Below are 72089 nucleotides of genomic sequence, written 5' to 3'. Positions count from 1 at the left end.
TTTTAAATCTTTAAATTTAAAATAATTGGCAAACACCAGATTCACTATTTGTTAGATACATTAAAAATGATTTTTATTTAATTCTAGCCGTCTTTGGGACCAAACCATTCGCCAGGATTAATAGATGCTAGAGCTTTCAATTAAATATTTTGTAAAACTAGATCTTAATGGCTTCGTCAGTAAAACATTTTCAAATTTTTATTGACATATAACTCAGAATATTTTAGAAGCCTTATACAGTTCAGTTCACCGTGGTTATTCGCATTTTCCAAATTTTATGTCTATTTCTTTATACACATAATTATATCACAGTAAAAAGCAAATCATTTTTTAAAAAAGCATAGTTTAAACAATTCCCATCATTACTTGATTCTGAAGTCAAATCTTAACAATAAGCACAAAAAATATCAAAACATTTATTAAAAGCATTCCTTATAGTGAAACCTCCTCAGCATCGAAAAATAAGCAGAATCTTTATAAGTCGATAACAACAACGAAATAAACCATCATGAAATACAATTAGAGACGTTGCAAACGATTTGAGTTCCTCTTCCAACAGTCAAAAATATAATTATAAAATACGCTCAAAATATTTGATAAAAGTTAATTAAGAATAGAAATAATATAATATAAAATAAATTGGCAACATTGAAAAGATAATTTTTTTTTAATTTTTAGATAATATAAAAAATAATTTTATGCTGTAATACTTTCTGAACTTATTGGGGGAAAACTCCAAAAAATATTGTTTAATTTTTAATCAAATAACATTCAAATTGAAATTTCAAAGCAAATTGTTCGGCGATGTCCATTTCAGTTCTCCACAAGGCATCCATGCAAAAACAGCACACATATATAATTATTTACAAAATAAGCATGGAATTTTGAAAAACAAACTTAGAACTTTGGAAAAAAGGAATTTCATTGGTCGGTATTTTGATGGCGAACATATTGTTTAAAAGAATTAAAAAACTTGAAAAACATTTGGATAGCATCATACTTCAGAGGAAAAAGCTATGTCTTCAGAGGCAGTAGCTATGTCTTAAAGTAAAAATTGAAAATTTTTTTACACTTTCCATACTAATTTGTGTCTTTTAGAGCATTTATTATTATAAATTTCATTCTTAATTTTAATTTTTCTTTCATCAAGGTTTTTAAGCTTAAGAAAATATTAATCAATCGGCTGTCTTGTTTCAATTTATATGATAGAACCTAAAGAGAAAATTAAAATAAATTATGCATTTATTTCAAAAAATAAAAACTTTCATATTTTCTTAGTTTCTAGTAAAAATCTTATATAAGTTCCTTTTTTATATATAAAAATTGTGTAAAACGTCTAGCTTGCTAATAAATTATTTCGTTTTTTAGAGAAATTCTTTTTTTTTACCAGAAAGCTTCTCATTATAAATATCTTGTGTTCTAAAAAACATTTGTTTTCTGTTTTCTTTTTAATAGCTTAAAAATACTTTTTACAGCCAAAATCTCAGCTTCAGCTTGTTATTTCCCCTTATATTTATTCTTAGAATCGAAATCTCATATAAATCTAGACAAAGTTCATCATTTATATCTTTCAAAATAAATAGAAAGGATAAAATGGAAGTTTTGCTCATGCATCTTGTTTATTGCCGTTTTTATTAGATAGTTTTGTCTTCGTGACAAATTGCATATCATATTCTAATGATTTATATACAGTGCAGCAAGTTCTTGGCAATAGCTTGGGAATAATACAGTCAGGCTGTAAGGGATTGAAATCGGAATAAATCACATTGAAAATGTATTTCATATCCAGAAGAACCATTTGTTATTAATGATTGAAATCGGTGTCGGAAATGCATGCCAAGATGCTGGGCACAGACCAAAGCATTACTTGATAGATATTTGCCTTTCATATATATTGTAATCTTGGAAATGGAATATTAATGCTCTATTTTCATCATGAATTTACGTTTTTCATATATTTTTTGTAAATAAAATAACTTAGCTTGAGTTTTATTGATTTATCTGAAGATAAAAATGCGAGACATGTAATATTTTACAGAATTTTTTTTAATCTGTTCATTGTATACATCAAAAGCCGTCTTTAACGATCAATTGCTACGCTAGAATTAAAGATCGCTGAAAATAACTGTTAAATATATTGCTTTACTTTTTCATAATGGCTACACCTGCAAAATATTTTTAAGCTTCAAATTTTGAGTGAAGTCCTGCTTGTTTTGCATCGTATTTGTCTAGCTTCTGCTCTTCACATTTAAAAGTCTTATTATATCACAGGAAACACCAGCAGTATTTAAAAACGGTAAAAACTGTTTCACCATTGCATGCTTCAGAAATTAAACTTTATCTGTTAATGCAACAAACATTCAAAAAAAACTAAACGGATGCCTTTTACTGAAATCTATTCTGCATGGAAAAATGAGCAGAAATTTCATCATAAACAATGGAAAAAACAGAGATGAAATATTAGCAGTAACAATGAAAAAAATTAGATTTTCAATTCAACAATAAAGTATATTGTTGTAAAATACATTTAAATTATCTTTTCATTAAGATTAATTCATAATTTTTTTTTAAACTACGGACTATTATATATAAACTGTAATATTTTCAAAAGTTAACAAGAAGAAACTGCCAAATTTTCGGTTCGTTTTTAATTAATCAAAATTTCAAAAAAGAAATACTCCGAGATGCATATTTCCATCCTTCAAAGTATATATTACGTGTCAAGTTTGGTAACTCTAGATCTGTGAAATTTTTAATCAAATTATAAACACTGGAAAAAGAAATCAAAACTCTTCAATAGAAATAATACTCAGCAAGTTTCAAATGCAACTTAAACATATTTTACATACTAATATCAAAAAGTGAATATTCCGTTTTAATTTTTTATAGAATATTATTTTAAATGATGAAGTATTTTTGTTTTGTCTGCCTTTTCTCTGCCACAGATAATAATATGTTGGTTTTTAGAATTTTTTACACTTATTATTTCCCTAGTTTGTAATTACAATTTTTAAATGTTAGCCGAGCTCATAAATGAGCCACCCAAATAAAAAAAAATGGAAATGGTGCGTGCACAATAATTTTCATTCCCAATTAATTTCTTTATGATTTTAAGCAGGCAGATATTTCAAATTAAGCGAACTGATAACTGGCCACAGTAAATAACTTTCTAAATACTGTTTTTAGGAAATTCATAATTGTTCAAACATAAAATGTTAGAAAGTGATTTGAAAAGTCTGACATTGATTGCTTTTTATCCTAAATTAATAATACATTGCTTGAAAGATCTCATTAATTTTAATTTCACTAAGATATTTTCCTCCTAATAATCCTTTTCCAAACCTTTCATTCCAGTTCATATAATCCATCCAAACCTCCCAATCCATTTTTTTATCCAAATCCGTACAAAATCCTAGGTGAAAATAGCAGAGTGTATTTCCTGCTTTTTATTTATTTATTTACTTTTATGGAGGTCTGAAACGTAAAAATTCATCAAACTTCCGAATTCGAATGCTATGACGATTGCAATACCTTCTCTGTACTTCGTATATGAAAAAGTAAAAATAGAAGTATCATCCTAGAAGGTCGAAACAGAAGTAAGAAAGAATGGAAGAATTTTTTAAAAAAATATCTACCTTCGTCTTTTTAAAATTTTAAGAATTCTGACTACAAAAATTTGTACAAATAAAGCAATTATCATTCGTTCTATGATTATAACTAACAAATATAATAACAAGTTATTGATAATATATGTAGTTCAAATCATTCTCATTTTAAAAGGACTGAATTACTACCTTAAATACAATATAATGCCTCGTTATCTGTAAGACTCAATGACTGACTTTCAAAATCAACATCTTCGCTCTAATTCTTGAGAGTTCTTATAAAATCCTACAAAACTACTTCTAGTTTAGTTTAGTTTGGTTATATTGATGACCATTTAGAAAGCAGCACAAGGAATATTTGGGAGGATATCGTAATTTTGAGCTCTGGTGAGGCGAAGAGGATAGCAACCTATCTCCCAAACTTTTGCACCGCACCAACGATAGAACACTTGGCCCACAAAGCTACATTTAACTTGTATCAATGTAGAATCTTCAGCGGAATAAGGCTGCAAACTTGAAGCCCATTGATCTCGTGACTGACATCTAACTACTGGAACTATTTTAGGATAATTGCATCTAAGAACCATACTTTTTCCAAGCTTTCACACCACACCACCTTTCCTCACTATATATTATAACTCCAAAACAAGTATTATGAATCATCTCTGAGTATATTTCGAGGGAATTAACTCTTTAATTTGTCCTGGAAACGAGTTTACAGACCATAAAATTATTCAAGTAAATTTCAGAACTGACAAAGAGAGAAAGCTCTTCGGGCATTTATAATAACGAAAACAAAAATAAAATTATTTTTTCAAAGAGTGAAAATGAGTTTCAAAAAATATAATCAATCGGTAAAAAAAAAATCTACCATAACTTCGTTAAAACAACTAATCTTCAAAGTAAAAGGATGCTAAAGTAGCTATTAAAAAATAGTTTGCAAACATAACAATTTTATTAAAAAACGATGAAAGAGCCAATATCTTTAACTTATTTTAACATGAAAAGGAAAATAATCACTTTGCATCTTCTATTATTTTATTTCTTTGTTCGCCCTCCTTTACAATATCAGATAATAAGGTAATAATGTTATGACTTCGCATCTGTTTAATATTCTACACTAATAATACGATAGAATATGTAACAAGGTTTTTTTGTATAAAGAAATAAATTCTAAAGGGCTTTTTAATCATGCTTAAAACAGACCTCCCGCATACATTTTCTTGTTGTTTCTTCTAGTTAATTGCTTTAAGTTTAAAGATAAAAGTGGGTATTATTATTTGCTAAAATAAAAAATTTCAGTATCATGGAGGACTTTTCAACAAGCTACTGCATGATAATTATTAAGTAAATATTTAAGAAGGTGGTAGTAAAACATCTTCTTTGATCGGTTTTCATGTTGATAAATGACAAGTTCTTTGGAATTAATATTAGTTATTACATTTAGGGGATCATAAATGTTGTGTATAACATAATCAGAATTATTCTTTGGAGATCTAGAAAGTTGGCCACAAATGTTTGACTGAGAAAATTAGATCTTAAATATCATATTTTTTGAAGGTATGATGATAAAAAATGAATGAATCTAGAAATGTGCATTTTTGCTCATTTATTATACTAGTATATATAAATAATTAACTTGCGATAAAATCACTTGTATCTTGTGTAATCACTTGCCTCTTGCAATGTATCGCTTTAATCTTATTCACTAATAACATAAATGCTAATAAACTAATAAACACTCACTAATAAAATTCAGTAAACTTCACTAATAAACACTCATTCACATAAAATTCAGTAAACTTCACTAATAAACACTCATTCACATAAAATTCAGTAAACTTCACTAAAAAACACTCATTCACATAAAATTCAGTAAACTTCACTAAAAAACACTCATTCACATAAAATTCAGTAAACTTCACTAATAAACACTCATTCACATAAAATTCAGTAAACTTCACTAATAAACACTCATTCACATAAAATTCAGTAAACTTCACTAATAAACACTCATTCACATAAAATTCTGTAAATTTCACTAATAAACACTCATTCACATAAAATTCAGTAAACTTCACTAATAAACACTCATTCACATAAGTTTAACTCAATGTCAGTAATTAGATTAAAATTCTAAAAAAATGTAAGAATGATCATTCGGAAAATATATAAAGCTAATATTTCGAAGGCAGTGCATTCATTAATCAGTTATAAGAAAATGATTCTTTCGAGTTTTGGAAAGTTTTCCATAAACGCTTGACAGAGACAATGACATCTTGTATGTCATATTTTTTAAGGTGTAACGATACAAAAATTGAAGGATCTAGAAATGTGTATTTTGGCTAATTTATTGGATATGTATATAAGAATATAAGAATAAGTATATATGTTGCAATGAAATCCCTTTTATAAATTTAATTTATTCTTACAATGACGTTAATCAAGTAAAAAAACTTAAAATTTCTAAAGATAATCAAATTAAACATATATAAAGTTGATAGTTCGAATACAGTGCATTAATCAATTCAAAAAATAATTCAATTTGCTCGTTTTTAGTGAAGAAGGTAACCTTAAACTGGATTGCAAACCAGTTCCAACCTGCGATGACCTTCCCAAAACGTCATCGAATACCCCTTAATAAAAATGTTATTTCTTTTTCTCTACCACCACCCTGCAAAAATATCATGAATTCTAACTGAGATTGTGAATGCTACAAGACCTCAGATTTTTTATGTTCGGACTCCCGCACATGAGCGTTTTGTGCTTCGAAACGTAGGGTAGAGTATACATTTTGATTAACTGGCTGAACAAACATACTTCCATGTATACCAAATTCCACTTATCAAAGGCACAGCATTTAAGAGATATAGCGATTATAGGAATGCAAATATACAGAACCATAGACGGTTAAATCTATAATGGATTTAGTTTAAAATTTGATCAGATCTACACGTTAAATGCTAAAACTATGCACTAAATTTTATATATCTAGCTTTTTCGTGTTTATAATTGAAAGCAAACTAATTTCTATGTGAATGGATTTCATTCTATATATATATATATATATATATATAACACTAATACACGAAGCACAGAAATCGCTCTCATTACTTATTACGGAATAGCAACAGTCAAATGTAAACATACGATTTGCGAAACCTTCAGCCAACAGCTTTCGCAACTACACTTAATTCAACATTTCACTGATTAAATAAAATTATTATATTATAAATGTTACTTGCTGTGTCAAACATTTCATTCAGTCAGAAAATGTAAAAGAAATTAAAAAATAGCATTCATCGGAAAGTTTAATAATCGAGAGTGCAAAATAGGTTTAACCCTCACTATGGGTACTGGTTTTGATTTAGTATGGAAATAGAAGACTTCTAAAACTATTAATTTCACTAAACAGCTTTTGCCTTAGTTTTAAAACTTAAAAAAGTACCTCCCTAATGATATCGATTTCATTTCTGTGCAGTCTTTTCTTTACTTTTAATAAATTCTAAACGTTTAATTTTTAATGTTACGATGCTTTTAATGTTAGTTTTCGTTTAGTTTGGTTTGAAAAAGCTTTTTAAGAGTAATAATAATTTCAGTTGCTTTTCAACGTTATGAAATTCAAACTCATCCATCAAAATATATGCTTTTGCCAAAGGTTAAACAAAAACAAAAGATGAACTTTGCTTTTTTTCATTAATTTTCGAAATAGGATTTTCATTTCCTATTTCATAGTATATACATTTTTAATTTGTGTCCTCAATAATTTGTCGCAGAATGATTCATTTAAAGTTATATTTTTAAGTCGTGTCAAAAAAACTGAAATTCGAAGAATGCATTCCGTATTAATCGTTTAGTAGTCTAAAAGGAAACAATCTTGGCGATCAAGCTAGTCGCCAAAGGTGGCTAGTTTTATATAAAGACCTAGTTCCCAATTTCATTCGTGATTTTTTAAACTATTTCTAATTATTGTATTCAAAGACAAAAGGACAGACATAATTCCAAAATGCGTTTTTCGAAATCAAAAACGTCTGTCAATGTCGAATTTTTTGACGGTTACAATGTTATTACTTCGAATACGAGAAAGTGAAAACAACTTAGTTTAGTTTTAAGGCTGAATAACATGTTATTTAAATATACGCAAATCTGAAAGTCAGTAAATTTTTTGGGCTATAAAATTGCATAGGCAAAAAAAAAAAATGGAACGGAAATATAAAAAACGCGCACAACTCCATTAAAAAAAAAAGAAAAAGAAAAGAGCTTAAAAACTGCTGAGGTTTTATGGTGTGCGAAAGAAAAAATATAAAAAAAAAGTAATACATTAATCGTACAAAACATAATGCTATGTTTTTCCCAGAAAACAATTCATCTGTTCTCAAGGGAGTTGTTCCATCTCTCTGGAGGCCGAGAGATAACGCGCAAATGCAAAAATCGTCTGCAAGGAGCGGAGGAGTGCTTTCCATTCGATAAGAAATCCCTTAAAGGGCGTACGCAAAGAAAACATTAAACAGTTGATAAGCTAAGAGGGATTTATGCCATTCCAAGAATTACTCTTGTTATTGCTGTTTTCACCAGTCAAGACTTTATAAAGAAATAGCGTTAAAAAATTATTTTTTTATTCTTTTGCATTATTCTTTCATGAAAATAGGATCGATATTATCTTAAAAACCAAAAAAAACAGAAAAAAAAGAGTTTCATTTTCATTTTTTAACATATTTAGAAAAGAGTTTCGTCCTCGCCGATGTACATAAAACAAGTTTTTGGAATTATGTCTGCTTATCTATGTATATGCAGTGGCGGATTTCCGACAAAGTAGACTTGGCAAGTGTTTAGGCCCCCTAGACTGAGAGGAGACTGAAAACAGATTAATCCAGGAATTATATTTTCTTAGTTGTCAAGTAAATAAATTTGTGAAAAATACACATTCTAAGAATTATAAAATATTAGGATGATATTAACTCTTTATTAAATGGGTAATTCGTCAGTTCAATAATAGAAAACTGGTACTAGAGTTTGATTGACAAAAAACAGCATAGTAAATTAAAGGAATATCTTCAAAGATTGGCAAATGAAATTCTGCATTTTAAAAACCGATGTTCTAATAATAAAATTCATTTATTTTTAAAATTTAAGAGTAAAACTTTATACATGCCATTATAAAATAATATGAAAACATTGAAAAAATAACTATATTGAAAAGATTAAATTCAAAGAATTAAAACTTTATTATCGGAGCTATTATTGGACAATTTAAACCAACTTAAAGAATAGCTTATACTTAAAAAAGGAAGCGTTTGCACTCATTAGTATGCGTGCGATATGTGCCTACCCTAACCATTAATTTCCGAATTTTAAAAATGTATGTATAAAAGATTTATTCAGTTGAAAGTGTGTGTGTGTGTGAGAGAGAGAGAGAGTGTGTGAGTGAGTGAGTGTGTGTGTGTGAGAGAGAGTGTGTGAGTGAGTGAGTGAGTGTGTGTGTGTGTGTGTGTGTGTGAGAGAGAGAGAGAGAGAGAGATAGAGTGAGTGTGTGTGTATGTGTGTGTGTGTTCCAAATAAGGACATTTTACGGCAATAATTTCTGCAAATATCACTATATCAAAATCATTTTTTGAGCAGTTCTTCAAAAATACAAAAAATATATATATTCATTCATACGATTTAATTGCACAGACTATTGTTGATTTTTAATAAATTTTTAAATAATTATTGATATTCAAATCGTTTTCATTGTTGATGTTGAAGGTATGAGAATATAGCTTATTGTTACATAATAAGCAAGTTTCTAATGTAAATATGCCTTTAAAACCTTTTTCAATTTTTATTATACTTACAATTAAGGTATACTTTACAAGTAAGTATGATGAAAATATTTTGAAGCACGTCCATTTTTAAATTTGCTGTCAGTTTAATCGCCTTCAATTTAAATTAAAGTTCAAATTTTATATCAGCTAAATAGACAAACCAGGGGATAATAAGATGATAAAACTGGAGAAATGCATCGTCAAATGGATAAAAACGTGTCAAGCTTCTAAAATGGTACTTTGCTGTAGGTCTTTCGAAATTTGGTGTTTAAAAATACTTTGCTGGGGAAGATTTTGACAGCTGTATAAAATATTTAATTAAAAACTTTGGTAACCATTAGTCTTAAAGGACCAGCTAGTCGATAAAGGCGCTTATTATGCAACAAGGCATCGTTTTCCTTTACCAAGTTTGTTGGTCTTTTTGCATCATACACCCACCGGACGATTTTTCGAAACAGTTATCCATGGTACATGAATATCTAGTTCGAAATTCAAAAATAAATTAACTTATCCTTAATTTAAAACACACATTTTGTCCAAAGTCAGAAGCAGAACAAATTTCGAAATTGGCTATATACCGTTTGCGAAGAAGATTAGCCCCCAAGAGAAATTAAGAAAGCAGCGGAGAAATCGGGAAATGAATGCTGTAAGATTACGAGAATAATTAGTCGCATTCAATTGCTTTATTTTCAACTGTAGAAATGCAGAAATAATTAATTTTGTTTCATTAGTAAAGTATGCAACGAATTTCAAAATCTCTTAAAATCACTTGTTTCAAACATATTAAATTCCTAGTAAGAGATGAAATACCACGATCTGCAATTAACCTTGCTTTACTTACTTATTCCCGGTGAATTAAAATGAAGCTGTTGTTTTTTTTTATAATTTGTTTGAGTAGGGAATTTAGCGAGCTATAATTTTTCAATTCATGTGTTTTCTTCGATGATCACTACCTGTTTATCTTCACGTATAATTAATTGTTACAAAAATATATATCTAAATTGTTTACACTTTTCGAACAATTTTAGAGAAAAGTAACTATTTGCATAATTTTATCAAGATCTTTTTATTTATCTCTTTATATGTTTGTGGTGTAGTGATAAGGTGTCGGCTTCGGAACCGGAGAGTTTCAGGTTCGATGCCAGATTCCACAGAATAACCGTCGAGGCCAAACGTCCTCACGCTAGTGGGGTGGGTAAGTTTGGAGAGAGATGTGTCGTCCTCGTCATCTGACCGCGGTTCAAAATTATAAGGTCACTCACAAAATAGCACTTACGCTGCTTCACAAACTGGACGTTAATATGATTTAGCTGAACTTTACACATTTATACATTTTATTCTGCTTATTGTTATTACATTTTTTTTATTTCGCTTGTTCTGAACACATAAAACAAAGTCAAGAATACTTGTTCATAAACTCGATGTTTCAATGCTAGCTGCTTTGCCTGAATAATGGTTACTAAAATTTGCAAAAAAAAAATTATATAAGTCTTTTTAAATAGCTTTCTCAACAAAGTATTTCAAACTTAAAATTGAATACACATATAACTCGTACTATTTTAAGAGCTTCACACAGTTCCACTAGTTATATAATGCATCTCATTAATTTTCTGTCACTTCATCTTAAACACGGATTTTAATTTAGAAAACGGAAATATTTAAATTTCAAATAATGTAAAAAAAATTCTGTATGAAACTAAGCATTTTGATTTAAAATGTAAGAATAGACATTTGAATAATTCAATATTGAAATTTCATTTTCACTACTGATTATTTTTCATAATTTGTGTAATAATTCAAAAAACTATTAAATTAAAATTTCTCTAATTCAACAAAAAAAATTCATTTCACCACAGATTTCAAGCGATAGGAAGGATGAGGACATTTAAAAAAATTCTTATAAATCAGCAGTGATTCAAAATGGATACATTCTGAAAAGATATTTCATTATGCTTATATTAATTAATCCTTGATTATAGACTGAATAAAATTTCAAAAAAACATCTTAAAATTAGATTTTAAACAGAAACGTATAGACTGAAAAATTAAGTTTCATGCTTTCATCATCAATGAAAAAAGTTAAGTAAAACCTCAGTGATGATTCGAGTTTCACTTCAACAAGAAAATAAATATTGTTACAAATCTTTAATGTTGCTTCCCAGCACGGTAAGTTCAATTCCTGGAAAGATCGTTTTAAAGATCAGTTCTGTTGGATGCTGATCAGATGCCGAATCAGTGATCCCAGGGCTTGGCGACAAACTTGTCGACGAATTTGGCGACATCGGAGACAAAATAGATAATATTGATTCGTCCAGAATTTTTGGCGATAGAGTCAATAGGAACGGTGTTATGCCTGATTGTTCAGAACCTTCTCTGTCTGGCTCCGGGAACTATAAAAGGCCGCCAGTCTAAGCTGAAGACAAAGAGTAAAAGAGAGAAAAGCTGAAGTGGAAAGAGTCACCGGAAGGTTTAGAATCGCATAGTGAGTCAATGGCGAATAGTTGTATCAGTCCAGAGAGGCACAAGCGTTGTGTGGAGCTCAAGCATGTGGTGAATTGGGCTGTGTGCTAAATCCTGGAATTTATTGTAGAAGCAGCATCGAGTGGTGTGAGGAGTAGCCAGTCGTGTAGTAGTGAGTCGGCAGTTGGATACAGATAAAGCAATGAGACGGTGGAGAATTGCAGGCTTTTGGAGAGACTGTAGAGTGTACCTATGTAGATTCCCTCCTCCTGCTGAATTCTGTCTGGCCGCTTTATATGCTCTGGTTGTAATAACTATCGATTACTACTTATGGGCTACTATTTGTCAGTGACAGAATCAGTCAAGAGTCAGTGAAATCATTAATTTCTGAATGTAACAATTATTAATGATTTTTAATAAGTTCAACCTCTTCTTCTGGAAATTAAATAAAAAATATCCATCTGAAAACTTGTCAAAATGAATTTAAACTACTTGTTATCGGGAAACATTTTATAAAAATTTTATGAAGTTTCAAGGATAAAATATTAAATTTAATAAAAAAAATAATTAACATATGTTACATATGTTTATATATAATTACATATGTTACAGTTAATATGTTAAATTAGTTATTATTAATAATATCCGGTAAAAATATTAATCAATTTATTTCCTTGACCTACTATTATTAATTACTGGTTTATAATAGTAGCTGATAATTCATACTGATCGCAGCATATACATGCATATAAAGCTGCATTTAATTTTATTTATATTAAAATAATGACAGGAGGATAAATTCCAAAAAAATTTAAATTATGGGAACAAACACCATTATTTCGAGTAAGAAATTTATTAAGAAATATATTCTCAACCGCAAATTAACCATATTTTATAAAATACATGGTATCAAGTGTCTTACTTAGCAATTTTTTTGAAACATATTTTTTAAATACATAGCATTTGTTAGAGCCATTTCATTTAAATAAATTTTTCAAGTAACATTTAAAGTGAGCAAATGAATTGGATGTCTTATGTGTCTTTTCAACATTTGTACCTTATTTTTTTATTATTAATATTATTTTGTTAAATCTGGTTCCAGTATTTTTCAAAAATTCAGAAGTTTTAGAGTTTATTTATAATATAAAATTTATAGTTTTTATCTTTATAAAACTCAATATCAATTTTTTTTTTCAAAAGATTCTTTTCAAATGTCTAAGATATTATGATTTATGTGTGTTGCAGCAAAGTAACACAAATATATCCAAGTCACGAACGCTGTTATTTTTAAAACTAACTCTCCTTGATAAAACATGTTCCTTTCTATTCTAACAAATTAAATTCTATGCAGTAAATTAAATTCTCTGAATAATCAATCAATTGATTATTTCACGCAGGTGTGAGATGAAACTTTGGCTTTTATCTAATACAAGAATGGGAAATTATAGGCGATTGAGATAAAGATGGGAAATTAATCATTTCTTTGCATTCTATTATTCAAGATTAAACCATATTTAAATCTTACCAAATATTAAGTTATTAAAGCAGTGTAGTTCACTGCATATTAAGAAATTAATTAAATTTGCAATCAGTACATTTCAATTTTACTGTTGTTTCTATTAGCAATTTTGCAGTACAAGTGTGTCAATATACGGGGTGTCCCAAAAATGATTGATGGATTTTGAAAATCAATAAAAGCAATTCGAACAGCAATTGAAAAGCATCGTTTTATTCCACGAAATTTTAAATTTATTTAACATTTCCACCGACAGGTGGCGATGCAGGCAATTTGTAACAGGTTTAGTTAAACCGAAGTACTTAAAATTTGGAATTTTTTGCCTCAGACTGCGGCATGTTGTTCCTGCACATCGGGTTTATATTGAAAATATATTTGTTTAATTTCTTGCCACAGTCCTTGCAACATTTTCACAAAATTTAATTTTTCTATTTTGCAGCGGCCCTGTCGGTGGCAATGTCAACTATATTTGTTATTTTGTGGGATAAAATTCCCCGATTTCCCAAACGTAAAACCACAAACAATACATTTCTATCGCATTCCGTCTTTATTTCCTTGATTTTCAAAATCCATCAATCATTTTTGGGACACCCGGTATGTTGCTCTTATTAAACAATGTATGCTAACTTACTTAGATTTTAAAACAATCAAACGTGTTTTTATAATGATAGATGCAGAAAAATGCACTTATTTTAGAAGGCATAATTCAAGATTTTTCTTAACTTGGGAAAAATATCGGAAGATTTTCAAAAATGATCGTCCTAAATTATATTGACCTACATCAATAATTAAATTGCGTTGCTCAAATTTTTACCTTATTAACTTTTACATCTCAAACAAATATTTATGATCAATTAACTATATCTATTTGAAGATAAAGTAAAACATATTTGCAGTTAAACTATATATCCTTTTAATCGGGGTTTTCCGGCTTAAGTCTTTTTGAAACAAAGACAAATTATCTTTTAAAGTCCTTTCTAAATAAAAAAAAGAATAAAATGGAAGTATTTAATTTTTTACGCGGCATTTATTTTGCAAAAAGAATAAATTTTGCAACTCAATCGAAAATTTATAATCCTAATAATACATCACAACAAACGAACTTCATTTTAAAACATTAGCTATTATCTACAGCGTTTATAAGAAAAGTAAGCTTTATTAATTTTTTAGTAATGCTTAACCCAATTTCCTTTATCTAATTTTTTTTTCTTCGATATATAATAGAGTTCTATTCGGTTATGTGAAATGAGAATGAAATTTACTTTTGAATTCCATTGAACGATTGCAAATACTTCCATTAATGGAAAAATACAATTCTAGGAAAAGAAATGGAACAATTTTATTAAGACAAAGCAGTTTTTAAAAAGAGATATTGTTATTCCTAAAAACTTATACATTTATTACAGTTTAAAATGCAATCTCGTATTAAATGATAAATCCACTTAAGCCACTTGATGATGATGTCGTGTCCGCGTTAACACGAAAAGGAGTTGCAGTAGCTTCTGTGGGTAAAGACCCCTGTACACTGCGGGCAGAAGTCTGACATCTAGCTCATGAAACTCACACACATTCGCTTGCAGAACCTCTTTCTACAATGGGCCCATTCACACACCTCACAGATAAAACACAGATGAAGCAAAACCATGCCCGAACCCAGGTCGCCCAGATGATGAGGAAAACTCGCTACCCCTATACCAGGACGCCGGCACTTAAGCCACTTAACATCATTATTTTAATAATTGATATTTAATGTCAAATTACTTAAACTATTGACGTTTCAGAATAATTAAGAATAGTAGACAGAGTATTAACTTTAACATATTATTCAATAAAGAATTTTAAATTCTGTTTACTAAACAAACCCCGAATCGGCGTCCTGGTATAGAGGTAGCATGTCTTCACCGTGATCTGGGCGTCCCGGGTTCGAATCCCGGTTTGGGCATGGTTGTTCAATCTGTGAGGCGTGTGAATGTTCCCCATGTAAAAAGGGGTTGTGCAAGCGAATGTGTTTGAGTTTCATGAGCTGGAAGTCTGACTTCTGCCCTCGGGTGCTCAGGGGTCTTTACCCTCAGACGCTATTGCAACCCTTTTCCGTGGTAACGCGGACACGATATCATCATCGAACAAACCCTGGGCCCCATCATGCTGTTTGCAGCAGCAAAATTGATATGAGCGAAAGAAGGGCATTTTTTTTATTAATAAGAAATCTCTAAATTCTTCCTAATCCTTCACATGAAAAGTTTTTTTTTTAAATGTGAGGAAAAGTTTTTAATACTTTAGATTTTTACAAGGAAAAAAATTGGAATTTTAATATTATTTAAATAGATGGAGTTGGACAAATTTCTTGATCAAGATGCATTAAGGATTTTTCATCCAATGAGCTAAAACATTCATGTCAGAAGAAACTGATAAATAAAAAATATAATTATAATTTTTTCCATATGTGTAAAAAAATAACTTACAGCAACAAAAATCCATTTGTGGCATTCCTTGAAATTTAGCTTTCGCAACATTCATTCGCAAAACTGTCAATAGCATAGTTTGGGGAAAAAAGTGATATGCTTTCCATGTCAAGTGGGAACTCAAAGGATTGGTAACTGATAAAGCTTTCTTGTTCAATTTATTTTAGCTTTGATCAGAATAATTCACTGAATTTAAAAATGGCAGAAATAGTTTCTCAAAAACAAACTTTCCTACATATGTCTTAAAAGCAGATGTTATTCTCTTTCACCAAGCATAAATATAGTGGACTTCAAAACTAATAATATTCAGATTTTTATTTTTAGTGCGCCACACATAAGCATCTTGTGCTTCGTTGTACAGTGAAGAAAAGCGGTATTCATTTTGAAAGTATTTTATCTGCCGATTGAAACCACAATTTGAACATTACTAAAATTTAGATTGCATACCAAATAATAATAATAATGCATAAATAGATTGCATACCAAAATTCATACATATAAGTCACTACATACAAATACTACACTACACATACACTACATACACATAATCGACCATGGATAAATTTGATACAGATTTACAATGCACATATTAAAAATGTTTTACATTTAGTTCTTCACGTTGCTCAGTTATCGTTTTCACTTGCTCTCGTACAGGTGAACAGATAGACAAACATACTTTCTGTAATGAGATTTTATTGAAAATAAGATACAAATCTCTTAATTTGGTGTAAAGACCACATAGAAAATTTTATCATTTTATCTCAAAGCTTTTTTTGAGTTTTCATTCTCACAAATTGACAAATATTATTCCAAAAATATATTTTTTGTACTTATGGAATCTGAAATATGGAGAAATTATTTTTATTATTTTTTTAAAGAATGCAATACTTTTTCTTCGTACACTTCATGATCAAGAAAAGTACAAAAATATTATTACCTTTCTTCTGATTTCATTTTTGATACGTCATGCCAAACGTTCTCCCGCTGGTGTGGTGTGGCGTGGAGAGGAGGGTGCCAGCTCAGGTGTCATCCTCGTCATCTGACCGCGGTTCAAAATTATGAGGTCCGTCCCAAAATAGCCCTAGTATTGCTTTACAACGGGACGTAAATATAACTAAACTAAACTGATTTCATTTTTATTTAATTGTCCCCTTATTTCTGACTGTCAAATTCAATCATCTACCGATAATAACTTTATTTGCAAGCTAAATGTGCAGAAAATAAATAATGGCGACTTAATTTGTCTACTGTCTTCTTGGTGCTCTTAGGCGTCATATGAATAACTGGTGGCTTGATTTCATTGCTAAAGCAACACCTATTAAGAATAGGATCTTATAACCAAATATAATTTATTTAATTACTTAACTGATTTTTTCTGTTTTTGCATCAATTTCATTTTGGGAAAATTTTTAAATGTGTATGAATACGTTTGGCATAAATTTGCTAAGATAAAACGTATTTTTAAATTTTTGCATAAAATGGATTGAAAAAACACTTTTAACACAAAAATAAAAACGAAAATATCTTGGAAATTGGAAGAAATATACTTTTACGTTTCTTCTTTTTCAGTTAAAAAGAATTATAAAGCAGAAATTAATTAGATAACTTCATCAACACTTTCAATTAATGTAAGCAATATATCATCTAGCTCTTAAAGTAAGAAATAAAATATATTTCTTTCTAATCTTTCGACATTGGAGTCCATCTAATAAATAATAGTAAATTTCTAAATGTTTTCGCATTATAAAGTCTTAAAACAACTTGGGAAAATCTCTTTAAATGGATAAATTGCTTATTCTATTTATCATAAATTGCAGAACTTATTGAGAAATTGCTATACGAAATTGCTATTGATGAAAAAATACGAGAATTGCTATTGATGAAAAAAACTTGTATTCAATTATAATTTACGAAATTTAGCGTCAGAAAATTTTACCAAAATGCAAAGTTTCAGTTAAAATATTATTTCATAATGCTAAAATAAAAGCTAGTTAAACAATATATTGAAATAGCTTTAAAATTCATATTAAGCAAATATAAAAAGGAATGTATCTATCTAAACAATGAGCGTAGGAATATAAGTCAAATGATTTTACAAAGAAAAATTAATCAAAAATGAAGAATATTTAAAAGGAATCGATATTGTTGACGAAAATTGATTGTTCAACATAGTCACCTATCTTAAGCTGAAAGCTTCATTGAACATGCTTGTAATTAGATCAAAATGTCATAAAATTCATAACTTTCTCTAGTATTGTGTAATCTCTCAAGTGAATTAAACAGACAACATATTTTCACACAGCAACGTAAATATCAATTAAAGATATTTGAGAAAACTTAAGTGGTATTTTCTTTAAATAGAAAATAGCAATCAAATAGAAAATAACAATAACCATTATCCAAAATTTAACTTTCATTGTATAATTGCAGAGAAAATATCTTTATATATTTTGAAGCAAGATTTTGATAACACATTATATAGATATTTTCTTGCAAAATGTTTTTAATCCTCTTATCGTCGTATCATCTCGTTAAAGCAACATTTTCAGCATTGGAAAAGCATCGTTAAATTCACATTCAAAGCACTGGAGAGTAAAATTATCTGGATTCGCTCAGCTTACAGTTGCTATAAATGTTTCGTTTCTCTTATCTCGAGAATAACTGATGCGGAGTTGCGGTAAAACGAAAGATCTCTAGGGAATACGTAACATGGAAGGGAGAAGCAATCCCATTTATGGAAATTTCTTTGGGGAGACGAGCAACACAAGCAACGGAAATATCATTACAATCGCGGTAAAATTCACACAAGTTAAATCAATTCGGGATTATTCTAGAAATCTTTCCAGGAGAAAAATCTTAATTGTAGTTGTAATTTGTAGTTTAATTAAATTGTAGTTTTTTATCAGATTTTATGATGAACAGATGTAATCAAATTTCTAAAACTGTTTAAAATAGTTATTTTATTTATAACAAAATATTTTCGTTAAAAGCTGTAAAAAATGACATTAAGTAAAATTTTATACTACAATTATTTTATTTCGTTCCGTGCATATTATAGAATATTATTATGAGAATACAAATTTCCTTATGTAATATATTTCAGTTTGAGGAATACAAAACCTTTTTTCAAAGTAATATAATAAAATAAGTGATTCACACAATTAGTTTAGTGCTTGAAAAACCAAGTTCTTCCTGTTGTTTTTTTTTCTGTAAAATCGTAAATAAAATCCTACCCTATGGTTCGTTTAAAGTTATAAGCGAAATCTAATTGAATTGTAAACGCGAGGCTGAAGATAAGAAAAGTGCTTACCCGAAACCATAACCACTACTCCATCACAGATACATTTTTGTGCATGTCATGTACAGCCACATGTCAATATTTAGCTATAAAAAAATTATGTAAAATTGCGTTTTTTATAAAAAACAAACTATGGAGATAAATTTAAAAAGTAAACTCTCATCTAAATATAAAATTTTATCCAAATCATTAGAGCAGTTTTTGCGAAATATACGAAATAAATGTATATATATGTAATGATATTTTAATTCTAATTTCGATTTAATTAATTTCCAAGATTTTATCTTAATTTAGCCCATAGTAACTTCATTGTAAAAATATTCTCTTATTTCGTGATCCAATTCCAGTTTCGGTTTAATTAATTCCTCTGCAAAACTAATACGCCATCAGTACTACGTATCAAATGAAAGTGATACTTTATTTGCCCTTATCAGAGGTCAAAACATGTATTCCAAAGGCGCGTGGCCCGAAATCCTATGTTATATAAGACTAGTGATCATTTGTTTCACGCTTCTTTCTTACTTCTGCTTTTGTGCCGCACTGCGTCTGCTTGTCTGCTTGTAAATAAATTGCTTTCCCGAGATGGATATTAAAGAGAGAATAAACATAAATTGAAAATACAACATCTCGTCTGTCTTCAAGCCTGCACTGGGCTTCAACTAAAATAACATTACATATTATTTAGTCGACCGGATTCGAAAAAAATTATTGCATATATACAAGAATTACTCATTTAAAGTTATAAGATTGCATCATTTCTTCTAACCTTAACACTTTTAAAAATAAATATAAGAATGAATCTATATGTTGATTTACCCAAATCATAAAACTTACGATACCATAAACATTTGATGCTTTAACATTTTTTTTCTTTCCTGGATTTTAAATCTGAGGAAAAAGTCGTTTTCATCCATAAGATTACTCTACCATTAAGAAAAATCCATAAATGGATGACTTTGCGGATTAATCCGAATTTAAGTAAATTTCTCATCTTATAATTTAGTATATTACTACTAAATGATAGAACCAAGACGTCAAATAACATCAATTACGTTGCACGACACTGTACAGGATTGATATGAGTGAGTATAGAACCTGGGACCTTGTGGTTCGCAGTCCAGTAACATGACCATGATACAAAAGCAATTGCTCGGGTAGCGTAGCTGTTAACTGGCTTATAAGCTTTCACCACAACACAAAATAATCCCACTCCATTACGAGCATTTAATGTGCTTACTTCTCACGTAGAGGGATGTCCCTGCATCGGTGATGGAGCCAGGTCAAAAACTAAAACAGTAACACGAAAATGTACATCCCGGAGCACATGAAATCATGTCTAAAAAGGGCCGAATATGGCAAATAAATTGCGATAATTTTTAACTGGTGTCTTATGGAAATCGTTTCAACAATAAGAATTGTATAATTTTATATTTCAGCTCAAGGAAACGTAAAATTGCAATTTTATTTACAACTACACCTGCTTCCATGGATGCGTCAAATGTGCATTTCCATGTGTGCATCCCAATCTTTTATGTGTTTCGCACGATTTTTCCAGGCCAATTACTGTCATTTGCCTAAAACAATACGATAGAAATGGATCCGTGATGATATTAGAATTATCTCAAATTAAAAGAGGATGAAGGTTTAAAAAAATCTAAGGCGAAGAAAATAAAACACGGAATATTTCACTTGAAAACTTTAAAATGTTTCTAACGCTTGAAGGAATAGAATTCATACACAAGCAGTTACTTTCAAAGTTCCCTAAAGCTATTCAAATCTTCGAAACCATGTTTGAAAATGAACCGAAAATGCCGAAATTTTTATGTCAAATATAAATCACAATATTAATTAAACGTTAAAAAAATAACTCCGAAAGTTGGTTCGCAATTTCAAATTACTTTTAAATTGTCTATCTTTAATAATGATAAATGTAAAACCAAAGTTTTATTCGAAAATGTACAAAAGTTTATTCAAAGTTTTGTTCCTTCAGACGTTATCATGCATTGCAGTTCAGAAGGATACGTTAAGGAACCAAAACTTTGCTTTTATTAAAAGCATTTTTCAGTTTTCAAGTGAAATATTCTGTTTGTTTGTTTTTTTTTTCTTTCCTTTTTCTTGTATTTTGATTCAAATAAAATCAAAATCTTTTATTTTCAGGAAACTTCATCTAAAAAAAACAAGTGATATTTTTTGTTTCACATTTAGACAAATCTCTTGCCAAAAAATTCACAAGAAGTCTCAAAATTATCAAAAATGTGTGTTAAATTTGCATATACAAAAATTTTTTCTGCATCCTTTAAGATATTTTTAATAGGAAACAAAAGCATTTATCCACACTGGGCAGCTGAAATTGCTCAAAAAAATAATAATTCTTTGTATTAGGAGTGCGTCTTATCCTTCGGTATTCGGAGCAGTAGAACATCTCTCTTGGGAGCACTTGCAGAATTCTTTACTGGTAAAAACATGACATTACTTCTTCCGTGATTAATGCGTCTTCTTTTTTCCTTTTATGCTCCGTCTTTCCCTCGAGCAATAAAATTGAAGTGCTGCTCGACTTTCTTTTCAATAACCAAAATACCAGCTGCTGTTCTTTTATTTTAACTTTTTTTTTTTATTTTTTTTTTTACCAATGCTATTCGGGATTCTGCTGTCTTGTAAAATATGCAGGGAGGTTATAAATTAACGTGAAGTGTTATGAGCCCTGTAGCGGGTAATTTGTTCTAAATGTTAGATATTTCGACTGTGCAAACAATGGAACATGCGGCTTTGAGTTCTGAAGAAAAAAATTATTAGTACCAAAAGTTGACACCAGGAGTGGTTTTGGAAAGAGAATTTGTAAGAAATGAATGCGTGCGAAGAATTGCGAAATGTAAACTTAAAATCCCTTCATCGGTTTTATAGCTAATACTCGATGTTGTTCGGGATTAAAATACTTTCATATCTTTTCTTTGTATATTTCTTTTATAAAATACTAGACTTCTTTGGAGACAAGTCGGTTCGTCAGTATAAATGCTCGCCATATTTTCAATTAAATTTTTTATGTAATTTGGTCTCTTAATAGATTCTTTAGCAAAATATCTTTAGCTACAAATTTTAATAGTCATATTATTCATTCGTATTATATGGAGGCTTTAAGACATTCTGTTCATTGTACTATGTATCTCTCTAATTTTCGGTCAGATTCTGTAAATTTTCATTTTGAAATTAAAGTGGAAATGATTAAATTGCAATTAACCTCTTCGCCGCCCTTAACACATCTAGAGCATTCAAGTGAAATATCTGCACGGTGGGCGTAACTCATTTCAAGCGTTCTTCTACATTTTAAAACTTTTAAACGTTTAAAACGCTTTGTAAATGTTTACTTGTTTGAGTTTTTATTATTGTTTGTTCAAATCTGTATAGAAGAAACTAATCTGTACCGAGATATCTGTACTAATGTATTATAGTGTGCAGAGTATATATACTAATATAATTAGTATACAAAGTTACATACTGATCTGTACAGAGAAAACAACACTACATGCGATGAAAAATAGAGGACCGCTGGGGAGAAATTTTCGCGAACTGGAGAGGGCATCGAAAGGGTTACTATAAAAACCTTTAAAAAGATGGGTTTAAAATATATTCAACGAATTTCTTGTTCTTGGAAAAACTGAGAAAGTCGACTTGCTTTTAAGAACTTTTCAATAATTGTAGAAATTCGTCAAGCATAAAATAGATTCAGGACTCTATATATTCCAAGTCGGCGTCCTGGCCTAGGAGTAGCGCGTCTTCCCCATGATCTGGGCGTCTCGTGTTAGAGTCCTTGGTTGTCTCTTCCCTGTGTTCTATCTGTGCGGTGTGTGAAAGAGTCACCCTATAAAAAGAAGTTGTGCAAGCGAGTGTGTGAATGTCATCTTCATATGAAGCTAGAAGTCAGACTTCCGCCCTCGGGTGTTCAGGGACCTTTACCCTCAGAAGCTACTGCACAAACTCAGCTTAAATCGTTGACTTCGTCAGAGAGCTTGTCTATGGCAAATGCTATAAGTAACAACCACATATATTCCAAAAGATCTCTCCATTTTGAACTTCTCTGTAAAGCATCTTCAGCAGCTGCTTTTGATTGAGTCTGGCTCCAAAATTCCTTCTTATTAACTAATGTATAATTTTGTGACATCTATAAGCAAGTGTGCCATTACGTAAAAGATTAATAGTGTCACATAGATGAAGTGAATGTAGCAAGTCCAATAGAAATGAACACACTCAAGATCAACTGAAGAGTTTAATACCAATCTAACCGATTGGGAAACTACTTATATACAGTTCAAGAACCTTCTAGAATTTGAAGGTCCGCAGAAAAGAAGTCCCGCAGAAAATTAGGAATTTACATAAATAACATATTAGAATAATTAACATAAATTTGCATATTTAACATAAGTCTGACATAAAGCAAATTGAAATTAAAAATCAATTTTTAACTGTTCGCCTCGCTTGTATTTGAACCCGCAACCTTCAGCTCCGCTACGAAATGCGTCGTTCAGCCGACTGAGCCATCGGCGCTTGGTCGGAAGGAGCAATTTTCGCTACAATAGCAGGGGTAAAACAACGCATCAATTATCCTATTGCGCTGAAACAACTTAAATAGAATTTATTCGTTGAATATTTATTGCTTCATTTAAAATTCGTTAAATTGACTCAATAAATGGCCTGCTGGGTTCTAAAATAATTGTAGGTGGAAGTTATTTTTATTGCTTACAAAAAGAATCTGAATTTTAAAACTGGAGGCCCGAATTTATAAGAAAAATGTTTATTCCTTTCAATATTCGTGAAAGCTGTAATAAAAAAGAAAAAAAATTACAAAGTAAGGAGGCTTTTTCTAATCCACATCATAATTAGTGAATATTTTATTAATTTCATGTAAAATTACAGAAAAAGATTTCAAGAAATCATAGTTTAAACATCTCTGTTCTCTAGGGTGGAAGCAATTACAAATATATTTTATAAACTAATATCTGATCTCAGGAAATTACCGTTAAAAACTGTCCCATTTTCATCTGTCAAAAATGATTTCTTACTGCTTGAAAAAATAATGAACAAAATAAGGTCTGGGGATGAAGAAATATTTTCTTTGTCATTTGAACAGATACTTTTGTCAGTCTCTTAGCTCTAAATTATCACTTCCTAACTAGAAAATAAATTGCCTTATATAGTTTACTTCAATACGCCTTATTAAACCGTCGAGACAGAAAAACTAGCTCGATTTTTATTAACTGCTTAGTTATTTTGTTACGTATCTCGCCATGGAAATTTGTACTTTATTTAAATAAAATAAGCTATGACTATCTTTTTTTCATATTACTAAATAAATGCTTCACACTTTGAAAATTTCAACTGAAATATATTGTTGCAAATCTGTAATGTTGCTTCCCAGCAACATTACAGTTCAATCACTGAAAAAAACATTTTACGATCAGCTCTGTTGCATGCCGAGTCAGTGATCTCAGAACTTGGCGACAAATTTGGCGATTTCGTGAAAAATTTAGCGACTTCGGCAACAAAATAGATATTACTGGAAACTTCTGGAATTTCAGTGATTGAGCCAATATTAACCGAGATACTGATTGTTCCAGAACCTTCTCTACCCTCCTCTCGAGCCGGTAGTCTCAAGTTGCAGTGAGTCGTGTATCGAGGAGTCGTGAAACGAGTCGTAATCGCTGAAAGAATCAACGACGAATAGTTGAATCAGTCTGGCGAGGAGCAAGCTTTATGTGGAGCTCAAGCGATTGCTGAATTCAGCTGTATGCCTAGTCCTGGTGTTTATTGTGGAAGCAGCATACAGTCGTGTGTGGAGTGGCCAGTCAGTTGGCAGTTGGATACAGCTAAAGCGAGGAGACAATGGAGAATTGCAGACCGTAGAGTGAGAGACCATAGAACTACGTAGATTCCCTCCTTCTGCTGAATTCTGTCTGGCTGCTTTGTGTGCTATTATTACTACCGATTACTATTAATGAGCTACTGTTTGCTGTAGTTTGTGGATGTGTGTTGCCTGCATTCGTCTCAGCTTTATATTTGCTGTCCTTTAATTAGTGTTTTCGTGTTCAGTAAACGTCGTCGTTGTTTTCTTCCGAGACCTGCTGATTGTGTTTATTTCATCTACCGATTACTCGGAAAAGAACCAACGTAATTTCTGTAACAATATTGGAATAGAGTTTTATTTAATTTTTTACTTTTGTAACAAAAAGTTGTAATCCTCTTTTTAAAAAATTTTAAACAAAATTTATGCTAATGCATAATTTTGTATGAGTTGTCTATTTGCAGCACTTATTAAAATAAGTTGTTCCCTATTTTTCCATCGCTACTTGTTTCGGGCTTAACAAAATAAACAAATCTTTTTTTAAAGTTATAATTAAATTTTCACCGAAAAGTAGTAAATTAATAATACTTATATTTATTTTTCATGTTGTGATGCTTTGCATTTTTTATTAAAGTGTACAAAATTACATATAAATACTCCTTTGTACAAATTGTAATATTTTTTTAATATCTTACATCGCATTGTTTTTTTTAAAGTAACGTTAATTATTTGTAACTTCAGTTCCTACAATAATATTCAATATTTATAATAACACAAGTGCGAGAGATGAACAAGATATGTTACATTAACACCTTTTTAAAAGATTTTGATTATATGTTACCATGTTTCAAACTTGAATTCATTTATTTTATGCAATGTTTAAAAAAAACTTGATGCCTTAAAAAAATTCTTTTTGATATATAACACATACAAAATAAACCCATAAGTTTGTTCCGCTATTTTAAACAAATATTTTTCAGTCTGTATAAAAATGAGTAGAAAAAGTAACAAAATCATATCGGTTTTATTTTGAAATTAACTATAAGCAGTACAACAATAAAAAAAATTCCCTTCATTTATTAAGTTAATGGAACTTAATAAACATTAATGTGAGCTTAAGTATGTTTTGAAAAGATTTAAATTGGAGCTTTCTATAGCTTGTTTTCTTATAAAATCAAGATGGAGAAATATTTTTTTTTCTGCTTTGATTTTTGGTGTAAGAAAGAAAATATTAAAAAGTTCTGAAGCTGCAACGCTATTATTTTGTAATAGAGAAAAAATATATGAAAAAAATAAAGAAATATTAAAATTCGATTTTTTTTTTTTGGTCATCTTGCTTTAATGAGATAAAGCTACTCTCGTCGTTTCTTATTGATTCTTTGATAAATATTTTACATTTACTCTATATTTATTTAGAAAAAAATTTGCATTAGTGTGTAATATCTGTAAGTATTAATATACTGTCTTTCCAACTAAATATAGCGTCCAAATTCTACAAAGAAAATAGAATTCTGACAGAGAAATATATGGATCGTCTGTCCAGGAATACTGGGGAAAATATTTCATACAGCATTAGGTATTGGGGAGTGGTTTAAAATTTATATGAGGTAAGAATAAAAAATATACCAAACTGGAGTAGGGAAATATATTCGAAAAAGTCTGTTGGTTGAGCAAATCAATAGTGTTAAAATTCAGAGCAATGAATTTCAGAGTTTCTACTTTAAAGTTCAAAATCTGTAAGAATATGAAAAACATGCATGCATGGACAGACGAAACTCATCTCAATAACAAGAATCCTCATGCCAATATCCTTGAACCGCCATTGCAAAACGTTCTTGTTTGAGAATAGTAAAAGCTTTGTACAGTTATTGTGAAACTGGACGTGCTATTTGTTAAGTGTCACCAAATAAAAACCATTTACCGTTCTTGAGTTCTCATTCATGTATCTTCTATCCAAGGATATCTACCCATCTGAATCGCATTTCCAGTCGAGTTACATAATTTTCTTGTATTTCTGCGATACCTACCTCCATTAACATTCATTGGATCAATTTCTAATCAAACTGAGTCTCTTGTAATATTAAAATTCTAAGAAAATATAGAAAATTATTCTTATGAGATACACAGGGATAATTCAAAGGTTGATGAAAACGCAAGATTTGCGATGTGTGTCTTCAAAAATTTAGAGTTTTTCAATCCAAATTAATATTAATTGAATTCTTTGGTTCAATTTTTCATGCTGAATTTGCGGCAATTAACATTTGCTACAAGACAGATTTGAAGCAAGGAGCCAAAATAAAAATTTACTCTGCTAGTCAATAGAGTCATTAATAAACTTTAAGATCCGATTCTATTTCGGGTTCAACATTAAAACTTGCATTAATAATGCCAGAACGATAGTCTGTCTGTCTTGGATTAAATTTCACATTTGCATTCCAGGCAATCAGCTTGTCGATCAGTTTGCAACAACGCTATACTCTCTGGAGGAAAATTAATGTCCCTGCATCCGAACCTTTTTTTAAAATATAAAATTATGAAATTCATATTAAGCAGCTGGCAAAATTACTGGATGGATTCTAAAACAGGTCGCAAGTTAGATATTTCATCAGTTTGTAGATTCTAATTTAATAATTACTAATAAATATGATATATAAATTCCAACAGTCCATGACCCATTTGTTTTATATTTGCTCCATAACAAATTAGCTAGTAGGCTAGAATGAAAAAATCAAATTCTGATTTTTAATTTATAAGAGCTTGGAAAAGTTGCCTTTTGGTGTAGATAAAATAAATTATAATTATGAAAAGTATTGGAGTGCATCTTCAGGTGCAACAAGGAGGTTAAATTTTCATAAAGCGGAAATTCTTACTAATTTTTAAAGGAATAATCAACTTTTGATTTTTTTATTTATGATAACCCCGAAAAATTGCCTTTTGCTGTAAATAAGATAAATTAAAAATATGAAAAATATCATTATTGTTTCTACTTATGGCATTTTACAAGCCCTCTGAAGAACTGTCAGCGATTTAAGCCGAGTGTGCAGTAGCTTCTGGCGGCAAAGGCCCCTGGGCACCCGAGGGCAGAAGTCTGATTTCTAGATCATATGAAGATAACACACACATTCGCTTGCACAACCCTTTTTACAAGGGTCTCTTCCACACACCTCACAGATAGAACACAGGATAAAGATCAACCATGCCCAAACCAGGACACGAACACGGGACTCTCAGAACTCGGGGAAGACGAGCTACCCCTAGGCCAGGTCGCCAGCGAAAAACATCGTAGTACGTCTTGAGGTGCCGAACGTCTTGAGTTGAGAACGTTAAAGTTTTATTTTAAAAAAACACTTTCTGGAACTTTTTCAAACATTTTTTCATGTCTCAATAATTAAATAAAAATTGTTAAATAGGCGTTATAATATGAAGAGAAATATAAAAACTGTTTTACTATTGCATTCGAATAGCATCTAGGAGACTGAGTCATTGTCGCAACGGATGTTATTGAGGGGAGGAGGAGATTTGCCTACGTATAGTGAGAAACTTAGAGCTGGTGTCAGGTCAGTAGCTTTGTCGAGTTCAGATGAGTTGGAGTCTCCGCCCCGTCTATTGTACAACTGATTTATTAGTCAGGTGCTTTGTTGTGAGTAAAAATGGCTCTAACTAAATTTCTGAAGACAAGACAAATGTCGGAAAGTCCTATTTTTGGTAAATTTATAGATTTGCTTGAAGTTCAACTGCCTACTTACTAATCTGTTACGAAACGCTACTGTTTATTATTAAAAAAAACTCAAAATTGCGGTTTTTATCATCATTATTTAAAAAACGTCATCATTTTACTCAGCTTCAGAGCTGAAAATGTAGGAGTAGAGGAGAAGGGGAAAAAGGAGACAACTCCAAGAATATCATTCGTTCCAAAAAGAAAAATAATACCAAAATAAACACTGGAACACACCTTCTCTTAAAGATTATTGATCAGAGCTGTAACGTTCTTATTCTAAAAGATAGCGAATTTATTTCATGTTTATTAGAGAAAAGCATAAGAACTGTTTTAAAAAAAAATGAGCTGCCCATTCTTGTATTGAGGTCTTCAATTGTTACATTCTTTCCGAAATAGGTATAAAGTGCCTTGAAAACAAGATTGTAATCTAATACTCGTTTTCTTCCCGATTGTTCTCCAGTTTATATAAAAATTATATAAAGGAAAAGATGCAATGCATGTTACCAAATTATTTGAAGTTGCGCTGTATTAATTACCCCAACAACTGAGTTTCCTCAGTTGTATTATAGAATTTATAATATTACTTTTATATATAATATGAAATATTATATATAAAATATAATATATACAAAAATATGATTTTTTAACAATTCTAATTCTCGCTAACTAATTTTTATTTCCTTGTTGATTATTTGTTTAAATATATTTTTATATAAATCCTTCATTTATTGTTTGCTTGCTTTTATATTTGAATCTGATTAATCACTGAGCGAAATAACATTTCATCGGCTGTTTCTTAAATTTGAATTCAAGACCAATCTTTGACAATTGCGTGTTATTTGTGACTAGCCAATATCTTAGTTTATAACTTTTAAAAATTGAACATTTAAGAATGAAAAGAGATATGAATTTATTTTTTATAGAAAACATAAAATATCTAAATTCTAATTAAAAGAATCTATTTCGTTTAAAGTACACTGACATAAAAATAAAATAAAATCTTTGCATATCTGAAAGAAAGAAGAAACGTCTTTTGAGCTTTTTTAAGAATATATGAATATCAAATTAACTGAGAAAAACAAAATACTCAGCTTCAAATTAATACATTTATATCATACCTCTTATCATAATATTAAAAAGAAACTGAAAAATTTCTTTTAGGGTAGTAAAAATGTTATTCTTTCAGATATGTAGAATTTTAGCTTAATTAACATGAACGTAATTGTGCATCTAAACTTTTATCTTCAGAAAAACTGAGAAAAAATACTGACGGAAAGGCAAGAGCTGCTAAAATATTCACAAACAATTTACCGAGAAAACAACTTCCTATTGTACTGGGGTTTTTTACTGTGTTGTTTTTTTGTTTACTGGATCTCTTTGTCAGTAATAAGAAGCAATTTATGCAAAATTTATGAATGCAAACTGTTTGTACAAATATTTTTTACTCATATGAAGTAATATTTTTTAAATTCCTGTCAGTAAAAAAAAGAGTACAAAAAATTTCCAGAAAAATATCAATGAACTATTATTTACTCAAAAATAATGAAATATCTCAATCTATTGAATTAACTAAAAATCGATATAATGCAGTGGAAAAAATTGAATTGTAAGGTATTTGTTCAATTGTTGATTTTTATAGTTATCATTTTCCTGAAATGAAGATTAAGCAATAATAATTGTTTGGAAAACCCTTTAGAATTTTTAATACGTTTTTAGGGACCGTTAATACATAGCATATTTTATCAAAGTTGAAAATTTGTATCCGCTTGAATATTTGCGAATATACCAAATTAAATATATGCTCCCAGTGGTTTTAAATTTGATTTAAATGCAATGTTTTGAATTAATAGATCTATAATAGCTGAGAAAAAACATGTTTCATTGCAGGGTTTCCATCTATATCGACAAACAAAACGGATGATCTGGAATTATCTTAATCCAAAATAGAGTGAAAAATTTGATATCAATAGACTGGCTTTAATAATACAAATTCATTTGAAAGTATTCATTAGACTAGTCCTCTATAATAATGTACACAATGGATAACAGCTATTTTGAAAATGTTACAGTTCAAAATAAAAAGATCGTTTTCTATTTTGAAAAAGTTCCAAATGGAAAGATAATTTCCTGCTTAATAGATCTATTTTATGTAATATCAGGACAGATTGGATACCGGATCATTAAAAATATTGCAATTCCAAATAGAAAGAAACGTTTGTCATCTATATGCATATTTTATGCTAATCTGGAGAGACCGGATTACGGATATGAATAGAAAATATTACATTTCCAAATAGTAAGAATACTTTCTTGGTGACAGACCCATTTTATGCGGCAGCTGGTCAGAATGGATTTCAACTCTTTTGAAAATATTACACTGTCAAGAGAAAGAAATTTTGCGCTCCATAGACCAGTTTATTGCAATATCTGGGAAGAATGGATAGCTGACTTGGAACTTTTAAAACTCGAAATAGAAAGGACATTTTTTGTTTAATACACAAGTTTTATGAAAGAACTGGCCAGAATAGATGCAAGCTCTATTTAAATTTAGAACTCCAAATACAAAGAATGTTTTGTGATTCATGGACTGAATTTGTGTAATAATTGCGCAGAATGGATATCATCTTATTTTAGAATTTTACAATCCTAACTAGAAACATCATTTTGTGCTTCAAATACCTATTTTATCTAATATTTGGACCGAATGGATAACAGCGAATTTTATATATTACATTTCCAAATATAATGAGAATAATTTTTATCAGAAATCTCTTTTATGCAAGAGTTAAAAAAAATGGAGACCAGCGCATTTGAAAATATCACAATTCCAAGCAGAATGAAGATTTTGTGATCAAAGACTTATTTGCTGCAATAACTGATCAGAAAGGAAGTCAAATCATTTGAAAATACTACAATTCAAAGCGAACTTTTCTTGATCAATAGACCTATTTTATACAGTAATTGGAAAGAATGGATAGAAACTAATTTGGAAATATCACAAATCCAAACAGAAAGAACATTTTTGTCCATGCAACTTCAACTAGTCAAAAGCTCCTAACAGAAGTATAAAACCTTATTTTGCATAGCTTTCTATTCAAGCATTTGATAGAAATAAAACTTCAATTGTATAACAATCTGAAATAGTATTCATGGAGGATTAGAGCTTCTGGCGATACCTCTTTAAAAAAAGCAATTACTGTGATTTCTACCTCCTGTGTAATGTTGAAATAAAATTATTAAAACAATAAATCATAGTTAAGTATCATTCATACAAAATGTTTTTTTATCTCCATATGCTTTTAATTAATATGATTTGTTTCATATTTGTATTAATAAAAATTTTACCTCCATTCTGAAATCATTTCCAGATGTTGACGAAATTTATAACTTTGTTAACTTATATGTTATGAATAACAGTAAATGAATTGATTATTTCCAAAATGTTGTGAATTAACTGATAATTAAATTTCGACATTCTTAAATATCCACATTATTAGTAATTTGGAATAAAATGTCTAATTCAGTTCAGTCCAGGCTTCTGAATTTTAGGAAAATGTAACAAATGTGTTTCAAAACATTAGTAAATAGACAAAATATTAAATCAATTGCATAATTTTTATTCAGTTTTGAACCGACTTTCTTTTAATGAAATACGAATTCACAATCGAAATTTGTAATCTGTGGGCACATAATTTTTTAAATCTAAGCCTAAGTTCTTTTCTCAAGAAAATTTCAATTTTATCTCATTTCAATTTGAAACTGAAAAGGAAGTGTCAAAAGAAAAATATTTCTTTATTGAAATGCATTAGACTCATTATGTTCCATGAAGATAGTAAAAATCTACAAAAAAATTGCTTATATTGTTATCCTTAGGTTGTTTTCTACTGTATTTGTAAAGAACTGAAAAAAAACTTTTCCTTTCATATTTTTATGGTGATTCGAAATGCTGTATCTCAAATCAATAAATATCTTATTTTAAATGATTAAATATGCAATAAAACTGTAACAGTAATTTTATTAGCTTAAGTTGTGATTTGGCTATCCAAAATAGGCTTCGAGTTTACATTCATAAGAAAATATAGATCAACAGGTGGTCCGGCGGCGTCCTGGCATAGGGGTAGAACGTCTTCCCCATGATCTGGGCGTCCCGGGTTCGAGTCCCGGTTTGGGCGTGGTTGTTTTCCTACTTCTGTTTTGTATCTGTGAGGTGTGTGAATGTGTCCTCCTGTGAAAAGGAGTTGTCCAAGCGAATGAGTGATGCGTGAGTAGTCAAGTCGTACTCTTGGCTTTAGATGGCTCTACGATAAAACCAAGAGGCACTTCCCCTTAGGCTTAAATCGGCTGTCTTCGAACAGCGTGCTTGTCCGCGGCAAGTACCATAAGAAACAACAAACAATCTATCGATCCACCCATCGATAGATTTAGTTCAAAATTTGATAAGGATTGTACATTGTAAGCCTGAAACTGAAAATCAAATTTCACATACCCAAGTTGATAACCATTTTTACCAAGTTTTTCAATAATCACGCTTACATGCATGATCGATTGACAATCCTTTGATGGATTATGTTAGAAATTTGGTACAAAAAAAGCATTATAAATACATTACAAATTTTACCTATCTAGCTCTTTACATTTTGTAGCTATCGTGTTTGCTTGTATACTGAGGGCCAGTTAGAAAGACTTCCTATGAATGAATTTTTGGCAGAAATCTACAGGTGTGGTATAAAGATCATATGCCCAAACTTCATGCATCTAGTGGAAAAAGTTTTTCAGTTATTATGTTTGTCTGTTTCAAAGAAACAGAAATAATTAGAAAATTGTGTGAAATACCAGGATGGTTTGTAACGTAGAAATTAGGAAAAAATTTAAAAGGAAATTAGCCAAGTTGCAATGCAATGGGAAAAAATGGCAACATTTAAAACGCAATAAAAAAAAGAGGGAATGGCAACAATTTTACTAATGATCAATGGTTCACATAGAGAGTTTCTTAGAAACAATTATAGCAAATTGTCAAAAAAATGTAATCTTTACAATTTGTTTTATATTTCTTAGGAATCAATATTTCGAGGAAAAGGTTTCCCATTCTTTTATTAAACATTAATTTGGTAATGTGAAGTCTGTGTTCCTTCCATTAGGAACCGAGATACACCTGATTGGCCTAGAAGATTCTCGGCCCGCCTCCCAGGAGCTATAAAAGTCCGGCAATTCCAAGCTGCAGGGAACCAGATCGGAATCATAGACAAGTAACGAGTGTTCGAGAAGATAGCGAAGCAACGGCAGAGTGCCAGCGTTGTGTGGAGCCCAGCTATTACTGAACTGGGCTGTGTGCCGAGCCCTGTTGTCTATTGTGGAAGCAGCATCAAGTTGTGTGTGGAGTAGCAGTCGTGTGGTAGTGAGTCAGCAGTTTGATACAGCTAAAGCGGGGAGACAGTGGAGAAGTTCAGCCGTTTGGAGAGACTGTAGAGCGAAGCTCCGAGGATCCCCTCACCTGCTGGATTCTGTCTAGCCGCTTCGTGTGCTGTGGACGATTACTACTTGTGGGCTACTGTCTGTTGTAGTGTGCTGCTGTGTGCTGTCCTGCATATTTGTCGTCCTTGTGTTAGTGTCTTCGTGTTAAATATTGCAATTAATGCAATGTTAAAATTGTGCAATAAATGCCGTTGTTGTTTTCTACTAAGGCCTGCTGATAGTGTTTTCTCATCATACACACATTACAAGCGACCCCGGTGAAATCCGTAACATTATTGTTACGAGCGCCTTTGGCTAAAAACTAATTTTAACTTTAATCATACTAGAGTTATAACTTGCTTTTACAACTCTAAAATCAGAATTAACTGCGCGCGAAACCAATGTATGTTTTTGTATATGGCAACTAAATATAAATATAGCATGTAAATAGAATTGTAATTTAGATAGATAATAAAATGGAGTCGGATTAATAACGAGTGGATTATTTCACATTACGATCCCACATCTTTGAATCTTATTAGCGGAGAAACGACTGAATGAAATGAAATTCAGGTAGAGTCTCAACATTGTGGTGAACCCGGACGTGATTGCTAAAAATACGGTACGTCTGTTTTTATTTGCAATAAGAATTAAGTAGTGAAATGAAAATGGAGATGTCCGTTAAGAAGCGATCACCTATTAGATCTAACTTTACGAAAACGTATAATGTGCTAATTGAAAGATTAAAGGTCGATGAACCTCAGGAAAAAGAAATTAAATCACTTTTCGGCAATTTGGAACGAATTTATTCGGATTTGGCCAAATTAGATAATGAAATATGTAGTTTTCTTCTGGAAAGTTCGGATACCGAAAAGTATGAAGATGAGTATATGAAAATCGAAGAATACAGCACAAAAATGATTGATGCGAAAGTAAATGTGGACATATATTTGACTAAACTTTCTGACGCTGAAAAGGAAAGCGTTGGTTCTGTTTCTCCTAGAATTAAACGAAAACTTAAGTTACCTAAAATAGAACTCGTTAAATTTAACGGTGAAATTAAGAATTGGCTGGCTTTCTGGAGTCAATTTAAGCGTATTCATGATGATGATAAATTAGAGAATGAAGACAAATTTCAATATTTGATCCAATGTGTAAGTGAAGGAACTAGAGCTCGGGAAATTATAGACAGTTATCCTCCAACAAATGCGAATTATTGCAAGGCAATAGAAAGTTTAAAATCGCGTTTCGGAAAGGATGAGTTGCTTATTGAATACTACGTTCGTGAGCTACTAAAATTAGTTATAATAAATGCTTCAGAAGCTAAAAGGAAATTAAGCACGTCGCAAATTTATGATAAATTAGAAACTTACTTAAGAGCTCTAGAATCAATTGGTTTAACATCAGACAAGTATTCAGCAATGCTTTTCCCCCTGGTGGAATCCTGCATACCTGAAGATATATTCAGGGTATGGCTGCGTAATCCAATTATAATAGCAAATCATGACCCGGAAAGCAATGCTTATTCAGAAAAACTGAAAAACTTATTACTCTTTCTGAAAACAGAAATAGAAGGTGAGGAAAGAATTCGCTTAGCGAAATCAGGATTTGCACCTAAGGTGTGTAAGGAGAGGAATTCTGATTCTGTGGCTACTGCTACAGATTTGTTTTCAGGAGGTACAGAAAAAAGAAAACATAATACCATCTGCGTTTTTTGTGAAAACCCTCACGAAAGCAAAGAATGTTACAATGCCAAAAAATTTGATTTTGAAAAGAAACAAAAGATTTTGAAAAATAAAAAATGCTGCTTCACTTGTTTAAAGCCTGGCCATAGGTCAAGAATTTGCAAGTCAAATGTACAGTGCCTGCTTTGTAATAAGAGGCATTGGACTTTGATGTGTCCAGATCTGCCAACAAACAAACCAAAAGTCAAAACACCTGAGGTGGAAGAGAATCTAAATGTCAATTTATCCAATCAGTGTGCTGCTGAAGAAGTTCTCCTTCAAACATTGCAAGTTAATATTAAAGCAGAAGGAAAAACACGCAGAGTACGAGCTCTTATTGACAGTGGTTCGCAGCGATCATACTTATTAGAGAAAACAATTAAAGAAATGAATCTGAGGCCCATTGAAGTTAAAAATATCATACATTCGGTATTTGGTGGAACTACGTTAGAAAAACAAGATCATGGACTATATGAAATAACCCTTCAGAATTTGAATACGGGATTCACTTACGATATGCAAGTCCTCGATCAACCAATTATATGCGGAAAAATACCTCGGATCCACAAAGGAAATTGGCAAAAGGAGTTGAAGAAAAAGAATATAATACTCTCTGATCAAGGCAAAGATTGTCCGAACATTGAATTGCTGATAGGAGCTGACTTTTGCGGACAGTTATTCTCAGGAAATATATATGCTCTGAAATGTGGATTAGTAGCATATGAAACAAAATTAGGCTGGCTGATCATGGGTAAAGTTTTTGGAGGAAAAGAGGAAAATACTTCCGCTCAACTGGTGACTTCAATGCTAATACAAAATAGCTCTATCTCTGATCTTTGGAAATTAGAAACTTTAGGTATTATGGATCCAGTTGAAACTAAATCTAAAGAAGAAATGAAAAGAAACGCAATGGATCATTTTATGAAAGCAGTGGATAGAGATGAAAATGGCAGATACATAGTTAAGCTACCTTGGATAGAAGCAAAAGAAATTCTACAAGACAATAGATCCACAGCTGAACAACGTTGTATCCGTACTTCACAAAAGTTAAAAGATGAAAAGAAATATGCAGAATATGAGGCTGTTTTTGAAGAATGGCTTGAGGAAAATATAATAGAGAAAGTGCCCAAAATGGAGGAGGGAAATCCAAGTTATTATTTGCCGCACCGAGGTGTTTTTAAGGAAAACTCATCAACCAAAGTACGTCCAGTGTTTGACGCTTCTTGTCGAGTTAAGAAAGTTCCGTCCTTAAATGACTGTCTGGAAAAGGGACCAAATTTAATAGAGCAAATTCCACCCATTTTAAGAAAATTCAGACAAAATAACATTGGGGTAATTTCTGATATTAAAAAAGCCTTTCTTCAAATCTCAATTGCAAAAGAGGATCAAGATGTTTTGCGATTTCTTTGGTGGAAAGATTACGAAACAAGAAAATTTGAGATACTTCGTCACCGCCGTCTTGTTTTTGGCCTCACTTGTAGTCCTTTCCTCTTGGCAGCGGTTTTGATGAATCATCTAGAGGAAAGTAAAGAGTGCTTTCCTGAAACCTCCGAAATATTGAAGAATTCCTTTTATGTAGATAACTGTGTGACATCCGTGCGCAATGAAGATGATCTTACCCGATTCATTCAAGAAGCAAAGCTGTTGCTTTCCAAGGCTTGTTTTGATCTTCGAGGTTGGGAATATACAAGGGACCTAAGTCGGGACGAGCCAACTGTTCCAACCTCAGTACTTGGACTGTTATGGAATACAAATGAAGATTTCCTTTTCTGTGATTTACAAAATACAGAATTTAATTTTGATGTTTGCAGTAAAAGAAATATTCTGTCAACGTCTCAAAAGATATTTGATCCACTTGGATTTTTATGTCCTGTGACAATATGTTTAAAACTCTTAGTGCAAAATATTTGGAAAAGAAACTTAGGGTGGGATGAAATTCTACCAGATGACATTCAGAAAAAATTCAAAACTTTGATTGTTGATTTGAAATTGCTGTCTGAAGTTAAGATCCCTAGATGTGTAAAGATCAATGGCTGCACCGAAGGACTAAGTCTTCATACCTTTTGTGATGCCAGCAAAGTTGCATACAGTACTGTCGTATTTTTGAGAAATACCTTGGGAGAGGAAGTCAAAATATATTTTATAGAGGCAAAAAGTAGAGTAGCACCTTTAAAGGTTATTACAATACCTCGTCTAGAATTACTAGCATGCTGCATTGGAGCTAGGTTAACTTCAGATATTAAAAATTCTATGTCTTTGAGAGACGTACCTACTTTTTATTGGACAGATTCTTCTGTTGCTCTTCATTGGATTCAAAAAGAAGATCATTGGGGTACGTTCGTGAATAACAGAGTAGAAGAAATAAGAAGTCTTTCTTCAAAGGATGCTTGGAAGCATCTCCCAGGCACTTGCAATCCTGCTGATCTCCCTTCCCGTGGTTGTTCAATCCAAGGATTTTTGAAATCGAGATGGTGGGAGGGCCCACAGTGGTTGAAACTTCCAGAAGAAGAATGGCCAGCGACAGACTCTGAATACAATTTTGAAGAGGTTTTCCGGGAAAGGAAAAAGAGGGTCGTAACTTTAGTCAACTCTACAGATCTGAATAAATCCTGGTATTTGTACAAGTTCTCAAGATATTCCAAAATTGTGCGAATGATAGCATGGATGCTACGATTTGTACAAAATTGCCGAAATCCAATTAACAAGATGAAAGATCTTTTAACTGTTGCAGAACTAGATGCCGCCGAAAGAAAGGTGATACAAATCGTGCAACAAGAAACCTTTAATAACGAAGATGCAAGATCAAAACTTAAATCACTCTGTGTGTTTAATGATTCTGATGGACTAATTAGATTGAAAACTAAAATTACTAGACGAGATGATGAAGAAAATTTTAGATACCCTCTAGTATTGCCTTGTAAGCACCCATTAGTGGAGAGATTGATTTTCGAACATCATTTGATCTCTTCCCATGCTGGAGTTCAAGTTGTCCTAACAGATATCCGTCAAAAATTTTGGATTCTGCAGGGCCGAAAAACTGTCCAGAAAGTGCTCTCAAGGTGTATAAGATGCAAAAGATATACGAGCAAGAAAATTGAATCAATTCCTGCGCCACTACCGGAAGATCGTGTACGGGAAGCCTTGATATTCGAAGTCACTGGAGTGGATTTAGCAGGGCCGCTTCATTTAAAGGATGGGAAAAAGGCCTGGATCTTGCTTTTTACTTGCGCTGTATATAGGGCCATTCATTTGGAATTAATACAGAGTCTTTCAACTAATGGATTCCTTCTAGGTTTTAGAAGATTCGTCGCAAGACGAGGGCGACCTAGGACTATATACAGCGATAACGGAACAAATTTTACTGGAACAAATAATTTGATGGGTTCTCTTGATTGGGACAAGATTGTCAATGACGCCTCCGTCTTAAGAATTCAGTGGAAATTTAACCCCCCAACAGCTGCTTGGTGGGGCGGATTTTTTGAGAGCATGATTAAGATGGTGAAGAAGCTTTTAAGAAGAGTTTTAGGAAAGGCATCGCTTCATTACGAAGAAATGTTCACTATTCTTTGTGACGTAGAAGCCAACATCAATTCTAGACCTTTGAATTATCTATCGGAAGATCCGAATGATTTAATTCCACTGACTCCCTCAATGTTCATTCAAGAGACTACAAAGATAGGAGTTCCCGATTTGGATACTTTGGATAAAGTAAATATCTCCAAACGATATCAGTATCAACAAAAATTACGAGAGGACTTGAGGAAAAGATTTCGAAAAGAATATCTAAGCTTGTTAATCCAGAAGAAGCCAAAAGGAAAGGAATCTAGACAAGTGCAAGTGGGAGATATTGTTATAATTGAAAGTGATATCAAAAAGCGACTAGACTGGCCTTTGGGATTGGTAATCGAAGTGTTTCCTGGGAAAGATGGCTGCATCCGAGTAGTGAAGCTGAAAACAGCGAGTGGGGAACTTGTGCGTCCAGTGCAACGTTTATACCCCTTGGAATTAGACAATGACGATCCTGTGGGTGCGAGAAAAAATGAACCGGTTGCTTCGTATGAAGAAATCGAAATCCCAAGCTCGGAAAATAACAACTATGAAACAAAAACTAGAAGTGGAAGAAGAGTGGTTAAACCTTCACGTTTTAAATAACTTTTGAACTTTATTATGTACTTTTCAAATATGTGCATTTCATGTTTTGATTTCTAAATATTTTGAATGCAATATTTTGTTAATTTTGATTTTGTAACCTCCTAATTTAAAAATCAAAAGGTGGGAGGATGTTACGAGCGCCTTTGGCTAAAAACTAATTTTAACTTTAATCATACTAGAGTTATAACTTGCTTTTACAACTCTAAAATCAGAATTAACTGCGCGCGAAACCAATGTATGTTTTTGTATATGGCAACTAAATATAAATATAGCATGTAAATAGAATTGTAATTTAGATAGATAATAAAATGGAGTCGGATTAATAACGAGTGGATTATTTCACATTACGATCCCACATCTTTGAATCTTATTAGCGGAGAAACGACTGAATGAAATGAAATTCAGGTAGAGTCTCAACAATTATTGTCTATAGGACAGCAATGCATTTTGAATTTATTAATTCTATCTAGAAAGTAAGTTCATTTGTATGAATCTGAAGAATGCTAAAGGAAGAAAACACTTCTAAGAAACAAAATTTCAATTCATTATATCCTTGGGCCTAGAATCGTGGAGTTCTCAAACAATTATAGATGGAAGGATATGACATAATAAAAACACATTGTATTCATTTAAAAAGGTATTAGAAAGAACGGTAAAAGAAAACAAAAATAAATGGTTGCTTTGGGCTCTGCAAAGATATATACAATGTGTAGAGCAACTTTTGACTACAGAACGAACTCATATCAGGTAAAATAATAATCATCATCTCTACTAATAATAAAGATGAAAGTGTCTGTGCATGTTCTCTACAAAATAGTGCGTTTAACCTGCAGTTACCAAATTAGGCACATACATATCTTGGAGAAGAAAAAAAACGTGCACCTAGTAATGATTTTTTAAATTTTTAATTAGAATATTAGTTAAATAAAAATTAAGTTGGAGTTTGAAGTTTTTCTAAGGTAATTACCAAAAGTATTATTGTACAAAGAAAATTCACGCCATTTCAAAATTTAAGAAATTCTCATTTTAAAAGGCATTAATTCAATAGTCGTTCGAGTTTTTCTTGAATTCTGCCAACTTTTCGAAAATAATTTTTCCTAATTTCCTACAATTTATTACAATGTTGCCTTGAATTTTCATACCGTTTTCATTGTTTCATCAAATATGTTATCGCATTATTTTCTTCCATTATTGAAAGCTTTCTGTTAGAATTCTGTTTAACATGTGCACAATTTACAAAAATTATTTATTAGAAAGAATATCAAAAAATTTAGAAGACGAATGAACAGGATATTTATGTTTTCAATAGCTTTATGATATTGTAATATGGTAGCGTTAGATTATTCCAAAGAAACTGGCCGATTTTTATACCGAATTGGTTTATTTCTTTTTTGACACATAGGGACGATCACTACATTACACAACTTTACAAAGACTAACATTTAAACATGAAACATTTTAAATTTTAATAAGCTATTCCTTCCGGTGTTCCTTTTTTAGCACACTCCTCATTCTGCTCCACGCTTCTTTCACCACGTTGCCACTCGGCACCAACTAAATTTAGTTTCTGTCGCCCTCTCACCAAAGTGTCTAGTTCTTCAGTACTTTACAATATTATGAGACTGTCTCTATTAGAAAGGTTAATGTGCACGAAAAACACCACTTTACAAAGACAAAATAATTTGGTTTTAAAATCAGACAATTTGGCATAATTATGAAATTAAATCTAAACTATTTGTCTCAAATCAAATCTAACCAATGTTTACCAGATGAGCCCTCTAGTCGCCTTAGGTGACAAGCAATAAATAAAACACAACAGAGGACAAAAAGTAAGTAAAAACAATGCAAGGAATGAAAAAAATAAATCTCGAATAATTTCTGAACAAAATGCATTTAAATTGGGCGAGAGTAAGAGAAAATGAAACATTTGGCCGCTTTAAGAGTCACGCTTATGATTTATCATTTTCACAACTGACAAAGATTAGTAGATACAAAACATAATATTAAAGTTGCTTTTATTTTTATCTTTTCCTTGTTGGAAAGCAAATACCATTCCAAGGTTTGTTTGTTTGTTTTTTCCCTGACAACGATTTTGTTAGAATATCGCATCGACAACTTAAAACAGAAAATAAAATCATCATCTCAAGTTTTGCGTACAGCGACTTTATTCACACATTAGATAGCGCGGAATGCTTTTGACAGATAGATTTATTGGCAATGAAGAAAAGTAAAGACAGATCAGTTCACAAGTGGGGGAAAGGAAGTAAAACTTTTCTAATGACTTGAAAAGGAAAGAAAATTGTTTTATGAATTGTTTCATCGTCTTAGATCATACTAAAAAGAAATGCCACATTTTGGCTACCACGAAACCAAACGGTCAAAGAGAGTACAATAAATATTATTAAATATAATTTTGTTTTGTATATAATTATTCCTAATATTTTATTCATATTATATGATTACAGTCATCACATTTGTACCAATTCAGGACAATATACAGATGTCTCGTTTATTATAAAATGCGCGCAACCATCAGGCGATAAAACGTCTAGCTGTGCTTACCATCCATTACCCATAATGAATGTTCTTCACATTCATGTGTCACAGCTTTTTCATACGAAACTCGTTAACATAAACAAAGCCACTCTGTAGTTCTTCGCAGACAGTATCAAGCCTTTTAATTAGATACCAGTTGCCCTTAATGAAACGATGAGTTTCTCACTATAATATGTCCTCTAAAAGCATTTATGGAACCTTTTTTATCCTTTGTAGGCTTTTTCCAGTTTCATTATGACATTCATAAATTTCTCATTTCTCTGATGAATGGTTTAGACTGAAAACAACTGTAATTATGAACCTCCTGTACATAGATGCTGTATGCTTTTATAAAAATATCATATATTTTAATGCATTTAGTTATAATGAAATTCAAATGTTGATAAATAAAAGCAGAAACAATTTATAAAAAAGGGATGAATATAAGAGACCGTGTAATTTACAAAAGTAAGTCATTGTTAATTTTATTATTGTTAACAATGACTTACATTACGTTAACCCTTTAAAGGACCATTTTTTTCTAGTCATATTATGTTTAAATATTTTTAGGCTTCAAATTAGAATAAGAAAGAGGATTCATTTAGCTTATTAGATAAATTTAATTTGATTCATTAATTAATTTGGTTAATTAATAATTAAATAACAAATCAAGACACATCATTTTGTGTGAGATAAAGAACTGAACCATCTAAGTTTCTGTCTTTCTAAAAAAATTTGTCAGAACTTATGCTAACCTACATAATTTCATACAAAGATTGATAAATTTGGTGGGAAGCATACTTCCCACGGCCTTAGAAAGGGTTAAGTTATGATATAAACTTGCATGGATTATCTCTCTTGAAACTCTTTTTAAGAATAGTGGATGTAGCATGGAAATGGAAAATAACTGAGTTTATACAACTGATTATTGAAATTTACATGAATATCTTTCTTGGAAACGTTTTTTAAGAATAGCGTATGCAGTACAGAAATAGAACTGGGTTTATTCAACTATATAATGCAATTTACACGAATAACAAGGATTTTCTTCTACAGTGAAAAGATTTTACTGACAATAAATGAAGGAAGGGGGAAATTTTTACTGCACTTATTATTTATTTATATAGTATCAATGTAATATCAGATTAATGATATTTTTATGAAAAAAATGAACCGGTACTTTATCAAAAACTTAATGATCTGTCTATTCTTAATGTAATCGATACATTTTTCTGAACAGAAACATGCTTAATTAATTTCTTTGTGGATTCGAAGTAAGAAAAATGTGACAGAAGCTTATCCATTATCAGTAGTTATACTCATGCGTGAAATCCTAAAAGATTTGTCTTTGTCTGTTTCTTTAATTCATGAAGGTGACAATTTTTATTTTCTCTGGAGCCTTGTCAAAACTGAGAGGGAACCCATTATTCCTCAAGTATTATCTCTAAATAACGAGATAAAAGAACAAATTACTTTATTTCCAAATATCCCTTCATTTCTAAAAACGTTTTTAGAAATAATATTTGCTTGAACGCATAATTTTAGAACTTTTCTCATACATTATGCATATTGGTAAATGACATCTACACATTGATGAGGAAACAATATTTTCTCACCATTGTTTCAAAATTACTTGGAAATTTGTGTAAAGTTTAGAAATGAGAATAATTTTTTATTCACTATGATTTACGGCTCTACTATTCATGTACGACAACCTCGTGAGTTTCATTGTTCTTGTGTCTTGTATTTTGCTGATGCACATGTCATCAGTGATACTGACTGTGATTTATGAATCTATCAGGTGAAACATCATAAGAATATTTAAACAAAAACGGTTCTTGCATTAAGGGCAGAGTGAAACCCGACACGCTTGTTTTATTGTTGTTTAAACTTTGGCATTTTGACGTATAAGAAGAGAAAGTATTGTAATCATCAAAAGAATTCAAATTCGTTATCTTTTCGAATCTGCATATTTCAGATTTCTTAGAGTTCGACAAACACTTTTATAGAATTATGTCTGTACGTCCGTCTGTCTGTTAACACGTTAACTCAAAAACACTTTGAGCTCAACAAATAAAACTTAATATGTGACCATTAAACTTAATTTGTAGATTTCAGTCAAATTTTGGAAGAAATCGATTCAGACAAAAAACTGTCTGTTCGATTATTTTAATATAAGTTAACATAATAAATTCGAAACGAAGAAAACAAGAGGAATCAAATTTGACACACAAATTAAAAATCTAAAATGTGGATATACATCAATTGAAGTGAAACGAAATGTGAAGGATTTAAAATCCCTTCAAAAAAAGTCTGTTCGAAAACGAGAAAGTTTCAAATAGACCACTTCCACTAATTAAATTCTATGATAAGGAAGTGTATTTAAGGAAAGTTAATAGTTTTAGTTTGAAAAAGTTTAGTAAAATATTTCAATGTAGGCATAGACTAACCGAAGTAGTCCCCTTTAAATCGTTTACGCATACTTCCTAATAAAGGTGTTTTCACACCTCGCTCCGCATCTGAAAAAAAAAATGAGTATTCATTTTGCTCATTGATTGAAATCGAAATTTGACTCAACACTGGAATTTTACTCACAAGATCACACATCAAATTTCATTTATTAAAAGGTGTTTACATGGATTCGGGTGAGCAGATGAATAAATATCAGGTGTGAATTTGCTCAAAATATGATGCTGATCTATGCTTTATACATTAAAACAATGCACCAAATTTTATCGATCTTTGAATATTTCTTTGAATATTTTTCTGATTGTGTTAAGTTGTATTCGGAAAGACACATAAACATACTTTCTATGAAGAACTTCTTCCAACTTCTCCATTTGGCTGATATCGCATTTTAATTATCTCATTCGCAGACAGAAAAAGACTGAACAAACCGGAATATGTGTGTATGCGGTGACCAACGAAACCTGTTGCATTTACAACCATTACATTTGGCCCTAAGGTAGTAGTAATAATGACCTGAAGAGAGAATTTTAAAATTGAATGTAGGAAAATTTTTTATCATTTTTGTGTGTCATTTCATTTTTGTGCCTGTTTAGCAGCAGTATTGAATCCAATGATTGTTGAAAAAATCTATATACTTTTATAGCTAACAAGAAATTGTTATTTAAAAAATAATTTCAACCTTTTTTAAAAATTTTTAAAAACAAAAATTCCTGAATCTGACATTTTAATTCAGTTATCCTTCTCTCAATTCTTTAATTAATTCAGTTATTCTATCCAATTCTTTAATTAAAACAGAAATGATTACGATGCTTCTATCATCGATTTTCAATTAATTGTTTTCGTGGTAAATTCACGGATGTTTTCCCGCCAATCTGTGATTGATCTTCTGGAGTAGATTTACTTCTTCGTTTATCCTGAAGCAAAATTTGGAAAAAATTAAAACAGAAAAAGTACTTGCAGAATCTATTGTCACAGAGCAGATAAACTGATTTGTTGTATAAGCATACAGCTCTAAATTTACGCAATGCCATCAAATTGATGATTCCAGGTGCAGCATGCACATTTTAAAATTCAAGTGGAAATTTTCTCAATTCCAGATATACCAAAGGCTAATAAGTTTTTAATTAGAAAATCTGAACTTATCGGATTTTTAGCATAATCATTTAATGTCTTTATATTATCAATCATGTCTTTCGATTTAATCTTGTGCAGGCCATTATTGAGTAAAAGTAAACATGAGGGGAGTAAGCTCTTGGAAGCTCTTCGGAACTATTCTAGCTCTTGGAAGCAATATATTTCCTTTGCTTCGTCTTCATATCGTTACTTTTAGAGGCCTTTGGTAATCAGCTTATTAGACAGGAACATTGGGTATATTGAATTTCAATTAAATCGTTTAGATGATGCTTATCAAATATTAAAACCATATTGTTTAAATTGCCTTACTTATGGCCCGTTCATCGTGGCATTCTATAGCACATAGCACATGAAGAAACACCTAAAGATTTTCATCATTCGCAAAATGTGCTTAAATGATAGCTGAAAATCTGATACTGACATTATCCTAATTAAGCCTTCTCCTTTTCACTTTCTAGTATTCTAACATACTTTTGTGCTTTATAATACAAGAAAGAAAAAAGATCATGGATCTTTTTATTCGAAGAAATCATAAAGATTTACAATTCTATTGATGACTCTATATATTTTACATTATGCAACTAAATATTTCAGTATTTGAGTATTCGTGATCACATAGATATTGTGGCGGATTTGCGATGAGCGAGGATAGAACCTGGGACCCTGTGGTTCGCAGACGAGTAACATGACCACAATACAAAAGCAATTGCTCGTGTAGCGTAGTTGTTAACTGGCTTATAAGCTTTCACCACAGACTCTCCCTCCAGTGAGTCGGGAGGTGAGACGAACGATATGACTGTTGTGTGGTGATGTATTTATTATCTGTTGAGTCTTATTGCACCTGTACCCATTTGAGTAGCGCCAAGCGCTATGGCGAGTATGTGTGGGTGAGTGGTTGCTGTTACTGCATCAAGCGAGTCTGACGGACTTGTGTTGCTGCGTCAAGTGAGTATGACGACTTTGGTTTGCTGTTGGTAGATGGCGCCATAACAGCTGTACGGAGGTTGAAGGTTCAGTGTCCGAGGTCACCAATGTGACGGATTTACGCTGAGCGAGGATAGAACCTGGGACCTTGTGGTTGCTCGTGCAGTGTAGTTGTTAACTGGCTTATAAGCTTTCACCACAATACAGATGGACAAATAAGCAAGCTTCACAAAGAAATAATTGACAAAAGCCTACATATTTGATGAAAAAGCCACGTATCATTTTTTATGTTTGTTGTTTCTTTTAAATTTCCTATTAATAGACATGATTTCAGAAATGTATTTATTGAACTCAGAGCGATCTTATACACAACTGGAAAGATTCGGTGAAATTTACTGATCAATTTTTCAATGATTATGATTATCTTTTACTATATTTTGAGTGTTAGAAAGTAAAATTTGAATGTTTTTGAAGGGCTGTAATACAAACGTAATAAATCGGTATTTATTTTTAATCAACAAAATTAGCAATACCGATAACTCCTCTATTTGCCTAATGATATGATTTTTCTTGTCGTTTAATTTTGCTCTACTACTGAATATGTTTTTCATAAATTATAGAAATAGAAAATTTTTATAATTTATGTCATTAAAAGCTATTATTACTAGCTTTCTATTTTATCAAAATATGCACAAGTTCTCAAACTATAATGAAATCTATGACGTCAGAGGTTTATGTTGTTAAAATTAGCATTATTAGAAACAAATTCCACTGTTAGACCTTCAATTCAATTGTTTACTTTAAAAACAGATCACTATAATTCTTTTTGTAAAATATCTATTGTTACGTTTATTAGCCATTGTTCATCACATTTTGTACTTTGCTACTGAAAAGTGCGTTTGGTTATTCTGACTGCGATTTGTGTTCTGAACTGCGAATATCGAAGTGCGATTAATTCGTGATCTGATCGTTGATATTTATCTGTCTTTGCTATTTGAGATGGATTTGGATACAGCCAGGTTTCTGGTCAGACGTTGGAGCGTCTTTTTCTTAATGATAAAACTCTTTATTGACTTTGGAATGGATATTTATGAAATAACAGCAATGGTCTTTTTTCTTGGATGGATTGGAGCAATCATGAAGGCCATCTACATCGATGGACAAAACGGATACCAGTTAGTCTGGAATTATTTGAATCCGAAATAGAACGAAAAACGTTTGTGGTCAATAGACTTGCTCTATTCATTATATACAAAGTCATTTAAAAGTATTACAATTTCTAATAGAAAGAAAAATCCTGTGATTAATAGATATTTTTTATGCAACAATTGGGCAGTTTGAATAGATCATTTAAAAATATAGCAATCTCAAATAGAAAGAACATTTTCTACTGAATAATCCTATTATATTCAATATCTAAACAGATCGGATACCATATCAACAAAAAAGAATATTACAATTCCAACTTAAAAGAACATTTTGACTTTGATGGACCTATTTTATGGAACAATTGGGCAAAATGAATGCCAGCTCATTTCAAGATATTGCAGAAAAGAAAGGTTTGCGCTCAAGTGACTATCTAGAAAGAGTAAATAGAAACTGAATTGAAAACTCTACAATTGCAAACAAAAAGTCTATTTTGTTTACACCCATTGCTATACAATAAATGTCTTGAGTATCATTTAAAATATTATAAATCCAAATGGGAACAACGTTTTTTGAATCAATTTCTGCAACAAATGGGCAACAAATGGCCTCACAGAAACAACATTTTGTGTTTAACAGACATATTTCAGGCAATAATTGAGAATGAATGCTAACTCATTTGCATTCCAGACAGAAAGAACTTTTTGTGATCAATAGAGCTGCATCCTGTAATAAACGGAAAGAGTGGATACGAGTTAATTTGAAAATATTACAATTCCAATAAGAAACTACACTTTCTCCCATGCAATATCAAGCAATCAAACTCTCCTCTCAAAAATCCGAAGCGTTATTAAATAATGCCTATTGTCTAAATATGTTGAGAAAAGCATACTTCAAAAACAAACGTTCAAAAGAAAATAAAAATGCAAATAATTTGCAATAGCATTGACTGAGGATTCGGGCTCTTGACGATACCTCTTTTAAAGAAACGCTTCCTGATGTCTACCTCCTGAGTGATATGGAAATGAAATCAGTAAAATTAAAACTATCAAAAAATTAAAATCACTCTTACATTTTTTTTTATTTCCATGCTCTTTTATTAAACTGGACCTGTTTTATTGTTTCAATAAAGAAATTCTTCCTCCAATTAGAATTTGGTTTCTGATTTGCAAGAGTTTTATAATTTTGTACATTTTTGTGTTCTGTATAAGAATAAAGTATTTTTAAGGAACTTAATCTGGCAGCGGTGGCCTGGTGGTAAGGTATCGGCTTCGGAACCGGAGGGTTTCAGGTTCGTGACCTGATTCCACCGAAGAACCGTCGTGTAAGGGGGTCTGTTGCACGTTAAATCCATCATGACCAAACGTCCTCCCGCTGGTGTGGTGTGGTGTGGAGAGGGGGGTGAAAGCTCAGGTGTCATCCTCGTCATCTGACCGCGGTTAAAAATTACGTGGTCCGTCCCAAAATAGCCCTAGTGTTGCTTCAAACGGGACGTTAATATAACCAAACCAAACTTAAGGAACTTAATCATCATTTAACCTGCAATTAAATTTCGGTTTTCATAAATTGTGATTGCACACTTGAGTGCTATGACACATGAAGTTGACAGTCACATATAGATTGATCTTCTGTACATTTGCATGTACGTGAACGAGGTTGCTCACAAATATAATGACTTATATGATAAATTAAACTTGACACAGAGGCTTCTTTCTTAACTGCAGTTTTGTTTCAGATTTCAAATTGAGTCGATTAAAAAAATTATGTCTGAAACATGAATTCTTTATGAATGAACTCTAAACTATCAACTGTCAAATGGTTTTTAGTGGGGTTGCCAACGCTTTAATGCACGAATGGTGGCAAATTCAATTCTTGAGTTAATTTTGGGACACCTTTTAGAATGTGGTAAGAAGTGCTTCTATGGTCACAGATGAGTCAAAGAAGCTAATATTATTTTGAAATTTTTGAATATTATTTGGTACATCTGAAAGGTATCAGAAAGAAACATTATTTTTTAAAAGAAATACCTTTTAAAAAATACCTCTTTAAATGAGTTTTAGAAAATTTGAAGATATCCTAAGGGATAACCTAAGGGATAAAGTATGTGTTAAGAGGAAAAAGAAAGCTTTTATAAAAAAAAATATCTTTCAACACAATTATATCATTTAATAAAAATAAATTAGATGCCCTAACTTTACTAAAGACCAAAGCACAATTTCCAAGCTCTTGGTTTACGCATAAATTTGTTTTACAAACATGCAATATTATTGGCAACACAAATATGAACTCGACTGTTTTTGTTTAAAAGCAAAAAAAGTTCTGTAATATACGAAGCTTAAGAACTGAGACATTCCAAAAATAAACTAGATGTTCAAATATTGGCAGATATTATTAAACATAGCTATAATTATAGCATAGCGTATTTGTTATCTTTGTGAAAATTGGAATGAGGGTGTGGTTATCTTAAATGAATGTTTGTTGGTGTATCATCTCATGATACACGTTATTTAGTCATTGAATTAAAAAAAAATGTCTTTCAATGCAATTTGATGATGATCATTATTTGGCAGATAAATAACTATGTTTGCTTTCTAATTACTTAACTCATTTATCTGAGCTTTTGTAGAAAACGGTTTAATTGTTCATTAACAAAAATATGGTTTTACGTTAGAGATTTCGAAAGATAATATTTTTTCCTATATCTCTTTTTCACGTTGTGTGCTTGCATCATAACTTAGTTATTTCTCTAACTAGCCGCTTCCTTTTTTTCAGAAATTTCATAATTTATAAATATAATCTTATATAAATGTGCCTTAGTTTGAAGTTTATTTGCCTTAACTTAAGGAACATTTTGATCTTAGTTAATTATTATTTCATTTAAAATCAATTTTTAAACTTTAATACGATATTTATAGTATTCTGTAGCAGAAAAAATAATAATCATGTTTATATGATTTATCATGAAAGATTTTGTATTAAATTGGTTAATAGAATCTTCAAAAAAAAATTTTTTTTTCATTCTTCCTAATTCATTTACATATTTTTTTTAATAATAAATGGGTGAAGAGGCGAACATAGTTAAAATATCCATAGAAAGTACTATACCACGTGTTTTTTTTTCTTAATTTTATATGTAAAAAAAATAAAGATAAATTTATGTGCGTCTGTATCTCTGTTTGTATGTGTATGCTCATGCTCTATAGGCCAGACAACTTAATCTATAGCAACCAAATTTCCCATTTATATATCTTGGACTGTAAGAATGTGCACCTTGGAGTGATTTTTTTTATTAGTTACAATTTTAACTAAGAAAATTAACTAAACTAAACTAAAATTAAATGCCTGAAAATTAAGATAAGTTTTGCAGTTTTTCCCCGATGACTTCTAAAAATATTATTGAACAAAAATGAGAAGAACTTAAATTAGTTAAAAAAACGTTAGAAAACTTTAATTGTTACCTTTTTAATTATGCTAATTTAAATGTTAAGGCAAATTCTCCTGAATTTTGGAGATTTCTTTTTACTTATTTCAACATTAGATTATATTCTTCTCTGAAATTCAAACGATTTTAGTTATTTGATCAGATATTTGATTCCGAATTTTCTTTTCCATTGCTGAAAGCTTAAGAAGAAGTATTCTATTTATTTAGAAGTATTCTATTATATAGTTTATTAAACGAATAAAAAAGAGGTTGTAGAAACTCGAAAGTTATAAGATATATTGTTACGAATCTGTGATGCTGCTTCCCAGCATAGTTGGTTCCATTATCAGAAAGACTGCTTTACAGTCATCTGTATTGGACGGAGTCCAGGTGTCGCGTCGGAGGTCCCAAAGCTTGGCGATAAACTTGGAGACCATTTGGCGACTTGGCGACGACTTTGGCGACTTTGGCGCCAAAATAGATTATACCCGAAACATCGAGAATTTTTCCGATCCGTCCATTAGGAACCGAGATACGCCTCGAAAGTTCCTGATTGGTTGAGAGGCTTCTAGCTCCGCCTCCTGAGACCTATAAAAGGAGGCAGTCTGCAGCTGCCGGAATAGTAGTCGGAATCGACGGTAAACAAAGGGTCTTCCAGAGATTAGCAGAGCAGCGACGGAGTCAAGCTAGTGCTAAATAAACTGTGCCCTACTGTCTGCAGTAGAGTCTTGTAGTGTGCTTCTGTGTGCACGTCTCGGCTGAAAATAATTGTCTTCTCTATGCTGTATATAGTTGTCGTCTTTGTGCTGTACCATGTGTCGTAGTGTCAATAAACGTGTTATGTGTTCGTCTACTATAAGGACTGATCATTGTGTTGTGTTATCTTCATACCATACACAACCACTAAATACGCACAAGTAAACGAACCCGACGGATTGATAATGATAGAGGGAAATCCGTAACAATATGAATAGACAGACATTAAGGATTTTAATACCGCTTTGATGCCATGGGGCTGATCTCGATTAAAATGGTTAATATACCAATGAACAGAACATATTTAAAACAATTAAAGTAGAATAACTTTAATCTCTGCCACTTTGAACAGGAAGCTATTTCTAAATGATTTAAAAGAAATTAAATCCAATTAATATTTTCTCTGAACCAGCTGATCGCCAAAAATGATTACTTAAAACAATAATTTTTTTCTACGAGGTTTCCTTTTTTCCTCAAAGGGTTTATTTCGATATGCAAATAATAAATACAACACTTTTAGTCAACAGGATATTTAGGAGGAACAACAATTTTGAACACAAGACATCTTGGCGAAAGTATGTTTAAAGTCAATCAGCGCTTAAATATACAGGATGAACAGTTAAGATTATTTCAATATAAATAATTAGTGAATCGATTCAGCAACCAGGGTGGATTATACCCTATGGGCTACACATATATAATGCGAGTCCCGAGTTCCTGTTTTCCTCTCTTCACATTCCAAAACCAAATATTCTTCATTTATTTTAGTTTAATAATTTTATGAGTAGTCTTATGTAGAGCAGTTTTAACGAATTAAAATAGCAAAACATTAAATTAATAATATAACGTTCAAAAAATTTGGTTTTAGTGCTCCGCATATAAAAAATTCCAAAATTAAAATTTTAATTGAATAAATGATAAAATATTTTAATACAATCAAAATATTATTTATTTATAGAATAGAACATTTTTTTTTAATTTTAATACTTTTTAAAATTATAAAACTAAATTATATGAATTTAACAAAAAATTATTTGATAGTAATATAAGTATTATGCCCCAATAGTCAAACGACACTTTATTTTAACTTGAATAAGTTTCGAGTATATCCCTGTTAACATAAAAGGCCCGGCAACAATATTACGGTAATTGCACTCAGAGACAACTTCGAATAACATCGGGGAAATATCGCACAATATATTTTGTGTCTTTGTAATAAAATTACAAAATTAATTTGCTTTGAAAATATTACAAACAAATTCTGAGGCCTCGACGCTCCACTAAAATTTCGGTCTATCTTGGTAATCGCCTACTTTATCCATTTCATTGCCCTTCCCTGATTACAGCTACGAATCTCGTATTTGGGCTCAATAAATAATTAAATCTTAAATGGTAGGATACTTTTCAATACTTTCTAATGAGGATAATTTCAATACCTTCTAAGATTCCATATCTTGAAGTCAATAAGGATAGAATAAAAAATATCATTTATAAAGTTAACAAATCTATTTAATACAAAAAGGTAGATTGTTGCAACTTAAATATATGGTTGCTAAGAATAAAACTTACAAGATTCGTTGGCTTTTTTCAGATCTAAGATAATTAGCGCGTTTTTAAAGAATGAGAAATCAGTAATAAGTTTCACTAGGGGTTTTCAAACCACCTCTACATCAGCCTTAATACACACCTGAAATCTCATTTGAATTTCATATTGTTCATTTTGTATCACTAAGCTAAAGTGATCAAAGTCTGTATCAACGTGAGATGCAATGCATCGAAATTCCAGCAAGATGTTTGAGGTTAGTAAGTTGGGTTTCAGTGTAAATACTATTCTTCGTTAATAATATATGCATACTGCTTATTTTTTATTATATGTACTAGAAATTGTTTTATATATTAAAACAAGATAAAAAAAAATATAAGCATTGCTCTAATCATTGTAACAAAAACACACTTTACAAAAAAACACATGACAACGTTATTTTTTCCGATATATTCCATAACAAGCAAAAAGCAAGGAATGAATATAGCAATATCTTCAGAAGCGTTCTTCAATATAAGCTATATTTTTCTTTATTAAGGATATGTGATTATGTTTGGCATTATTATTATTATTTAAAAAAAAGCACTAAAATAGATATATTTTTGGATTTTTGCATGAAATAATCTATTGAAAATTGATTGAATTGAATTGAGTAAAAATTGCAACGGATAAAATGCAACAACTTATGCAACCAAGGCAGATGAATCAAGTATAAAAAATTGTCATTCTTCTGTACTTCATAGTAGACATTCAAATCCGTTTTTTACATTTATATCGTGTCTTCCTCTTATTGGAGATTCATCAAATTTAATAATCCACATCTCTATCTGAAACCGTTTTTGAAATGACGGATGACGTGAAGAAGGAACGAAATGCTGGCGTCTCATTTGAATCTCATCATTATTCCCTTGAAAAGAGTTCTTTGCGCTTTGGCTTCCAATACGTTTCTGAAAATTTTATTTTTTATTTCCTTCACCAAGAAATTTCTTTTTCCGTCTCATCTCATCTTGAAACTGAAAAGGATATGTCAAAAAGAAATTTCTTTATTGAAATACATAAGACACATTTTGGTACTTTTCGGTAAGCCAGACGCAAGCGAAAGATCGACCCAAAAAACTGTATTCTAAGGTTTATAATAAAGTTGCCACAAATCTTGGCAATGTTTTTTTTCTTTTGTCTAGATCTAAATTATGTAGCAACATTTCACTTGAGCCCGGCTAACCGAAAAATACCCATATTATAACAAATTTACCCAGTGGGAGTAATCTCCCCTTTTCAGAGTTATATACCAAATCTCATTTGTCTAGCTTAAAGCATGGGATGTAGATTTACAATTACAATCGTGAATTCTTTAATTTAATTTTGTGTATACTTATGTTGTTTCTTATGGCATTTGCCATAGACAAGCGCATTGTTACGAAGGCTGCGATTTTAAGCCGGTGGAGGAGCGTCTCTTGTTTTTATAGTAGCGCCATCTAGGGCCAAGAGAACGACTTAGCTACACACACGTCACAACCCTTTTTACGGGGCGGGCTTCATGCACGCATTTCATTCACTCATCCACAGATCGTAATTTAGATCTGAATCAAAGAACCATCACCCCGATCCACTACCCCCAGTGGTATTACTCTCGCCATGGAGGACTTTGTGACCACGACAGATTCATACGCGCGTCAGCCACCAAGCACGCGGGGAATCTTCGGCCGGCGGGGTTCGAACTCGCACCTTAAGAGACGCGAATCCAGCGTTCTACCAACCAGGCTATCCCGGCCTTTTAGGGTACTTATACTTAATGTTGGAGTTTTTGAGTACTCGCACTTACATGGATAAGGATGGACGAATGAAGAGATTTCGCACACACGAAATTCATTGAAAATCTGACAAAAATCTGCAAATTTGATGAAAATGCAATATTCCAAATTTTATGTCTACTTTTACTTTTAATCATCTTGTTAACAGAGATGACTGTAAAAATGTGTCAACTAAACTTAGGGAGATATTAAACACAACAAAAAGGATTCGACAAAGTTTAAAGACCGAAATTTCAAAGATTATGGGGCTTTCTCTTTGCATGCTTAGAGTGCTAGAAATTAAAAATCAAAATGTATCTGGTTTCATGTAAGAAATGCAATAAATCGATAGTATCTTTAATTATTAATATAAATATTTTCGATAAACATTTCTACTTTGGAAAAAATATAATTTTTACTTGTTTAATATTGCTCTATTCCTAAATTTATTTTTCATAATTACAGAACTAAAAAGTATTTTTACTCTAAAAAATTAAAATTACTTTACGCTATTTTATCGGAATATACATAAGTTCTCAAACTATACTGAAAGCCATTACGTCACATATTTACACTGTCAAAGTTAGCATTATTAGAAGCACGATACAGTGTTAGTCCTTAAATTCAGCTATTTACTTTAAAAACAATGCTGTATTACATTGTTTGTAAAAAATGATTGTTACGTTTCTTAGCTATTATTCATCACATTTTGTATTTTGCAACTGAAAAGTGCGATTGGTTGTTTTGACTGCGATTTATATACTGCCATTCTATTTATTGATTTGCGATTATTTCGTGATTTTATCAGCGATAATTGTCTGTCTTTGCAACTTGAGATGGATTTGAACAAAGCAAGATTTTTGGTCAGATGTTGGAACGTCTTTTTTCTTATGATTTTATTTAGTTGGAATGAATATTCCACGACCCCTTCCAGTGTATTTTGATCGCTTTCACACTCATTTGTTTATGGTTTATAAATTGCTTAAAATTTAAGTTAAAGATATATTTGAATTCTAAATCCACTCCTGGAAATAATTCAGAATAATAAGCTCAGTATGAGATGGCCATAATCAAAAGCATAAATAAAATTAATTCATGTTCATAATAGATGGTTCATAGAAGACTGTTCTTTCGTTTAGTTTAGTTCAGTTACATGAACGTCCCGTCTTAAAGCAACACTAAGGCTACTTTAGGACGGACCTATAACTATGAACCAAGGTCACCGGCGAAGACTGGGTCCCTTTAATAAATAACCATTAAAGGAATATACTGATATTTTTACCTTTTTAGGTAAAATATCAGTTATTATTAGGTAAATTATCAGTTAACTGATATTTTAATATTTTTATTACGTTTGTTCTGAGGCAATATAAATTTTTTTGGAGGATTTTATACTCGCCTACCATCAAAGATCAATCAATATCAATAAGAAAATGGGCAGATTTGAAACAAAAAAGAAACTGCATAGCTGTTTAATTAAAATTGCTTGAAGTGATAAATATTAAAAATAAAATTGCATGCCTTAAAATTTGAACCTAAAAGTTGTCTGCCGTTTGGCGTAATCATTTGAAAAATAAATGGAATGATGTCGGCAAGCATCCTGCCTTCTCTTACACGGCAAAAAGCTTGCTCAAGTTTTTTTGGATTGCTGGCCAAAGCGTATATTATATATATATATATATATATATATATATATATATATATATATATATATATATATATATATATATATATATATATATATATATATATATATATATATATATATTTCTTAGTTAACCAGACTACTCTTATTTGTTAACAGAAACACAATCGTCATCAAGCCGAAATATTGGAGCTAAAATTTGTTACAATACAGAATACCGCCATTAGAAATGAATGTCTGCGTACAAATTTAGAAATTAATTCTAAGATTTGATAGAATCCTGTTAGCGGACAAGAATCAATATTTAAAAAAGAATTTTGCAATAGTTATAATTCTTAACCAAAATGTAATGACCATTCTTTTTCAATAAGCGGACAATCTTATTGAATAAAATATAAAATATAAAAATATTATAAATTTAAATTCTCTAATAAAAGTGAATTTTGATTAATCTGTTGATGATTAATCACACCAATGTTTTTCCTAGCCGCCCTCTTTCTTTTTGGATTGGCCATTTGTTTCAACTTAGAAAGAACACACAAAACTAGATTTTGGGCCTTAAATTGCCTTTCATTTTCTCTTAATATAATTAAATAATAACTGAATGTCAAATTCTAATATTAAATGGAAGATGAGTTCTCCCTCCTATTTTCTCATATCCTAACACAGTTTTCTACTTTATAGAACGCTAAAGAAAAACATTTTTGTGTGACATTTTTTTTCCATTGACCTTCTGACATTTTTTTTCGGTAATGTGATGCAGATTAACAATTTTAATTATAAATATGAATATTTCATTTTATACATCAAACGGTTTGAGTGTTTTAGTGTTCGCGCGTACATAGACATGGATGGACGAACAGACATGGACGAGACATGGATGGACGAACTTCGCTCTGATGTATTTCATCTAAAATGCGGCAAATATCAGAAAATTTAAAGAAAATGCCATGAGCCATATTTTATGTTTATGTGCTTTTAGTTTATCTTGTTAATAAACATGATTACAAAAAAGTGTTTTCTGAAAGCAGAGAGACCTAAAGAACAATACGAAAGATACAACAAAATTTAGAAATCGAATTTTTTTATGAATTTAGTACTTTCAGTATACTTAATTTAATAGAAAATAAAAATTAGAACGATTTTCATTGGGTGTTCGAAGTGCAATAAATTCCACACTTATTTCTAATGAGCATCACCAACAAATTCTATTTCAGATCATGATGCCATTTTTTGCTTGTTTAACATTGATCTGTTGATGAGTAAAACTAAAAAGTTTTTCTACTATAAGTATTTTTAAAAAATTTTGCTCCCTGTTACAGGAACATGCAAACATTCTCATGTTTCTTAAAAATATGACTTCACATGTTTACGTTGTTAAAGTTAGCATTATTAGAAATTTATTATTAGAAAATTAGAGACAAAATTCACTGAACGCCTTAAATTCAATTGCTTAGTTTAAAAACAAAGCAGTATTACAGTGTTTGTGCAAGTTTATTGTTGCAACTATTAGCTATTGTTTATCTCATTTTGTACTTTGCCACTGAAAAGTGCGTTTGGTTATTTTGATTCCGATTTGAGCTCTGCAACTCTCTATATTGAACTGCGATTAATTCGTGATCTTATTTGCGAGAATTGTCTGTCTTTGCAACTTAAGATGGATTTGGAGAAAGCTAGGTTTCTGGTCAGGCGCTGGAGCGTCTTTTTTGTTATGATAAGACTCTTTCTTCACTTTGGAATGGATATTTACGAAATAATAGCCGTGATCTTTTTTCTTGGATGGATTGGAGCAATTTTGAAGTCCCCTTACATTGATGGGCAAAATGGATATCAGTTAGTTTGGAATTATTTGAATCCGAAATGAAATACAAAAACTTTGCTGTCAATCAATGTATACAAATTCTTTTTGGACTTTTGCAATTCCAAATAGAAAGAGCATCCTGGAATCAATAGACTTATTTTATACAGCAGCTCGAGAAATTGGATACCAAATTATTTGAAAAAACAGTTACAATTTTAAATAGAAAGAACATTTTCTGCTCTTTAAACCTATTTTCTGCGATATCCGGACAGATTAAAGACCAGAAAAATAGAAATTATACAGGGTGTTTATAAAGTCCCGGACCCATTTTGATGTTTAATAACTCATAAAATAATAAAGATAGATTAAAATTAATAACATAAATGGTTAAATAGACTCAAAAAGTTTCATGACCCTTGTCAATGAACTTCCACGTGTGCCCACTTCGTCGCACGGAGAATATCAAGTCGATAGTCAATTTCACGCCAGGTAGCGACAAGCATGTCGGCATCCACAGAGCCATTTGCGCACATTATGGCGATTAACAATGCCAGAAACATGAAAGGATGCTTCATCGGAGAACATTATGCTCTTCAGAAAATCAGCAGCATCTTCTATCCTCCTTAGCATATCTGTTGCAAAGGCCATCCTCCTAAGCCTATCGTTCGGTTCCAAAACTTGAACAATTTGAACTTTGTATGCATGTAGTCTTAATTTTTTCTTAATAACCTTGTACACCGTCGAAATTGGCATATCCAATTCTGTTGCCCCTGATCTCACAGATATTCTAGGATTGTGTAAAAATGTCTCTTTGACACGCTCAACATCAAAATCACTTGTGCAAGGACGTCTGGAAAGTTTCTTATCTTCGATACTTCCAATTTCTAGAAAATTCTTTTTCCACCGCAAGATGCTGTTTTTGGATGGAGGATGTTTTTGGTAAATTCTTCTGAAATTTCTCTGTGCTTGCACTATCGATTTCATTTCTATGAACCACCATAAAATCTGTGCTTTCTCTTGTGGTGTATGCATTCTCCTTAATATCCGCTCGAATAAAACATCACATACAAAAGTACTACATAGAACAAACACATCAAAAGTAAACATAATATTGCAATAGTTGCCAAAAACAAAAGAGAGAAAAATGCAATTAATAAGCAGACAATATTTAGAAAAGTACAGATATTTAGACTGGAAAATGAAATTATCTGAAATTAACCACACGCGCAGACGATATTTACAAAAGTAAAAATATTCAATCCTGAAAAGGAAAATATATGAGTTATTCCATCAATAAATGCCATAAGTTTGTTTATATCTTTATTATTTTACGAGTTATTAAACATCAAAATGGGTCCGGGACTTTATAAACACCCTGTATATTTCCAAATAAAAAGAACATTTTGTATTTGATAAATTTATTTTATGCAAAAATTGGAAAAAATGAACACCTGTTCATTTTAAAATATAACAATTCGAAATCAAAAAAAGAATTTGAATGCTATAGATCCATTGTATTAAATATCTGTAAAGAATGGATAAGAACAGATTTTAATAATTTTACAATCTCAAATGAAATAATATTTTGTTCCCAACATGTCTGCTTTATGCAATAACTCACCAACCTGTACCAGCTCAATTTAAAATGTTACACCTCCAAATAATTGGACAGTTTTGCGTTTCGTAGATGTCTTTTATGGACACTTGACGAAATGGTTGTAAATTCTCTTAAAAAATATTGCAAAAAAAAAGCATTATTTGTGAACCCTAGCTCTATTTTATCCAAGAATTGAGCAAAATGGATGCCAACTCATTTGCCAATACTATAATTCCAAATATAAAAGAACTTTTTGTGATCAATTAATTTATTTTATACTAGCCGCCTTTGGCGACCAGTCGGTTCGCCAATCTTAATGTTCATTTAAATTTTAATAATTAAATATTTTACGCAATTCCTACTTTAATAGATTCTTCATCAAAATATTTTAAAACTTCAAATTTTGATAGTAATATAATTTACTCATAATATTATAAAGGCCTTCAGTCATAACGTAATAAGTATCTCTCTAATTTTCTGTTAGCTCTAGTAGAATTTATGCTTTAAATTAAAGTGTAAATGATTAATATGCAATTAATATAATAATATTTTTTACTGAAACAAAGCATTTTTTTATAATATGATTACTGATAACAGAGTCACTGAGTGTTTAAACTTTATGGGCACTAAAGAATATCTTCCTTAATTTATGTAATATCTCAAGAATTTGTCAACAAAATTTTCTCAGATTCATCATGAACAGATCGATTAATTAACAATGTTATTAATTAATCGATTAATTAACAATGTTATGTTTAAATGCATCAAACACTAAGAAAATAAAATGAATCGTTTAAAATAATCGGTCGAAAACATGTTTTAAAAAACTACTTAAAAAACGATGTACTTAAAACGATAAGCATATACAAAAAATATATATAACTAACATAAATACAATTTAATTGCAAAAGCATGCAACTAACCTAAAAATAATTTAAATCAAGAATCATCCGTTGATAATATTGTAAACAAACAGAACACAATGCGCATGCGTGAATTTTCTTCGCCAGTTACGGTAACGCAAATGCGTGAATTTTTCTACGCCATTTGGGGTAACGCTATGAAGATTAGAAATTTTTAATTTCCTTTTTTTGGTGTTATTTTAAATCAAAAGTACTTCAGAATGAATCTGAAAGATCTATTAATTAACAATGTTTAATTTTAAATGCATAAAACATTAAAAAAATAAACAGAATAGTTTGAAATAATCGGCCGAAAAATGTTAACCCTAGCCTCATTATTGTTGGGGAAAAAAACTGAAGCCTTACTCATTTGGCGTTGGGGAAAATAAAAAGATTTTTTGGTGAGAAAGTTAGTTTTTAATTAATAATTAAAATTTCAAGAAAAGGGACCCCGGGTGCACATTCCCGACCTCTAAGGTATACATGTACCAAATTTGGTAGCTGTAGGCCAAATGGTCTTTTCTGTAGAGGGCCAAAACACAAACACACACACACATTGAGCTTTATATATAAGTATAGATATAGACAACAACTGGAAAGAATGCATTCGAGATCATTTCAAAATATTTCGATCCCAGAACATTACTGTCTATGCATCATCAAACAATCGGAAGCTTCTTTCAAAAGTATTAAAGAAGAAGAAGATGTAGAATAATAGAAGAAGAAATTATTACAATTCCTAATACAAAGAACATTTCATGTTCACTAAACCTATTTTATGCTATGACTAAGCAGAGCGTATGCTGTCTCATTTCAGCACCTCCAAATAGAAAGAACTTTTTCTGATTATTATGATTTCTACATTATGAATAAATGGGAAAAAATGGATTCGAATTAATTTGAAAATATCACAATCCCAAATAGGGGGAAAAACATTTTCCTTCATGCAATATCATCGAATCAGAAGTCACTCTCAGAAATCTAAAATCTTGCACAGTTTCTCGTCCAAATATTTGAAAAAGAGAAAACTGCTAACTTCTAATGCATAACAATCTGCAATTGTGTTGACGGAAGATAAGGGGCTCCTGATGATACTTCTTTAAAAAAAACGCATCGTTCCTTTCTATCTCCTGTGTAATGTGAAAATGAAACTACTAAAATTAACACTATCAAACAACAAATCACAATTAAGCATCATTCATACACATATTTTTTTTTATTTCCATGCTTTTTCTTTTTCAATTTGATTTGTTCCATCGTTGTAATAAAAGAAAATCTTCATGCATTCTGTTTTCTGCTTCTTATGCAAGAGATTTGTAATTTTGTACGTTTGTATTGTTACAAACCTGCAATTCTGCTTCCCAGCATAGTTGGTTCCATCATCAGAAAGAATGTTTTACAGTCATCTGCATTGGACGGAGTCCGAGTATTGCGTCGGAGGTCCCCGAGCTTGGCGACAATTTGGCGACTTTGGCGCCAAAATAGATCATACCCGAAACATCGAGAATTTTCCCGATCCGTCCATTAGGAGCCGAGATACACCTCGAACGTTCCTGATTGGTTGAGAGGCTCCTGCCCCGCCTCCTGAGACCTATAAAAGGAGGCAGCCGCAAAGAGTATTCGGAATCGACGATGAAGAAGGAGTCTTCCAGAGATTAGCAGAGCAGAGACGGAGTCAAGCTAGTGCTGAACTAAGCTGTGCACTACTGTCTGCAGTATAGTCTTGTTGTATGCTGCACGTCTCGGCTGAAGTTAATCGTCCTCTATGCTGTATATAGTTGTCGTCCTTGTGCTGTCCTGTGTATCTTCGTGTAAATAAACGTCGTTGTTTTATTTCTACTGCTGATTGAGTGTTCTCTACACCATATAACTTCCACTATCCAAACGAACCCCGGAAATTTCGTAACAGCATGTTCTCGATAACAATAAATTATCTTATTATTTTCAGAATTTAATCATCTTTTAATCAGTAATTAAATTTTGATTTTCATAAATATCCTTATCAAATGTGGCTGTACGCTTGAGTGTAATCATACTTGAGGTTGACTGTCTGTGAGTCTGTACAGACAATCACCGACTATGGGATAATATTGGCAATCATATATGTAAATAGGAAAACTCAAAAAAAAAATCTTAAATTGTAATCCTGTTCCAAATTTTGGATTCAATTTATCAAAAAAACTATCATCTAGAACTCATATTCGGTTTGCTTTACTGTACTGCGAAACACAATATTCTCACGGACGCAGATCTTAAAAATAAAAATCTGAGCACTCCTGACTTGCAAAACCTTCAACAAGTATAAAATTGTAAACCACGACTGCAAAATCCACAATTTTATATTAGGGAAAGGTGGATAATAGCTGTATTAAAGCGTGCAGAGAAAGTTTCGGACAAGTCTGGGCCACTGGTTCAACTTAACGATGCTTTTAAATTTATATTCTTACAGTAAGTTGCGCGATGGGAAAAAACCATTTTACATAGAATGCAACATTGAAGGCGATCACGATTGGTGAATTATACCTAAGGCTTTGTCATTCTAATACAGGTTCAATGCATCCGAGAAGAAGTTCATATTTCTCTGTTTTATTTTACATCCTGTCATCATGTTATAGGAGATTCAAAAAATGTTATGATGTTCGGTTTTATCAGAAACGACTCTGTGTTAACAGATGACAGGAATAGGAACGACAAGGGTGAAGTCGATCGATTTTATAATTAAGCTCTTCAAAAGTGTTCTTTGCACTTTCCTCTGCCAATAAAAGATTTCAAACAGCCTTATTAAGATTAACTTTAAAAAATTATTTTCTACATTCCAGTAAATATTTGAGAAATTCAGTAGAATAACTTTTTATGTTCTAGCCAATTGAAATGTTTAAATGGCAGGAGATTATCTGCTGCTTGAAAATATTTTATCTCTCATTTCAATTTGGAAATAAAGAGATAAAAAAGAAATTTTTTTTTATTTCAATAGATAATATTGCATAAACAAATTCAAAAATTATAAAAAAGTTTCATTATATTTCCTTCCTTTAGATATTTTTCTACTCTATTTGCAAATAATAAAATACTTTTTCTTTCGTCTTCTTATGGATATTAGAAACAATGTATCACTAATCAATAAGTATCTTACCTATTTACTTTTCTAATTATTGCAACAGGCAGACACAAAACATATTAAAACCTACTTCTTTAACACTTTTTCCTCCTTGGTGATGTAGAGATCCTTTCCGAGATTATTATTGTTATTATTATTTTGAAAATAGTTCCTGTACAATATCGCATCCTCAACTTACAGTGGAAATTTAATTCATTTCTTAATTGTCATGAATAGAGTCTTTAATTCCACTTTAGGTACTACGGAAAGTTTCAACTACTTTTAACAGATAGAATTTTTGCTAAAGAGGAAAAAGGAAAACAGATCAAATGAACAAAAGGAAGCACAAATCTCATGCTTTGAAAAGGACCTGTTTGATCGTCATAGTTCATTATCATCGTATGTCATCTGTCGACAATGAAAGTTTTTAGTCCATTGTAAAATTTGTACCGAACAGATGAACAGACAGAGAGGAAAGCTAGTTATTAAAAACGCATTATTAAAACATATAAAATGAAAAAAATGGAAACTATATTTACAATAATATACAAATTCTCCAAAAACGGTAAGCTTTTTTTTTCACTTCTATTTACTTTCCATTTAGACTACAAACGAAAAAGATTTCATATTTTGAGTTTTAATAAATTTTATTTCCTTATTTTCATCATTTTTATAATAAAATGAAATGATTTTTTGGTAAATGTATATGATTATATTACTAAAACACTTAAATAATTTCTGACACATTTATACGCTAGACATTTATCTATAAACCATTAAAGGCAAATACTTATTATTTTAAATAGAAATTCCAACTTGATATTAAAATTGAGGAACGCATCAAATCCCCAAAAAATTATTCAATCATAAAATTTCTTTTCTTGGAGATTTTTAGGAAATATCGGTAGGATTTGACTTTATTGAAATTTCAATCAAAATTTTGGAACTTTCCGATACCAGGATTTCCCACGAGACAGCAAAATACAGATCGGCGCCGACAGCAAAAATTCTTTCACTTAACGAAGTTTAAGGGAGAAATTATTGTGATAGTAACTATAAAGGCATTATCACACGGCCAAATTCCGTCTATACTTTCGTGGACAAACGCGGACGGAAAAATGTGTGTAGTGACGTCACGTGGAGATTTGCTGTGTGGTGAGCGAATAAAGAGGCGTACTTTGTGGCTCATTTATAGCTCTTTATTCGCTTTTTCTGTTTGGTGAATATCTGTAATTTACTCATTTCGTTAGTAGGATTCCTGTTCATTCATTGCGTACATTATATCCTGGGATATATTGCTGTTCCATAAATTTTGTTAATTTTTCGGTAATAATAACAGGTTTACGTACAAAAAAAATCTAATAATTGCATAATGTATCTGTAGTGGTATTTATTAGATAAAATTGTGAAAATCAAATCTAACGCAGAAATATGCTACAAAAAGCGATTTTGTGAGTTGGATGTGCAATTCATTTTAAAAACAAAAATTTCACTATTATTTATTAATTAAAACGTTAAACAATAATAGAATCCTTCATATTCTGCAATTCCCTTAAATGTACTATATAATGTGCTGAAAAATATTTCAGTGGTAAGAAAATGAATTGATCCTTATTAACTTTCACAACAGAATAGAAAGTAAATAATTTTTTAACTGTATGAAAGATGTTAATTACATATTTTGGAAATTCAAAAATTCTACCATTATTTTTAAAAAAATTAAAGATTTAATCAGATTAAATACAGCTCACAAAAAGAAGACAGTTCACATAAACATTAAAAATTTTTTTTAATTCTGAAAATAAATTTCCTTGGTTTTCATGACTATCTACGGCTGTCAATATCTCTTCATCTTCTGATAATTATTATACGAACTTCTTGGTGTAACATTTTTTCTTTAATAATGAATATTCAGTGGATTCCAAATAGCCGGCTTTTCATAAATAAAGTCGATCAAAACCCATTTTTTATCAAAAGACCATATAACATATTATTTTTCCCCGTCTTTTAAGGAGTGATTCGGAAATGCGTTTACAAATTAGTTTCATATTGGCGACTCGTGAACTCGTGAAATTTCCAATAAATATAGAAATATTTTGACATTAAATTCTACTTTTGACGTATATGATTTGGAATTATTCAATTTATCTCTGGGAATGATGGAGGAAACTGGCTAAAATCAATTAAAAAAAAAGAAAATATTTAAAAATATTTGTCGGCTTCGAGCCTCGAACTGAAGACCTGCAAAACTAAGCGCCACACTCGGCCGATCCAGCCACGAAGCCTCGTAACCCGAGAGCTTCTGCAGGGTCTAAGAGTCTCGTTACGACTGTCCAGTAAAATTTTAAATACGGTGTCAATCTGGTCTAAAAGCACAATGCTAAGTATACCAATGAACTCTGCGCATGTGCGTGAACTAGACTCGTAAAATTTCGAATAAATATAGAAATATTTTGATATTTAATTCTATTTCTGACGAATATGATTTGGAATTATTCAATTTATCTCTAGGAATGATGGAGAAAACTGGCTAAAATCAATTAAAAAAAAAAAGAAAAATATTTAAAAATATTTGTCGGCTTCGAGCCTCGAACTGAAGACCTGCAAAACTAAACGCCACACTCTGCCGATCCAGCCACCAAACCTCGTAACCCGAGCGCTTCTGAAAGGTGTAAGAGTCTCCTTACGACTAACCAGTAAAATTTTAAATACGGTGTCAATCTGGTCTAAAAGCACAATGCTAAGAATACCAATGAATTCTGCGCATGTGCGTGAACAAGACTCGTAAAATTTCGAATAAATATAGAAATATTTTGATATGAAATTCTATTTTTGACGAATATGATTTGGAATTATTCAATTTATCTCTATTAATGATGGAGAAAACTGGCTAAAATCATTTTTTAAAAAAAAGATAAATATATAAACGTATTTGTCGTCCTCCAGCCTCGAACTGAAGACCTGCAAAACTAAGCTGAACACTCAGCCGATCCAGTCACCAAGCCGCGTAACCCGAGAGCTTCTGCAGGGTCTGAGAGTCTCGTTACGACTAACCAGTAATATTTTAAATACGGTGTCAATCTGGTCTAAAAGCACAATGCTAAGAATACCAATGAATTCTGCTCATGTGCGTGAACTAGACTCGTAAAATTTCGAATAAATATAGAAATATTTTGATATTAAATTTTATTTTTGACGAATATGGTTTGGAATTATTCAATTTATCTCTAGGAATGATGGAGAAAACTGGCTAAAATCAATTTTAAAAAAAAGAAAAATATATAAAAATATTTGTCGGCTTCGTGCCTCGAACTGTAAACATGCAAAACTAAGCGCCACACTCTGCCGATCCAGCCACCAAGCCTCGTAACCCGAGAGCTTCTGAAGGGTCTAAGAGTCTCATTACGACTGTCCAGTAAAATTTTAATGAGTATGCGAAAAAGTTTTGCGAAGACCATTCCTAATGGTTGTAATTCTGTTTGTCTGTCTGCCTCTTTGTCTGTGAACAAGACAATTCAAAAATGTTTTGAGCTAGGATAATGAAATTCAGTATTTCATCTTTGCACTAAACTTATAAATTTCTCTCAAATTATTAACAAAAGTCGTCCACAAGAAATTTGCTTGTCTGTCTACTGGTAAGCAAATGAACACGATAACTTCAAAATGCAAAGAACCAAACCAGTAAAATTTGGTGCACTGTTTCATCATCTAAAGTGTACCATATTATGGCACGATTTGAATCAAAATTTTGCATCAAACCTTTTTAGACGTTTACCATCTGTTTTTATGCATATTCCCGCATAGGTAAACGCAATAATTCGAAATGCTTTCTATGAAACTGAACAAATATTGTTCTGTTTTTACCTCGGAGATTTTTGCGATTTACACGGCTTTAAGGGCGATTAGACTATTATCGAAAAAAAGACTGGATCATATATACCGATTCACAAAGTTCAATTTTGAACTCATCTACACAAAGCCATCCTTTGGTATTCAGTACAGTAAAATTATATTTTAAACTACTGGATCGTAATTTTAACGTTCTATTTTGTTGGATTCCTTGACACGTTGGTATCTCTAGGAATGATCAAGCTTATGTTGCCACAAAAACAGCTAGTTCAAATGAAGAACCATTTGTACCGTTTCAGGACTTAAATCAAATTCTAAGGCTATGTTCGCTCCATATATGACGACATACCTGGGATTTGCAACTTGATAATAAATTGCATTCCATCCAGCCATCATTTCTGGTTTTAAGGCTGACTCTCTCAGCCATAGATTGAGTTTGACACTCAAAACAAGACTTCTCATAAGTCATACTTATTTCACTCACAAGCATTTACTTCATTCGGACACAGCTCCAATTTTTTCAATTTGTGGTACCACAATTTCTGTTCGGCATATCATATGTGAATACCCTAAGTACCGTTTTCTAAGAATAAAATATTTTAGAATAGATTATCCAAATTTGGAAGACATAAGTGTCGAACCTTGCAGAGGCGGCGGTAGCAGGGGGGCAAGGGGGGAGCAATTTCTCCCCTGTCGGCAGTCTCTTGCCCTCCCCCCCCCCGTCGGCGAGAAATCGAGAGTTTCGTCGGTAAAAGTGTTCATACTTCAGGTGGTTGTAGAAAGATGCGCACTATCGAATATGATTATTTAAAAAACACCTTAAAGTTAATATATTGTAAACAAGCGAAATATCCAACTAACGGTTAAAGTGTTTTGACTATATTTGGCAAAATAATCGATAAGGTGGTAGGTCAATAATATATCGCATTTTGCGGGCAATTTTTGATAGACCGACTAACTGAATGCAATGGATGTTGAAGTTCACAAATTTTCGGGTATCTGATTCATATGTCTTCATTCAGCTTATAATTTATACTACTTTTTGCAATATAACCGGTAAGGTAACAAGTGAATAAGATATCGATAAGGTAATAGACTCATTTTGCTAGCAATTTTTGTTCGGCCGACTATGAACTCAATGCGGTGAGTGTCGAAGACGCTGAGATTCAGATATTTGATAGAAATATCTTTCATTTGGCTTATAATTTGGACTAGTTTCGGGAATACATCCGATAAGTGAATAAGATATCGTATTCTGCCGGCAATTTTTTTGGCTGGCCGACTCTGAACTGAGTGTGATGAATGTCCAAGACTATATCCACATATTTTCAGACATTTGATTCAAATGTCGTTCATCAAGTTTTTAATTTGCCCTACTTTTGGCAATATAACCGACAAGACGACATGTGAATAAGGCATAAGACATGTCGCATTTTGCTAAAAAAAAATTTGATCGGTAGACTAAGAATTCAATGCGGTGGTTGTCGACGACGTTAAGTCCAATTTCTCAGTCATCTGTTTTAAATGCTATAATGTTCATACAGTATATAATTTATACTATATTTAGCCGAATAATCAATAAGCTTTCAAGTGAATAAGACGTCACATTCTTCCAGGCTAATCTTTGTCCTTCGGCTAAGATTTTATCATAAATTAAGAGAAAAAAGTTGTTTTTATCGACCACTTCGACTTCTTGCCAGTGGAATGAGAAATTGATATTTTTATATTATTCATGAAGAGAACGATAGTTTTCCATAATTCGTCATTCAAATTCAAGTTCTAAATTTAATTGTCATCTTATTCATACAATTGGTACTTCCTCGGTAACGAACTGATTAATTTATTTTATTAATTTTACTATGAGAGTTGTCTGACTAAAATCTAGTTAATGGTTAAACTAAATTATAATAAAACACTTTTTTTTACACTCTTGTGCATTTGCATGCTGAAAAGTGTTACTTTGCTGTAGCCAAATTATGTGAATTCATTATAAATCATGGAGTAAATAAATTGCATAATTGTGAATTGAGTTTATTTAACAGTAAAATATTTGTTTTCTTTTGCAATCTAATTTATCAGTATACAATTATGACATTAAAGAAATATTAACGACTGCAATTTGACGACAAAAAAATATTTGTGGTATGGTAGTTTTTTAGCTACACTATAAGAATTTATCCAAGTATGCACTAAATTTGTTAAATAAATTACTACCTAAATTCTTCAGACTATGAATTCAATATTATGACTATGTAATCGGGGAATGTATCGTTTTTGTTTCATTCAATTGCTATTCGTGCAAAAATATTATATAAACTCAGATGCTTCTAAATTTGTAATAGACTTTGAATAAGATGTCTTGATGATTAAAACAGTAATTCATAGAATATTTATATACAACACATTAACGCCTTGACATACGAAATTACTTAACTTCTTTATTAAACGGCAGATCTTATTTGGGATATTTATTATTATTTTAATCCCTAGAATAATATAAGGACGTTTGAAGTAATGATGCGTTTTCAAGTGTTTTTTTGCATTTTAAATTATTTAATACTTTCAATTAATTGCGGATTTAAAATTAAAAATTAAGTAATTCTATACGTGAGGCAGACTCGTTATTTATACGAAGAGGTTAAGAAAAACCAATGCATGCAACTGAGGAGATAAAACTCATTTTTGGGAGGAATATTAACTTGCGATAATTTCAAATTACTTAACCATAAGAACACATGCCTAAAAATGAAGATAGGGAAATTCATATTCAAGATCTAATTGTTTCTTAATATAATGCATTGATTTTTTAAGCCTAAATATATATTGAAAAATACATGGGGGATCTAATATTTAATTAGTCCATCTTTCATATCTTACATAAAATATTAAGATTATTCATATATTTACAAAATATTTCCTCCAACCTTCTTAAGTATCTTTTCCTTATTCTATATTGTTCGTATCCGAACTATAGTAAATTTTTGTTGAGCACGCACTAATTCTCCTCGGACTCGAAACACCTCTTTAACAAATATTTTAGAAAGGAAACTATGCTGAAAAAACGATATTTGGAGAAATATCGAATATTTTTTTTATTTATTATTCTAGATTTCTAAAAAAATTTCTTTTATAAAACTTTTTGTTTCAACATTCATTTTATATAGCTTCTGATATAAAATAATTAGAGCATTCGTTTGTCTTCAATTAGAGCATCGGATCTTCAATTAGCATGTCACAATTTGTATTTCTATCCATGTACTACATTCTAGAATACCATATTTTTTTCTAAAATTAGATCTTAGAGAAATTAAATCTCAAGAGTCTCATAATTTTAATTTAGTTTAGTTATATTAACATCCCGTTTCAAAGCAACACTAGGGCTATTTTGGGACGGACCTCATAATTTTGAACCGTAGTCAGATAACGAGGACGACACATGAGCTGTTACCCCCTCTCC

Source organism: Argiope bruennichi, chromosome 3 (assembly GCF_947563725.1).
Source record: "Argiope bruennichi chromosome 3, qqArgBrue1.1, whole genome shotgun sequence".
Taxonomy (NCBI): domain Eukaryota; kingdom Metazoa; phylum Arthropoda; class Arachnida; order Araneae; family Araneidae; genus Argiope; species Argiope bruennichi.
The sequence above is the reverse complement of the archived record's forward strand: the minus strand, read 5'-3'. Positions refer to the sequence as shown.